This window comes from Eucalyptus grandis, chromosome 6 (assembly GCF_016545825.1).
Source record: "Eucalyptus grandis isolate ANBG69807.140 chromosome 6, ASM1654582v1, whole genome shotgun sequence".
Lineage (NCBI taxonomy): Eukaryota > Viridiplantae > Streptophyta > Magnoliopsida > Myrtales > Myrtaceae > Eucalyptus > Eucalyptus grandis.
Window position 1 is genome coordinate 971,875 of NC_052617.1, and position 72,089 is coordinate 1,043,963.

The 72,089-nt window shown below is 39.5% G+C and overlaps 2 protein-coding genes, 1 long non-coding RNA gene and 1 pseudogene across 3 annotated transcripts; 3 read left to right on the forward strand and 1 right to left on the reverse strand.

The window, feature by feature from the left end:
- Positions 1 to 16,570: 16,570 nt before the first annotated feature.
- LOC120294711 lies at positions 16,571 to 18,120 on the reverse strand. The gene is made up of 3 exons (XM_039315142.1): positions 18,018 to 18,120; positions 17,732 to 17,921; positions 16,571 to 17,664 (listed from the first exon to the last, which is right to left on the reverse strand). Exons 2-3 carry the CDS (start codon positions 17,851 to 17,853, stop codon positions 17,463 to 17,465), a joined length of 324 nt encoding a protein of 107 aa, XP_039171076.1. The 5' UTR covers positions 17,854 to 17,921; positions 18,018 to 18,120; the 3' UTR covers positions 16,571 to 17,462.
- Positions 18,121 to 30,968: 12,848 nt separating this feature from the next.
- On the forward strand, positions 30,969 to 33,137 carry LOC120294684. The gene is made up of 2 exons (XR_005551915.1): positions 30,969 to 31,690; positions 31,741 to 33,137. It is a non-coding gene; the product is annotated as an uncharacterized LOC120294684 (long non-coding RNA).
- Positions 33,138 to 39,541: 6,404 nt separating this feature from the next.
- LOC104451088 (patatin-like protein 2) lies at positions 39,542 to 42,116 on the forward strand. Its single transcript, XM_039316134.1, is given in 8 exon segments — positions 39,542 to 39,676; positions 40,065 to 40,242; positions 40,337 to 40,527; positions 40,638 to 40,799; positions 41,036 to 41,225; positions 41,228 to 41,334; positions 41,459 to 41,634; positions 41,757 to 42,116. Coding segments are annotated over 8 exon segments (1,218 nt in total). The 3' UTR covers positions 41,836 to 42,116.
- A 22,427-nt stretch (positions 42,117 to 64,543) lies between these two features.
- LOC104451087 lies at positions 64,544 to 66,455 on the forward strand (annotated as a pseudogene).
- The last annotated feature ends 5,634 nt before the right edge of the window (positions 66,456 to 72,089 follow it).

A 72,089-nucleotide genomic window follows, 5' to 3' on the forward strand; every position in this document is an offset into this window, starting at 1 on the left:
ATAACACACTTTTTGTTCATTTTCTCTTGAGATCGAATCTGCCAAGTTGGGAATGGAAATTTTTGTTGATTTGTCGTGAATGGAATTGACCAATTAAGAAGATAACACAGGTGCAAATGTTCGGTGGGGTGCAAGAAAACGCGTGGGGTCCACCTAAAGAGAAAAAGATGATAGACCCAAAAATTGCAGTTGCATCGGCCTTGACCGCAACCCAAATGTAACGTTTGGTTAATTGAAAGGATAGGACGCGTGGGGACTAGAAAAAAGAGACTAAGGGTCCGTTTATTTCGCGGAAAATGATTTCGGAAAAAAATTTGGGATTTTCCGATGTTCGTTTTACGGAAAATGAACTAGTCAAAGGAAAATGTTTTCCATCATTGGAAAAAACAACCTTTAAAGTGAGGAAAACGTTTTCCATGACTTCTTCCCTCTTACTTCTTTTGTTAATACATTTTCGTTTTAATTTTATGCTTTCTTTTTCTTTTCTTTTTTAAATCAAGTTTTTAATTTCTTTTCTTTTCTTTCCTTTTCATCTTATTCTTTGGCGGTGGCCAGCGATCGGCCGCAAGCTAGGACCGGCGACCTCTCCGGCCTCCCCTAGGCCGGCAAGGCAAAGCTCGCCGGCCCGGCGAGCTCGCGGCTTGCCGGATCCGATGAGCTAGGTGAGGCTCGAGCCTCGCCCGAGCTCGTCGTGAGCTTGCCGATCTGGCGGCAAAGCTCGGGCTCCCGATCTAGGCGAGCCCGAGCTCCGTCGCCGGATCTCGCGAGCTCGCGGCTTGCCAAAGCCAAGAAAGCTCGCACAAGCTCGGGCGAGATCGGCCGAGCCTCGAGCTCGCGGATCGGCCACCTGGTTTGGTCGGCCACCGGGCAATCGGCCATTGTCAAGCAAGAAGGAGGAGGAAGAAGGAGGAGGAAGGAGGAAGGAAAAGAAAAAGAAAAAGAAAGAAAAAATAATAAATAATAAAAATTTCGATTTTTTAAAAATATAAATAATTTAAAATTCGTTTTTAAATATAAAAAATAAAATTAATTTTTGGTCAATTAAAAATAATAAAATTCAATTTTTAATAATTTTTCCCAAACAATTAAATGAGTTAACGAACGATGGAAAATATTTTCCACTCAAAATTTGGTTTTGGCGAACACCGGAAAATAGAGTTATTTTCCTAAAATGACTTTTAGGAAAATATTTTCCTGGAAAATGACCCTAAATAGGATAGATCCAAAATTTGCGGTCACATCAATCCCAAAATTGCGTAAATTTTAGATATGATATGACAACTTTGATAACACACTTTTTGTTCATTTTCTCTTGAGACCGAATCTGCCAAGTTGGGAATGGAAATTTTTTGTTGATCCGTCGTGGGAATGGAATTGACCAATTAAGAAGATAACACAGGTGCAAATGTTCGGTGGGGTGCAAGAAAAACGCGTGGGGTCCACCTAAAGAAAAAAAGATGATAGACCCAAAAATTGCAGTTGCATCGGCCTTGACCGCAACCCAAATGTAACGTTTGGTTAATTGAAAGGAAGGGACGAGTGGGGACTAGAAAAAAATTCGAGACTAAGGGTCCGTTCATTTAACAAAATGGAAAATGATTTCGGGAAAATATTTTCCGAATTTTCCGATGTTCGTTTAACAAAAAATAAACTAGTCAAGGAAAATGTTTTCCATCATTGGAAAATACAACCTTTAAAGTGAGGAAAACGTTTTCCATGACTTCTTCCCTCTTACTTCTTTTTATTAATACATTTTCGTTTTAATTTTATGGTTTCTTTTTCTTTCTTTTTTAATCAAGTCTTTAATTTCTTTTCTTTTCTTTTTTTTTCTTTCCTTTTCATCTTATTCTTTGGCGGTGGGCGGCGACCGCCACAAGCCGACCGTGACCGGCCACAAGCCAGCGATTGGCGACCTCGCCGGCCTCCTTAGGCCGGCGAGGCAAAGCTCTCGCCAACCTCGGGCGAGCTTGCAGCTCGCTAGATCCGATGAGCTAGGTTGGGCTCGAGCCTCGCCCGAGCTTGCCGCGAGCCGCCGAGCTCGGCAAGCCGTGAGCTTGCCGGATTTGGCGGCGAGCTCGGGCTCCCAATCCAAGCGAGCCCAAGCTCGCAGCTCGCTAGAGCCCGGCAAAGCTCGTGGCAAGCTCGGGCGAGATCAACCGAGCCTCGAGCTCGCCGGATCCGGCCACCTGGGTTTGGTCGGCCACCGGGCAGTCGGCCATCGTCGGCAAGAAGGAGGCGGCGCAGCGGGAGGAGGAAGGAGGAGGAAGGAGGAAGGAGGAGGAAGGAGGAAGGAAAAGAAAAGAAAGAAAAAAATTGATTTTTTAAAAATATAAATAATTAAAAATTCGTTTTTAAATATAAAAAAAATAAAATTAATTTTTGGTCAATTAAAAATATTAAAATTCAATTTTAATAATTTTTCTCAAACAATTAAATGAGCTAACGAACGGTGGAAAATATTTTCCACTCAAATTTTAGGTTTTGGCTAAACACTGGAAAATAGTCATTTTCTGAAAAATGACTTTTAGGAAAATATTTTCCTGGAAAATGACCCTAAATAGGATAGATCCAAAAATTGTGGTCACGTCAATCCCAAAATTGCATAAATTTTATATATGATATGACAACTTTGATGACTTTGGGACAACCGTGCCGTGGAGGTCTTTCACGACACCCAACATTTACGAGGACCCCACATGTCTTTCTTTCACGTCACTAAATAATTGCACCTGCTTTATCTTCTCATTGGGTCAATTCCAATCCCACCTACGGTTATTTGATTTCCCCCTATAATATGGAATCACTGAGGACCGTTACACTAGTTTTTTTTTTCTTGTAATGTTGATTATGATTTCCTCTGCTAATTTGATAAATATTTCTTTTTTTTTTTTTTTGCAGATATGTAATGTTGATGTATCACCACGTGACCATCATATCGGAAAACGGGGATGGAGAACACATTTTTTGTTCATTTTCTCTTGTGATTGAATCCTAGCAAGGGTTCGACCAAAAAAGAATCTAGCAAGGGGAAATGGAATCAACTAAAAAGTGGAAGATGATAGGACAAGCGCGTACAAACGTTTGGTGGTGTCGAAGGACCTGGGGGGGGATATCCACAAAAAAGGGGTTAAACAGAAAAAAGAGGATAAATCCAAAAACAGTGGAATAAGTACACTAATGGTGCCATAAGTTGTGTAGGACGCTCACTTCGGTGCCAAAAGTTTCCGCCGGATCACTTAAGTGCCAAAAATTTTGAAAAATGCTCACTTTGGTGCCAACTCCGATCTGGTTGACCGGAAATCTGATGTGGCCTTTTTTTTTATTAATATTTGAAGCCGACGTGGATTGCCGAAGAATACAATCAGCATGCAAACAACATAACGACGCCGTTTAGCGTCTTTTCCCCCAAATAAGAAACCCTAAATCTCCAAATTCGAGTAAAATCGGAAATTGAAAACCCTAAATCCCCAAATCGACCAATTCAAGTGCATACTTCGATTTTCTCTCAAAATTATCAGCTCGCTCTTGCGAATGGAGGGCAGAAATTTCAGTAGTGGCTCACATTCCTATAAAAAAAAGCGAATTAGATGGTGAGTGTTACTGTTATTGTGGGTTACCGAGTCCGAAAAGAACATCTTGGACTCAGTTGAATCCCGGGAGAATATTCCATGGGTGCGGCAAATATAGAGAAGGCTCAAAGTGCAAATATTTCAAATGGGTTGATAGAAAATTCTCTGATCGAGCGACAGAGGTGATCCTGGAGTTACTTGAAGTCTGAAATCAACCTTCACATGCGTTAATGGACGAGTTGGAGGATGTCGACTCAATGCAAGCTCAAATAAAGGGTTTAACATCTCTGGTCGACCATTTGAAGAGGGAGGTTTTAAAGTTGAAAATTGAAAGAAACTTTTATCGAGCGTTAATTATATTCTTATTCTCTTGTGTAGTTTATTCAAATGTGAAGTAAGTAATGAGAAGAAGTTTGTATGTCTACCATAGTCGAAGTTTATATGTCTACCATTTTTGTATGAAGCAGAAGGTTTTGTTGTAATCTATGGTAGAAATGCAAGGTTGGAGTTGAAATGCATTAATTGTGAGCACTTCAGAAATGCAATGTTTGCTTGCTGCATTTTTTATTTGCCCTCCTGATTTGTTGGTTTGTTGGTTTGCTGCAACTGCAAACCATGGCGAAATGGAATACATTAGTTCTGAGCACTTTTTATTATTTAGTTGTGTATTGACAATGTTTGTTTTGGTTAGTTTTTGCTTCAAATAGAATGGTTGCTGCATTTTTATCATTGTAATGGTTTGCTGGTTTGCTGCAACTGCAAACCATGGCAAAATTAAGGAATGGTGGCAAATTAACGAATGACCATTTCAGTCCCAAAAGTTGTAAATAGTGATCACTTGAGTGCTAAGTTTTTATAAAATTAATCATTTAAGTACTAGTCGCAATTACAAAGTGATCACTTCTGTTGCACAAATTGTAAATAATGATCGCTTAAGTGCCAATTTCAAACTTGCACCAGTCGTGGTGCATCCTGCATTTTGTTCTTGCATCAGTTGGCTTGCTGGTGCATCTTCTTGCAACACAACAGCCCTGCAACGAGATGCACCAGCACGCAAAACTGCATCTTATTCCAGCACATACAACCCCACAGATAGCATCAACGCAAACCCCACATTCTATAGCATTAACGCATCAACGACTTCAACTTCAACCAGAACACTAAATGCACACATTTAAATTTAAAAATAATAGCAACCTCATAAGAACATTGCACCAATAGCAAAAAAAAAAATATAGAAACAGCTATTGTCATTGATATTGATTGATTGTTTACAAAAAAAAAAAAAAAAAACATGAACTTCACTCCCTAATCACTGAAGGTTCAACACCCTCTTCAAAAAAACCAATGGCAATATGGAGGCAGCAACTACCATCAGTGATATAATATCCAGCACCCTCCTAAAAAAAGAAAACATAAAAAGAGAGATCATGTCCAGCACTACATAAAAATAAATATAAACTACGTCCAGCACCCTCCCATCAGCAGCACCACATAAAAAGAGACTAAGTCCAGCACCCTCCCATCAGTCGATATGGACAACACCCTGATCTCATTTTCGTCTTGGAGCCTTGAATTGATTCATAATCCAAGCACTCTTTCGAACTGGATGTGCAAGTTCTTTAACTGGGCGTTCTGTCACCTCATTTTCCTTGTTTTTGACGGTGGCTATTCTTGTTCTAGCATGTGTCATGTGTTGGTCCTTATCATCACTATCACGCCCAATCGTTGGTTGAGATGGAACTGGTGCTAGGTTCTGTTTGGATGGCTGTTTTGCAGCTATATCCACTATTTCCTTCTTTGGAGCACTATTCTTTGACTGCCTCCTTGATTCTTGAGTTGGCTCACCTCGAGAGAGAAATACCTCCGAAGTTCTCCCAGTCTACAAGAACATAGCAATATTATCAACCAAATGAATTGAAGTACAACAAATTAAATGTATGATGCCTACAAATCTTACATTCAAAATAGTTATTCCAGTTCGTTCATCTATGTAAATCCCATAACCATAGTATCTTAATCTTTTTTCAATAGTCTCTCTTGTTCGCTGTGGTGCATTATTTTCAGCAGTAATAGATGGGGGAGGAGCCTTTGCAACTTGTGTAGTTGCTCGTCTTCTCACTTGAGAAACACATAATAAATTTAAAATTCAGCTCATAAAAGACAAACACAACGATGTACAACTTACATAAACTTTTTTTTCTTTTCATTTGCTCAACGGTGGACTCAGTTGTTGTTGTTGTTGTTGTTGTCCTACCTGTTCCAGTCCATGTCCCTACACTTGAGCCTACAATACGGCCTTTTCTGGTCTTTTAGAATGCCTTACAACAATGTACTATATCAGGATCATGACCAACTACAATGAATAATTAGACATCTACTCATTTTCATGGTGGAAACAAATGGAGAAAACTTATCAAATTACAAGTGCATGATAGAGGAAAAGCACAAGAGAAGCCAGTACACATGGTCAACCATCAAACTCTATCGAATAGGAAATGTAAAGTTACTGAGGTAAAGAGGATACTTACCTTACAACAGGGCTTTCTGTTTGCCCTTTAGTAGGCACTACTGCAGGGCCTTCTGTCCTACCTTCAACCATTACATCTTACTGTTGATGCTGCATTTTCAGCTCACAACCTTTCTTATTGTGCCATTCTTTGCGACAATATGAGCATTTCATCTTTGAGCCAGCCCTACTCATCCTCTGACTTGATGCCTCTTCCTGTTGCATTCTTCTTTTCTTTTTTGGTCTTCCAATTTGCTTCTTCGGCAGCAAAGGTAGAGGACTTTCATGATTTGTTGACTTCCAAAATTTGCTGCTTCTGATAGGCTACATCATGAATTGGTATGAAGCAAGGTATAAGCTTTTTTTGTACCAATCATGTAGGTAATCATCTGGGCTTTCTTGTTTCATCTGAATAGCACAAATTGCATGGGCACGGGGAATTTCATTTAGTTGCCAGGCTCAGCATAAACACTTTCTTTTATTCAGGTTGACAACATACTTATCTTAATTTTGAATAATCTCATATCCATTATCTCCATTCCAAACTGGATGATAGAACCTACAAACGTAAATGTTTTTTTTTTTTTTGGTAAAGCCCACTAGCAGCAATGTTTGCATCCAATCTCTTCATAATCCTAGGGCCACAGTCTCTAGTCCATTTCGTAGTTTCATCTCTTTGCCTATGCAGTCTAGTCATCACCATCACTCGAATATCATCAAGCAAGCTTATGATTGGTTTGTACATGGCCTTTAAAATTCTGCCATTGAAGGCTTCACTAAGGTTGTTATCAATGATATCGCATTTGAACTCTTCGCTGAAGAAGGCCCGACACCAGTGCTTAGCTTCTGTCTGGAAGAGTACATCAAAACTTTCATTTGTCAACTGCAACAATCCTTGTTTGGCTAATTTGAAATCAGCCATGTTGGTACTCTTTGCTATCTACCAGAACTGCTTTTGGAGCCTATCTCCTTTGAAGTTCCTTGACTAGTTTGCATATATGTGCCTCGCGCACATTCTATGCTTAGCATGTGGCATCAACTCAGCCAATGCAGGAATAAGTCCCTACAAAAATTCAAACCAATAAATACAAGTCAGGAAAAATATGCAAATGATTAATATTAAAAGGGAGTGAATTAATTGACAATGAAATTACCTTTTGTTGGTCGTTTATGAATGCCCATTCTCATTCATCGGTTATCTCAAGGTCAGCCATTAAATTTTTGAGAAACCATGATCAAATATCCTTGTTCTCTATCTTCACCATCGCCTAAGCTATCGAAAACATTTGATTATTGGCATCTCTCCCCATAGCAGCCAACAACTCCCCCTTACACAAACCCTTTAGAAAGCATCCATTAAATCCTATAACTCTTCTACAACCAGTCAAGAAGCTCCGTTTGCATGCATCAAAACAAACATAAAATCTATCAAATCTAGGCCCAAGATCAGGGAGTGGCCTCTCTACAATCTCTACATACACCCTACTATATGGGTTTTAAAACATGCATTCGCCAGCATAGTCCCGTATCTGCGCATATTCTTCCTTATACCCACCCATCAGTATTTTCATCACCCTCATCTTAGCTCTATTGCATTGATTCCTTAACATATTAACCCATACTTGCTCATTCACTAACTATTGAAATTGAGGACTCTTGATCCTAGGCATTGCTTTAATAGTGTTAAAAAAATGCTTCGATAATCACACACTCGTTACCCTTTTATTGTTCAAAATAATTGAACAAGTATGCTCCTCCTACAAAGACCTAATCTGGAATGACCCATTCTTACTCAGTGCGCCATAAAGCTTCCATGGACAATTGGGTTGTGAGCACTTAGCTCTCACAAATTTCTTCGTGTTTCTAATGAATTTAACACTCCTCTGTTCACCAATGGAGTTCTTCACAACAACTTCCTTGAACTATTTGGCATCGTCAAATCTCATGCCCACAAACAAACAGTCGGATCATAGCAAGGGTACTTACTTTTTCTTCGACAAGCAGGTTTTTCATCATCATTGTCAAGCTCATTCTTTGAATCAGCAACTTCATCGCCTCAGCTTTCTTCATTTTCACTTGTATTACCTTCAGTTGGAACTCCATCCCTATTTACTGACTCGGGCCTCTTTGCTGAAGATGCAAGTTTTTTTCTCAGAAATTCCCTTTGCTTTAGTCTTGATTGTGCAAGTTCATCATCATCTTTGTCACTTGGGAAATTTACTGAAGCAAAATATTCATCTTCCGATTCACTGGATAAAGCAATTTCATATTCTAATCCAAAGAAATCCTTATCACCCAAATCTTCACCCAAGCTTTCAGGACATGTCACTGTTTGTTCATCTCTATCAATGTGAGTTCTCTCCTTTTCATCCCTAACATGATTACTCGCTTGAATAGGATCCCTCACTTCTCCTCTTTCAGTGGTGGTCTGCTCATCTCCATCCTCATCCTCATCCTCACCATCCTCATCATCATCCTCATCCTCATCCTCACCATCACTATAATACTCAACATATACCTTAGCTTCTTCGTCGTGAAGATAATAATAGTAAATGATTCATTAATACTATTATCGTCATTAAAAAATCTTAAGCCATTCTTCAATTCCTTCCCAGGAACACAGTAATGTAGTTTTTGTACTTTGCATCATAAAAAATACACAAAATCCCTCAGAAAATCAATATATGATGGCTTCCGAACATTGACATAAATAGTACCTTCATTTCCACCAGTATATTTTCAATCATCGATGCCAATAAGAAACTCTTTACCATAACAAACAATGATGCCTACTTGATTCGCGTCCATGTCGATGCTGCACCCAATGAAAAAAACAAATGTCATTACTTGTTGGGACCACATGACAGAATCATCAACTTCACGAGGTCCTTGTCATTTTGTTGTCAAGAAACAAATGCAACTAATCTCCCAAATTCAGTGCTTTTACAGAAACAAAAGAAACCGAATTGAATAAACAAAGAAGGTCCCACCACCCATTTTTCAATTCAATCACATTCGGTCCCTCTGTTTCCCCCACAGAAGCAGTCAAATTAATTAAATAAATTCGGTTCCACCACTGTTTCCCCCCGAGTCGAGCCCCATTTTTCCCTCCGCGCCCTATTTTTCTATTCGGTCCCGACAAAAGAAACGGAATGAACGACGAAACCCTCAAATTTTCTGTTCGGTCCCCATGACTTTCCCCCCGACTTTCCTCACCATTTTCCCCCTAAGCCGAGCTCTCAATTTGCCCTCCACGCCCTAACTTGCCCGTCGGAATCCTAAATTTTTCAGTAAATTGACCCACATAGAGAACATGACAAACCTGAGTGAGCGAGAGTTGAGGATGCAGCCAGTGAACGAACGTGAACGACACCGCAAATATAGCGGTGGCCGAGCGACGACGGCCGAGTGACTGTGGGCGAGTGAACGACGGTGGGTTAGCGAGCTAAGGCCGATGGCGTCGAGCGAGAACCCTATACGAACACCGTTTTTAGCCCACATCGTTTTTTATCATATTGAATCTACTATACGACGATCGTTTTGTAGGTAATCCACGTGGAATGGTAAAACGACATCGTTTCTTACGAAGAAAAGGAAACGACATCGTTTTATGCCATCCACTGTGGACAATATTAAGAGTTGTCGATTTTTTTTTATAAATATAAATGCCACGTAATCATTTTGATCGAAATTTCTCGTCGGTGGCACCAAAGTTATAGTTTTTTTCTCCGATTTGGCACTTAAGTGATTCGGTGAAAACTTTTGGCACCAAAGTGAGCGCCATACATAACTTATGGTACCATTAGTGTACTTATCCCCAAAAACAGCAATTTTATGACTTGACTCGCGGATCACGTAGAGGGGATCAACAACCGACGTCTTCAAACGCAGTTTCAAACATCCAATAGCGAGATGCTCGTATAAACTTAGAATATCCCACAAGTCATAATGAGAGCATATCAGTAGACTAGTTTAATGGAAGTAGCCATAAGCCTCAGTTGTTTTACCTTTTAATCATTTAAGTTCAGTTCTTATTAAGGAAAATCTAGGAAGAGTTCTTGTACTTTCTGCTACTCCCAACATAGATTACATTGTGAAACCAGTCCATACAATATATCCAAGCATCTCAACCAATGTCAAGAATTGTTAATTTCTCTTAAGAACAAAGCATGTCACAGTAAAAAAGGAATACATAGCCAGGTTTCTGGCCAACATTTATGATGCCTTGAATCAAAAACGTAATGATGCATTTTCATCTTATAATATTTAGGACTATTCATCAAGGGTTGGTCGAAGAGCATCTGATTCATGTAGCATGATTATTTAGTTTTAGGGAAATGTCAATGCCTTGAATCAAAAAGATGGTGGCTATATATTCTTTGATATATCAACTTTTTGCTCCATCAACTTAGTGGACATGGCTTTTTGAAAGTAATCATCCATTAAAGACAGTATCATATCACGAAATGGACTTAGCATAAAATCACAAGCTTATTTACTTGTTCACGATTTTTTTTTTATTTGATTGTCGATTTTGGACACATGCAATAATGCAATAAAGCTCAACTTACAAGAAAACAAGGGAAGCTGTTTGTAGAAATGTTGCCATAGAAAAATCTTTTTGTTGTACCTAACAAAAGATATATTTAGAGCACATACATTGATGTGAAATAGTCTCAACAATTTTCCCATCACACATCAAATCTTGATACCAAAATTGGAGTAGGGACAACTCGTAACTCTCCCATGTGATTGTTGAGTCTAGATTTATTGGCAATCGGATTCTGATACCAGTGTTGGTTGGTCTTAAGTCTCTCTCACCTCACAAGCTAGCTCAAAGGAGAAAGGTTTTCTCTTACACTTATAAACCAACTCTTCCGTAATCGATGTGAAATAACCTCAATAAAATGAAACTCATCCTTCATCCATTGATGTTGCAATCACAATTTCATGCTATAGATGTATTTTTTGAAAAGCATAACTAAGGATGAAGAATCCATCGAAGAATCCATCGAAGAATCTAGATAACTACCTCTTCCATCAGCAACATGACTAGGCCTACAGAATTTCAGCTCAATAAATGGGATAAGCCCAGAACTATTTAACTACTAAAGCTAAACCACATTCTACAAGTTTAACTATCTAAGAAAACACGAATTTTGCATAACGTGGATGATGGAAGTGAGCAGGAGCACTCCTAGAGTAGAAATTGATAAAAAAAAAGGATAGCTAATCCAAGATTGGGAATGGGAACGGTGTGGTATTCCTTCATTTTTCTTTATAATATTGAGAGTGTGGATCACACTGAAGATAAGAATCATTTGGTCTTTGTCTATTGATAGGTATTTTCAATCCTACCATGTACCGATCTGTCATTTCCGAGACAAATACAAGTGAGAAGGCTAATTTTCGGTGGAGTCAACTAGTAAAGGAAGTACCTCAAAGAGTGGCTTTCTTTCCCCAGAACAAGAATGCTGTTTGGAATAGTGTCGCAACCCGATCTCGCCGCCCTCGAAAAGTCCAAGGAGGGGAAAGGTCGGGCTTAGGGGTACTTGATCACGAGAGTTCCCTCACGAGATCGCGAGCTCTCTCAAGCTCATATCCCACGTGACAGCGGATTTATTTATGCGATCTAGTTGTTTATAACAACCTAAAAATATACAAGAGTCGCCACTAGCCTCATTTTTGGGGTCGGTTAGAAAACCCAATCAAGGGTCGGGAGTGTTCCCTCGATTCCTACACAACCAAATATCTAGGTTCGGGGACTTGGGTTAGGCTAATATTACTATTAATGCCCTTTCGGTACCTAAACAGTATGTTGTGTTTTTCCTAACATGTCCATGCGTTTCTTTTTACATTTTCGAGATCATCTATTTTGGTACTAAATGATCATGCATGGTGGATTACTTTCATTCTATTCTATTCTTAAAAAAGAAAGGGAAAACAATCAATGAAAATGAAAGTGCAAGACATGAAGTAAACAATCAAGAAAAGCAGTTAAACCTAATCATGCAATTCTAAAGAATATAAAGGAGAAAGCAATTGGGAAAGAAAGGAAACCCGCAACTCATCGGGTTTTATACAATACATGGAACCCGAGACATATGTCGGGAGAGAAACGAATATTACATAATAAAGGTCGGGGTGGACATCAACCTCCACCATCTTCACACCTTCTCCATCTTCGGGGTACTAATCTAAACCTAATCTAAGAAACATGTGAATAGGTGCATACAAATGAAAGAAACAAATTTCTAAACCAAATGATATGTAAATGATGCAAAATTAACATCATCTGAAAGATTAAGATGAATCTTAAGACTTCCTAATAGGGTTCAAGTCCAATCAAGATTTAATTTATGGTCAAAAATTGATATTTGTGAAATCGTGCATATCAGCCATAAACAAAACAAAATATAATGCACGTTTAATGGTTCGTAAATCACCTAGACAATGCACAAAAATGTGAAACTTGCACATGACATAAGATTGAATGCGAAAAAGGTTTGGGTAAACATTTAACCCTAAATTAGAATACAAAGAAGTCACACAAGTCATTAACATTGCAAAGTAACTTAGAGCTAAGAATGTCATGCTTGACAAATTTCAATTGCAATTAACCAAATGGATGCATGATATTCACATCAAACGAGATTCAAATATGATATGACATGCATTAATGCGAAACTTGTAACACGTGTTTCAAATGTCAAGAAGACAATGAGGCACAAGTTTCATGTAGACAACTTCGTCAAAAAATCATCATAGAAATCATAGCACGAATGAAAATTAGTCTAATCTATCCTCTGAATTTCCAGAATCAAACATTGATATGGTAACATTCATTAGGCAGGGAAAACAATAGTCAAATCGCACATATATTATGTCTATGGAAAGCTCGAGAAGTCTATTACAAATCTCCAGAAGATATTAAGTCTTAATAACATCATCTACCATCATCTACCAGGTCATTCCAGTTAAAACAGAAAATCGCAGTAAGTCAGAACAGCAAATCATTCTAAAAAAAATTACTGCAGAATCAACAGACTTTGTAGGTGTTTTCTGATGATCGGATGACATCCGTTCAGGGCATGCAACATATCAAATTGAAGCTCTAGAAGTGTATTTTATATGTCTAGAAGGGCTCGAAGTCAAAAAACCTTATCTAACACCTCGTTTCAGCCAAAACAGAAAGTGACATATCAGCTATACGAATTTGCAGATCAAGGCAAATCAAGTTCAAAGAAGATAAGATAATCAGATTCAGCATGTAGATTGAAGATAAGGAGAGAAAACAAGCATAGGAAATCAGCCAAAATGGTCCATCACTAAGCCCATGCATTTTCATCATAATCCTTAGCTTCTACTCTTTCTCATAAACCAGATCTATCAAGACAACAAGGAATAGTTGAATGATAACCCATGTAAAAAAAAATACGCCTAAAAAGAGAAGCGAAATCCAGCCTCCATTCAGTTTCATGTTTAGGCATTTCTTTGACAAACTCAAACAACATTGTTGTTGCTGGCCCTAGCAAAAGTTGAATGTAAGCATTAGATGCCAGATTCACAGATCGTCCAACACGCACCAAAGATATAAAATCCTTTCCTGACATAAAATCATTTGCTGCTGAGGAAATGTTTCTCCATTAAGGTGAACTTCAGGCACAACTCATACCGGTCTACCAACAGCTACAAACTCATCAAGGGGGGAAAATGCCGGACAATAGTCCAGTTGAAGTGCACCAATGAATTCACAACTTTCTGGCAGAGAACACATTCAATATTGTGAACAAGGAACTCTAAAAAATGAACACTGCGGCAGCAGGGGACCAATTTTTATTAAAACAAATCAACTTTCTTCTTGTGCGTGTCCTGCTTGCTCAGCTTGCTTTGCACTGGATATGTATCTAATCCGAGAATTTCAATAACAAATCCTAAAACGGCTAACTACTAAGTTCTGAAATGAAAGGAAACGAAATACAAGTAAAATATATACAACAAAACTAATGTATCGATCAAGCAAAGGGAAGCTCCCAATCGGAATCTGAATCGAAACACACACTGATCTAGTTCAGAAATTTTATCAAACAGGTGGAGGACATTTCCAGGTTATGGAGTAAATGGCACCAAACATAACATCACGAACATGGCAATTAGCATGAATGACACACAAGCTAAGGTGACTTGGCAGGAGAGGCTAATGAAAGCACGAAACTTTGAAACTAGAAAGTAGATACAAGTACAAAATCGAAAAAAGAAAGAGGGAGAGTGAAGGACGGATCGCAATCAAGTCAGAGAACAATCCAAGAGAGAGAGAGCAACAGATCGTGCGCGAGTCAGAGCAATCAAGAGAGAGATAGAGAAAACCTGATCAAGCCACAGATAGAGAGCCGCTGTCACCGATCAGTTTTGGAGCTCTATCTTTGGAGTTGAGCCGAGACTTCCCACTCGGTGCGAACCCGAACCCCGTATCTCAAGTTCCGGAAGGGCATGATCCGCAACGAGGGCGTCAGATCGATCAAGTGAGCGAGCATCCGAATGAGAGAGAGATCAGAATCCACGACCCGAACGGATTGAAACAGGAATCGAAACTCTAACGGATCGAGAGTGATAGAAAGAGAACTCACCGATCCGGTGAGCCCGATCCGGAGAAGATCGGTTAGCGTGGGCGTCGTCGCCGATGTCGCGATCCTTGCCTCAAAGCGAAAGAGAAATCCGTCGAAAAAACTCTCGAAACACCGGAACCGAGAGCGATTGAGAGGGAGAGTCCGATTCTCACGGTTTTTCGCCGGAGATTCGAGACCCCGTCGAGAGAGTGATCGAGAGGAGAAACCCGTTCTCTCGTTTCCGCCAGAAATCCAAGAAATCTTCAAGAGAACGCCTCTAATCCGGCGAAGAGAGAGAGACGCCGCGTCGTCACCGTTCTTGTAACCGCCACCGTTTTTGCCGATGTCCCCCGCGATCGAGCGAACCGGAGAGAGAATCGAGAGAGCCCCGAGAGAGAAAAGAGAGAGAGTTCACGGAGAGTAGAGATCCTCTCCCCCGCCAGCCTTCCCCCGATTCCCTTTTCTATCATTTTTTTCTTTCTTTTATTTTTTCCTTTTCTCTCCTTTTTCTTTATTTATCTCTTTTTTTCTTTTCCTTATTTCTAATTTTTATTCTCTTTTCATTTCATTTCATTTTTTTTCTTTTGCTTTTCATTTTTTATATTTTTGCAAAATGGACAATTAAAATGTCGACAAAAATTTCAGGTGTCAACAAATAGCATTTTGACAATCGGTAACAAGCTGAACGGCTTTGATTCTCGGTTCTAGGCACTTTTGTAAGTCTGCCCTAGGGTTCTTAGGCACCAGGATCTTAGGAACAATCATTAATTGTTGGTGCTTTCTTGGCTGAGTTTTCTGCAGTCAAGAACAAGGTTGGTAGGAGCGAGATCCAACTTATAATCAATGAAGGCGTCTAAAGGATTGGATTCTAACATCAAATGGTGGACCGTAAGATCCCAGAAATCACACCAATGATACAAAAATCTTGGATAGTCCTAGGAAGTTTGTTAATTATGAACGTCGCACGACATTAAAACTTCAAAATGGCTTGAATTTATAGTTTATATACCACATGTACAAGAAATATTAGTATTTTTGTCACCTGAATATTGAATATACATATTTGAAGGTCAAAGTATGTCAAAGTTGGTTCAATGGGATCAGTAGGATTGCATCAATCCGATGACTTTTGTTAGCTTAGGATTGGGACCATGTAAAGATCCTAGCTAGTTAAGGTCCTTCTTAAGATTCCAATCATTTCTTAAGTTTCAAATGAACTCCGGGCATGGATAAGAATGTCTGCTACCAAAAGCAAGGAGTTCAGCAGTATTATTGCTGATTTAAAGAAAAAAATGTTAGCTGCTTATAGAAGGAGCAAAACACAGCGTTTACTTCAGAACTCAAGGACATTTTTTAGAGAGGTCCTTTATTGGAAATAATTTTTCGTTGGGGTGGCAACCTCTTGTAACTTTTTTACAAGTAGTCTATCTTGTGCTTTCCAATAGAAAATGTCATATTGCGATATTACTCTGACGCTCTGCTAACTGAAGAATTATAAAGTACATCCAAGATAAGTTGGGAAGAAGATGATAGCATGATCTTGATACATGATCGACCTTATATACAAAGTTCTATGTCAACTTCTCATCTCATTCTTCGGCTATAGGATCTTCTAAACCTCAAGCCCATCACAAGCAAACAGAGAAGTTAATGACCCTATCAAGTAGGGGTGAGCGGTTCCCGGTTCCGGTTCGGTTCCGTCTAGAACACTGGAACCTACCCTCGGGTACAGTTCCTCAATTTTGGAACCTGAACCTACCCGTCGAAACCGAGAACCTAGAACCTACCCTGTCACGAGTTCCGGGTCGTCGGTTCCAGGTTCCAACAGGTTCTTTTTTTTTTTTTTTTTCATTTTCGTAGTGGGCGCGAATATCCAGAAGCCAAAATAATTCAATAGTTGGCCCTCCATTTTCAGTACCTGCCAATACACAGCAATGTGAATCTTTTACATTCAAATAGACAACTAATTTCATAGTTTTCTAGAGAAAACATTGTCTAATGTATAATTTGGTGATTCCTTATCGTTAATGTGTTTCATAATAATAACTACAGGCATGTTGTATGAGCATAGGCTCTTGGCATTTCGCTCTTGACCAGTGAGCTATCTTCGCAATTTACATATTACTCGGGGAAGAGAACGTGAGCCCTCAACTGCTCCTTTCTTTTTTTTGGATCTGACAAAGGAAAGCAGAGAAGCAAAGGAAATTGAGAACAAACTGACGTTAACAAAATCACAAACACAAAGAACTAATTACACAAAAATGCTTTGAAGGGCTTTTCAATTCGCATTTGAGTGTACTCATTTACCGGTGGCCACGACGACCATGCTGAAAAACTAAGCAAAGAATTAGTTCACGAGATTGAGACCAGTTCATAGCACCATCAATCATTCGTGCAGAGTCGCATATTGGTCTCAAGCAACATACCATATGGAAGCATCTCCAGCTAGTTCTGCCTATACGGTATATTCTGGGAGAAGCAATTGCATGGACTCTTGTAAATCCACTTCATTTTGCAGTTAGCACATCACAAATAATTGCAGTCACAGAATATCAAAACATGATACTTTATATCTTCAAGTTATCTCGTATGCTACTCAAGATGAACCATAGCTCTATTTCATCAAATCAAAATCGAACATAAGCGAAGATAACAGGGGACAATAATCTTTCTTCATTCTCTGGTATAGTAGCCAAACAAGCGATAAAAGTTCACCGTTATCGCTATCACCTTGCAGCCTTTGATCTAGCTAACAGAATGATCCAGCACAGTATCACATTAGCTCACAGATCCGAAAATAGAGAGCTTCTCTTTTACCTCATTTAGCTTGTCTCTTAATTCCTCCATGCGAATCTGGCAATCCACGACGAATCCGTTAGTAGCTTCCTTAAAATCCTTCATTTCGCCGGTCTGCGCTCGGTAGAATCCGTCCTTCTCCTTCTCCGCCTCCTCAAGCTCCTCCACCTCGCACTTCAACTCCCTAAAATCAAGCATAAATAAGCCATAACATGCGACCAAAATCTTATGATGACAAGTCTATGCTTCACCTCAGTCGCTGGACATTGTTGTCGTACTCGGCATCGAGAGCGGCAATCTTAGATTCGAGAGCCGAGATCTTCAAGCTCTGCGAAGCTAGGCTCCACTCGAGCCTCAAGCACCTCTCTTCCATCGACCTGATGACCGCGCGCTTTGACTCCAGGACCAGCGATTTGGCGGCTTGCAGCTCTCTCTCTTCGCCTGCAAAAATTTCCAGCACCTCTCATCCGCTACCAATCCAAACCAATCGCCTCGCGAAGAAAAGTTCGAGAGATCGCGTCGCGGTGTGGAGTAGACCTGGAGGAGAGAGAGGCGCTGGTTCCTGGTCCGGTCCAGCTGTTCCAGCCACTCACCGAACGCCGCGGAGAGCGACATTTCAGTACAGACCGAAAGCTAATCTCAGGCGGCAAGAGGTGGTGACGGTGGCTTGGGGACAGCGGCGGTGGCTCACGACGGCGAGGGGCGGCGCAGATGGCGCGACAGCTCGTCGGGCTCAACGGCGAGACGGCTTGTCGGACGAGCGGTGGGTGGTGGTGGTTCGGTGGCCAAGAGGTGGTGGTGAGTAGGGCGTGGGGCGGCGGTGTGGTGGTGGATGAAGCGTGCTTGCAAGAGGAGGAGGAAGAAGAAAAATAAGAAGAAGAAGAAGGGGTAGGGTTTCGGCCGAGAGAGGAGGAAAGAGAAAAGAGAAAGAGAAGAAAAGAAAAAGTTGAGGGGCGGAAGTGACGTGACGAGGAAAAGGGGAGAAAGAAAGAGAGAGAGAGAAAAAAGAAAGGGAAAGGGGAAGAATCCGCAGAGGGGGGAAATCTTTCGAGGGTGACGTTAGGGTTTTTTTTTTTTAATTATGACCGGTTCCGGTTCGGTTCCCTTTTTCTGGGAACCGGAACCGCCTTTTAGAACCGGGAACCGAACCGGACCCTCCTCCGGTTCGGTTCCCGGTTCCCGGTTACTCCGGGAACCGTGCTCACCCCTACTATCAAGCACCCCCACATAAATGGAAATTTCTTTATAGATCACTACAAACTGCAGGAAAAGTACCCAAAAAAAAAAAAATTCTAAACCTATTATATTAGTATTAATTCAATTCTAAATTTTTCAATCGAACTAATTTAGTCATAAATCTTTTTATATTGATACAAATTTAGTCAATTAAGCTAATTTTGGCTGGCCGGTGTTGACATGGATGTCGGCTAGTGATTGGATGTTGATGTGGACATAGGCTGATGATGAACTCGACATGGCAATTTTTATTTTTTATTTTTTATTTTTTATTTTTTATTTTTTGTTTTATTTTTTATTTTTTATCCTTTGTCTTTTCTTTTTCCTTTCTTTTCTCCATTCTTCCTCCTTGGTTTGTCCTCGCCGTAGTTGGCGAGCCTCCCACCGGCAGCCCTCGAAGCTCTCGTCGTCCACCGTAAGGGCCACGGCCCTTGCCTAACCTCGCCTAGGGCCGCAAGCGAGGCTGCTTCACCTAGATTTGGGTGAGGCTAGCCTCGCCCTAGCCTCCCTGCAAGTGGAGGTGGCCTCGTCCACAGCTAGCAAGGGCAAGTAAGGGCTTCATGGGCCTTGCCCAATGTGAGGCTTGCTGGCCACTGGGAGGATAGTCCATGGAGGAAAAAGGGAGAAAAGAAAAAGGAAAAAAAAAACAAAAAAAAATTACTAAAAAATTGCTACCTTAGCGTGGCCAACGTCCACATTAACATCCAACCACTAGCTAGGGTCCACATTAACATCCAACCACTAGCTAGGGTCCACATTAACATCCAACCACTAGCTAGGGTCCACATTAGTGTCACCGGCCAAAATTGGCCAAATGGATTGAATAGGTACCAATGTGAAAATATTTAGGACTGAATTGGTTTATGAAAAGTTTATGACTAAATTGGTACTGATGCAATAGGTTTAAGACTTTTTTGGTACTTTTCCCTACAATCTGCGCCTTGTATAATAAACTCCTAAAGTAAAAAGGACCAATATATTTATATTGATCCAAGTTTTAGAGAGGAAAAGTACCAAAAAAGTCATAGACTTATCATACTAGTATCGATTCAGCTATAAACCTTTTAATTAAATCAATTTAGTTATAAACTTAATGCCGACCGTGCAAAGTAGGAGGTCGACATCGACATCGGCGACTTCGATCTAAATTGGCAGGATGTGTTAAATTGGTATTAATGTTCAAATGTTTATGACTAAATTGATTAAATTGAAAATTTTATTACCGAATTGGTATTAATGCAATAGGTTTAGAATGTTTTTGGTACTTTTTGCTATTTTAGAGCTTAAGAAAAGGCCACCAATTGCTCAATGAGTCCTCCAAGAAAACATTAACCCGGCAAATTTAGGTTTTGTCTTGTCAACCTGAAGAATATTACATTAAATGAAGACCTTAAAGGTCCTCTCTTGGAGTAACCTTTAGCTACAGCAATGGGATACTGCCTCTCTAAATTATAGTATAAAAAAGAAACCTCTTCCTAACGATAAATGAAGTAAAACAAGCCAATGAACCGCAAGAGAAAATAAAGAACCATGGGACGAAAGCACACTATAATTCTTTTCGCCTTAGCGTCTCTTGCTCTCATTTAGAGAACTGACAACTGAGATAGAAGTTGATGCCCCTGCAACGACGCTTTCCCTTTAGTTGCTAACGAGCAAGGCTTAAACATAGGCCCTCAAACAAGTCGATTGGGTTGAAAATGTTATGATCCAAATTTACGAATTTAATCCATATCACAATTTATTACAATATAATTTTAACGAAACATACCCAACTTGACTTAGACTCAATCCAGACTGGACCCGATCTAGTCTCCAATTCCTAGCAATTCTTCTTCTTAAATTGTTGCTTTTGAAGAATGGGCGAGCAATTTTGTGGATTGACTTGCCAAGACGGTGAGAGGGCTCGAGTTGGGTTTGAGAGTAGGGTTATGGATGGCGGCATGAAAATGGCAGTGAGGTGAAGGGTGGTGGAAACAAAAGATTAATTGGGTCAGTTCAGCCCAACCCAAAGGCAGAGAGAAGCCGAGGTCTTTATCCAATTTTGGGGCGTTATGTACATTATATAGTACTAGGTTTCTTTCGGGTTTCAATATTTTAGAACCAGTTGAAGTAGATTTGTTGTAATTTAGTTGGTATTGTGGAAAATTATTTAAGTTTAATGAAGCTTTTATATTTATGATATTGACGAACGTCAAAATATTACAATGCTCATTTTTAAGTAACGAATCTCTAAGTAGTTTCCAGTGTACATACTCTTATAATTTGAGACATTTTTGTACACTACATAAATAGTATGGCAACATTGTGATTATATATATAGTTTATTCTTTTTGCGGTTGTACATTAATTAGATTTTTTTATATGTTTTTATGTCATAATATATAATATAGGGCTGCTGACGGGAGTATCAAAATTTAAATACTAATTACATTATTTTGCTACTAACTCTTTTCTCAAGGGTAATTTATGTGGGGAAAGTAGCATACATGTTACCTGATCTTTCACAATTTATGATTTCTATTTTTGCTTTGTTTAGAGTTTTAAATAGTTATCATATAATTAGTTATTAATTCATGAACCTTTCCGATATTGTGTGCATCAATATATTTGAAAAAGAAGGAATGAAAGAAAATAAATTTTATTTGCTAGGAAATCAATTAATTACTTGTGGCTTATAATTCATATGTTTAATAATCAATTAATCTCCTTCTATTTTCACCATACCTCATTTTATTAATTAAAATGTTTCAATAGTTTAGTAAAAATTAACAAGCTCTTCCGTATTGTTTGCATCAATCATGTTTATGCATAAATGTGAAAAAAAAAACTCTCGAGTAAGGAATGAATGAAATAATATTGGATTGCCTCTTGTTAGGAAATTGATTAATTAATTATAATTTTTAATTAATATATTTAAATAATTAGTTTATCTCTTCTTATTTCTCCTCATTTCTTCATTTTATTAAATATAATGTTTCGATAGTTAAGTAAACATTTGTGAGCTCCACATAGCCCCCAGGTAAATTAATCATGTTTTTTTATTCAAAAAAAAAAAAGAGAGAGAAAAAAGACGATGAGAATGCACAAGATTTGGACAAGCAACTATCAAAGTCTATCTATCCAACCATGTAATAATCCCAATTGGAAAACGTTTTTGGAAAACGTTTTCCTCCCTATTTTACTTGAAGATACCGTTAACATGTGCTTTTATGGATGTGGCGACAAACACTTTCTTAGTCGAGAAACAAGGAATTCTTAAGTTGCCGACTCCCAGTGTTTGATATCTTCTTGAGCCAAATTTCATTTAAAAGAAAACTCAACTCTTGACAACCTTCATGTCCCTTGTGTTTAGCTTCTTCTCTAAATCAAAAAATGGTGGATATCAAATATCACCACTATATAACCACGTAAAGTGAACTTCATCAAGACCCAACTTGCTCAAACAAGGTAAGGCCTCCTGACAGAGCACACAATGGTCATCACCGCAGACACCGAACATGACCGAGTGAGCGAATTGAGAGCATTCAATGAGACTAAGGCCGGAGTCAAAGGCCCTGTGGATGCCGGGATCACCCAAGTCCCCCGAATATTTGTCCGGCCACCTGACAGCATGGCCTGCGGTGAAAATCGCATGGCATCCCAGTGATTAATGTAGGATGCGCAAATGCGGGCCCCGCCTGTCACAAGGAGACGGTGCGGAATATCGGGCAAGCACTGGAAAAATGGGGTTTCTTCCAGGTGATCAACCATGGGGTCCCTGAGAACCTCTTGGAGGAGGTGATGGAGGGGTCGCGCAGGTTCTTCGAGCAGGAGACTTGAGGCCAAGAAAGGATTCTACACCATTGACTTAACAAAGAAGGTCATATACAAAAGCAACATGGCCCTTTATAATTCGGTGGCTGCTGATTGGAGGGACAGTATATTTTGCACAATGGGACCAGAGCCTCCCCAGCCTGAGGAGTTGCCCGAAGCTTGCACGTGAGCCAATGGCTTCGCTTGCGTTTTTCACTTTTCAGAATAGGGAAAATTCATGAACAAATTCGCAAAGTAAATTAGCAAAGATAGTTTGCGAAAAAATTGCAGTAGTTCATACAGGTGCAAGGCAACTGCTTTTCACTGTACAATACTTTGCAAGGCAACTGCTTTAATCGAGGGCTAAACTAGCAAGTAGATGATACTTGAGTTATTTGCATACCTTTCCATTAAAACCGTGGGAATAGGGGTTGAACACTGAGGAAATGAAAGTGTCCGGTCCTTCGTTCAGTTGGCTAGACCAATTGCTACCGCTGAATGTGCATGACATTTCCCACCCGAGTTCCACTGCACATGTCATAGCATATAAGCTTGCGTCAAGTCCCAATCAATGAGATGGATCAGTAAGATGATCCTCAATGATTGATCATTTTCACTGGCGGGAACCTCGGAGGTGGTTGTTTCATTCTTTTTGGGCAGAAAATAGCATGTTCCTTGGTGGTTGACTTTATTTGCATTCTAGCGATAGCAATACCAAGCTTTTGCTCCTGAATTGATACAAACCATTACACTTTCTGGAGTTCTCTGGGAATCTGTCCGACCATACTTTTACAGCATCAGTTTTCTGATGCATCAAAAATTCTCTGGCAGAGAAATGCTGATGGAGTACTCAAAGCAAGTGATGAGACTGGGCTCTTGTCGGTTTGAGCTTAAATCACTTGAAGGAGATGGAGAGTGGAAAATGACACTTGATCATGTGCTACTACTATCCGCAATGCCCCTAACCTGAGTTGACCCTGGGTGTGAAAAAGCATTCAGACAATGACTTCCTCACAATTCTTGTCACACCCCAAAATCACAAAGAATGGGGATGACACGGCCGTCCTTCCACACAAAGGACGTAGCCTTAAACACAACCAATATCTTGATATCAACTTACATATATATATATATATATATACATATCAAATAGACCAACAGATTGGTTGCAACATCAGAGTTTTTATAATCCACCAAAAAGAAATATACAATTAGAACTCAGACAATCCAACCACTAGCAAGGAATATGTACACCATTTCCTTTGACCATACCCAAAAATAGAACTCCCCAAAAAGTTTCCCACCGACGACGCACTCGCTCTATTCGCTGCTAACCGAGGAACTTGAAAAGATTAAAGGAGGAGTGGAATGAACAACAATAGCTCAATGAGTAGTACATATCTTCTAAGCAGATCAAACAATCACTATGCATGTATACAAAGTAATACCAAACTTTATAATGCCAACTCAATATATAAAATACATATTAAATCATATAAGAGTTAGGAAATTCAAGCTGAGGCTTAACCCCGCAAAATGCATATTTGGGGCAAAGTCTGAAAGCTTCTTGGATTTATGGTTAGTAACAAGGGTATCGAGATAGATCCCTCTAAGGTGAAGGCCATATGCGATTTGAAACCTCCTTCTACCGTTAAAGAAGTCCGAAGCTTATTGGGAAGATTGAATTATGTTGCAAGATTTATCTCTCAATTGTCGAACTCGCTAAGCCATTCTTCAAGCTATTAAAGAAGAACGCTAAGGTCAACTGGATGAAGAATGCCGGAAATCATTTGAAGAACTGAAGCAATATCTTTCGCAATCTCCTGTACTTGTACCACCTATCCAAGGCGTGCCTCTGATCTTGTATCTCACCATTCATGAGGAGTCTTTAGGAGCCATGTTAGCACAAAAAAGACCAAGGGATGGAATAGAGCATGCCATATATTACCTCAGTAAGAAGTTTACTACTTCCGAGATTCGATATTCTAACGTGGAAAAGACCTGTGTGGCCTTGATTTGGGTTTTACACCGACTGAGACAATACACTTTGCATCACCACATCCTTTTGGTGACTGAGAATGACCCGATCAAATATCTTTTGGAAAAGCCTGCATTGGTTGGAAGGCTCGCTAAATGGCAAATATTACTCTCTGAGTTTGATATTCAAAGCATGGCACAAAAGTCCATCAAAGGGCGAGCTATAGCTGATATGTTAGCCGAATATCCCGGGAAATCTAATGATTGGGATGAAATCGATGAACGGATTTATTTGGTCTCACATGATAAGTGGACCATGTACTTTGATGGTGCAGTTAACCTTTTGTTCGCACCGGGCGCTTTAATATCCCCTAAGGTCAACATTATCCAAGAGCCGCAAAGTTGGTATTCCCTTGTACCAACAATATTTCTGAATATGAAGCGTGCATCATTGGCTTACAATTAGCCATCGATATGAAAGTCAGAAAGCTTCAAGTTTATGGTGATTCTGCACTCATCATCCACCAGACGGATGGTGAATGGCAAACACGGGATGTAAAATTAATCCCTTACCATGAATATCTCGAAGACTTGGTCAAGGAATTTGACGAGATCTCTTTTGATTATCTCCGAGATCACAAAATCAGTTTCTTTGATGCCTTGGCAACTTTATCTTCGATGTTGCAAGTAACTGATGGTTTGAGCGTCGATCCTTTGCAAATCGACGTTTTGAAAAAGCCTCGCTTATTGCTGATGATAGAAGAAGAACCCGATTGTCAACCCCGGTATTATGACATCATGAATTACCTTCGAGAAGGCAAATTCCCCAGGAGTCAAGCCAATGATCGAAAATATTTGATGAAGTTGGCATCTAAATTCTTCCTCGGTGGAGGAGCCCTCTATAAAAGGTCTTTTGATTCAGTTTTACTGAAATGTGTGGATGCACAAGAGGCTAGACTCCTGATGAAAGAAATACATGAAGGAGAGTGTGGTCCACATATGAACGGTCATCTCTTGGCTAGAAAAATTATGAGGCTTGGTTACTATTGGTTGACCATGGAAGCCGATTGTATTCAGCATGTGAGGTGCTGTCATCAATGCCAAGTCTATGGAGACAAAATCAATGCTCCTCCTAATGAGCTACATCAAATGTCGAGTCCCGGCCTTTTCAATGTGGGGCATCGACATCATCGGACCAATTAATCCTAAAGCATCAAATGGACATCGTTTTATCTTGGTAGCCATTGATTACTTCACCAAATGGATTGAAGCCAATTCTTATGCCCATGTTACTGCAAAGAGTGTGGCAAAATTCATCCGTCGTGATATCATCGCCCGATATGGAGTTCCCGAAGCGATCATCACGTATAATGGATCAAACTTGAACAATAAAGTGGTGGATGGTTTACTTGGAGAATTCCACATTCGCCATTTGAATTCTTCTCCTTATCGCCCACAAATGAATGGAGCTGTGGAAGCGGCAAATAAGAACATCAAGAAGATTTTAGCCAAAACGGCGGAAAATTATCGTGATTGGCATGATCGGTTGCCATATGCTTTGTTTGCTTATCGAACTTCAATTCGTACTTCGACTGGGGCAACACCGTTCTCATTGGTTTATGGAACGGAAGTCGATACCCGTGGAAGTGGAAATTCCTTCACTAAGGGTACTTTCTCAAATCAAGCTCTCTAAAGCTGAATGGGTTCAACAAAGATTTGAACAACTTAATATGATTGATGAAAAGAGGGTAAAAGCCTTATGCCATGGACAAAGCTATCAGAAGAGAGTAGCTAAGTCATTTAATCGCAAAGTTAGACCAAGACATTTTGAGATCAACGATCTTGTCTTGAGGAAGGTTTTACCTATCATTCCAGGATCCTCGTGGGAAGTTTACTCCAAACTATGAAGGTCCATATATTGTAAAGAAAGTGCTACCTGGTGGGGCACTAATTCTTGTAGAAATGGATGGTCATGAATTGCCAAGACCTGTAAATGCTGATTCTGTCAAGAAGTATTATCCATGAATAAAGTGAAAAGGCCTTTGAGCCATTTTTGGATTGAATCTGAGCCATTTTAGGATGTTTACATCATGCATTGCATGCATACATATTGCATCCGCATGTTTGTTCATTTTGCAGGATCTCTGACGAAGATTCTACCTGTCCGCAAGAGGTTCATCTCAAGAGTGCAAAACTTTTAAAAGTGTTCATTCTTCTTTAGAACTTAGAAGTGACCATGTTCCTTAGAATGCCAAAAGAGTCAGTTTAAACTTTAGAGTCGGTTAGAACTCTAGAAGTACAGTTAGAACTCTAGAAATGAACCTATGTGCTAAGCAAAGCCCTGTTACCGTCTACAAATGTTGTTCAATCTTACTTCCAAAATCTCCCTAGTAGGGTCAAGGAAACATGTCCTTTCAGACAAAATTTCATTATATTTTCATTTCCCCAAGGAGTTGAATTTAACCAAAGTGAGTTTTAGAAAACTTGAAAAGGATTGTTAACTATGCCAGGTGGTAGTGCCTAAATTGATGAGAGGCAACCCCTTTACCAAACACGTCCTCATACACTCTTTGAGAGAATTGAGTGGAAAGAACCATGTCTTAGGGCATAGGATTTATTCACAGTGAATACATGATTTGAGATGATAAAGGCATTTCATTTCTCAATCCCGAAACACTATTGATATCCCTTGCAAGCCACTTTGAGCCAAATAGGGAGCATTTCTAAAATAACCCTGTCAAGAACAACCCCACATTGGGGCAAAATGGAGGGTCTTGGTTGGAAATTATGGAGCAAAAGATTAAGAAAGATTTTATTGCTTTCACTTGCATTAATCTTCTTGTGCTGGCTTCAGGTGATTTCTTATCGAGACTCGAAGCATCCCAAAGTGACGAAGAGCATTCCGTTCACTACCACAAACACAATTATCCATTGCTTAGCCAATTTGAGCCATATGCAATTCTTTCATAACCCCAGGTGATGATTATCTCCCCCACACTTTGGGGCAAGGCACATGATTTACCAACAAAATTGAGAATATTGGTGATGTTTGTAAATGCCACTCGAGAGTCCTAGATACTCAAAAGAGAATGAAAACTAGGGGGCATGAAAAAGCAGTATGCCTGGTAAAAGCAAGGCCAATGCCCATGAAAAAAATGCAAAGAAAAGCAAGAATGCAAAAAAGAGTGAAATCGATGATCATGCAAAAGATCATTCATTGAAAAACAAAAGAAACATCTTGCAAGAGAAAACATGTATTGCAAGCAATATCATTAGAACGAAGAGCAAAGCTCTCATGTCTCAAGACAAATTACCCAAAGGACTCTCGAGATAGGTTAAATTTCAAGAGTCGAATTTTTGAGAAGTCGTGTGATGGTAATGATGCCAAGATAATCACTCACTTTTTAACCTTTTGATATCTGAAAGTTTTTCAAGCATTTCTAAGCCTTACCCGAACCAACATTACAACCCTTATCCGAAGTCTCTTCCGATTGGGATGGTTCGAGTTGAAATGAGAGTATCACATAGGAGCTACTGCTAGAAGGAGTGGAAGCAATCCTATCTTATCTTATCTTCAAGGTTCTTGACTTGTAAACCCGATGAAGATATTGATTGCATATTCATTTCTTGGCCTCAAAATGCATACCCTTTGTGTAAGCCCATGACCAAGCCATCATTACGGTCCATTTAAAAGACCTTTTGATCAATGGATTGTATTCACTGTGAACGTTTCCGAAAGCCATAGACATAGGTTGAGTGAGACTTCTCTAGTGAGGATTAAACAGTTTTCCCATATCAATGGTTAGGAACAAAGCCCTTTTTGAGAGTCGGTGTGAAAGACCTTTTTGATTAGGATATTTCCACTTGGCATATTTGACTTAACCCTTAGATGGTTAATCAAATCTCATTTTGTTAAAATCCCCTCTGAAAAGATTTGATAATTGGCATTATTTTGCAAGATTGGCTCTCAAGTAATCTTGAAACTCTTTTTCAAAATATTTGTTCCTTAGTGAACCGGTTCTTGGTCACCTTAAACCATATCATTGTCTCTTAAGTTCTAGGTTATCTTAAAACCTTGTCTCCAAGTTCTAGGTCAACTTAAAACCTTGTCCCCAAATTTTAGGTCAACTTAAAACCTTGTCCTCAAGTTCTAGGTCATCTTAAAACCTTGTCCCCAAGTTCTAGGTCAACTTAAAACCTTGTCCCCAAGTTCTAGGTCATCTTAAAACCTTGTCCCCAAGTTTTAGGTCAACTTAAAACCTTGTCCCCAAGTTCTAGGTCATCTTAAAACCTTGTCCCCAAGTTCTAGGTCAACTTAAAACCTTGTCCCCAAGTTCTAGGTCAACTTAAAACCTTGTCCCCAAGTTCTAGGTCATCTTAAAACCTTGTCCACTAGGTTCGTGGGTATATCCTTAAACCACTAGGTTCGTGGGTATATCCTTAAACCACTAGGTTCGTGGGTCTATCCTTAAACCATTAGGTTCCAGGTTATCCTTAAACCTTGTTTTCTAGGTTCGTGGGTATATCCTTAAACCACTAGGTTCGTGGGTCTATCCTTAAACCATTAGGTTCCAGATTATTCTTAAACCTTGTCTTTTAGGTTCGTGGGTCCATCCTTAAACCACTAGGTTCGTGGGTCTATCCTTAAACCACTAGGTTCGTGGGTCCATCCTTAAACCACTAGGATCCAGGTTATCCTTAAACCTTGTCTCTTAGGTTCGTGGGTTCATCCTTAAACCACTAGGTTCGTGGGTCTATCCTTAAACCACTAGGTTCGTGAGTGCATCCTTAAACCACACTAGGTTCGTGGGTCTATCCTTAAACCACTAGGTTCGTGGGTCTATCCTTAAACCACTAGGTTCGTGAGTCCATCCTTAAACCACTAGGTTCCAGGTTATCCTTAAACCTTGTCTCCTAGGTTCGTGGGTACATCCTTAAACCACACAGTAAGACCTTTTTCCCGGTCAAAACCCGTTTGTATACGGTGAGACTATCATACCTGGTCGAAACCCGTTCGTATACGGTGAGACCTTCTTCTCAGTCGAAACCCATTGGTATATGGTGAGACTTTTCTTCCGGTCGAAACCCGTTTTTACACGGTGAGACTTTTCTCCTAGTCAAAACCCGTTTTTACACGGTGAGATCTTTCTTCCAGTCGAAACCCGTTTTTACACGGTGAGATATCGCATCCAGTCGAAACCCGTTTTTACACGGTGAGACTATCGCATCCAGTCGAAACCCGTTTTTACACGGTGAGACCTTTCTCCCAGTTTAAACCATACGATTCGTAGGTTATCCTTAAACCATTCCTTTTCCATTTAGTGATTTCAGTGTCTTCATTCCATTCCATGAGAGAGAGAAACAGAGATAGAATGAATAAACCCCAACAAGAGTTCAGATACCATGATGAGCAAAGGTAAGTATCTGGTATGTCCCTAACCAACTATCTTTGCTTTTATCTTTTTCTATCTTCAAAGTTGAGTCGGTTAAAAATTTCGGGTATCAATTTTATCTTTGAGTGGAACCTCTTCGAGCTCCCACTCAAAGAGGGGCAGCTGTTGACACCCGAAATGTTATCTTTTTCTTTTTTAACGTCCATTGTTTGCAAAAATATAAAAAAAATAAAGAGCCAAAAAGAAAACAAAGAAAGACAAAAAAAATTAGAAAAAAAAGAAAAAAAAGAAGAAGAGACAAAAAGAACAAAGAGCCCAAAAGAAAAAAATGGATGAAGGAAAGCATAAAAAAAAAAAAAATGAAATGAAAGTGAAAATGAAAACAAAACAAAAAAAATGAAATGAAATGAAAAGCAAAAGAAAAGTTAGAATAAAAAGAAAACAACAAAAAAGAAAAAAAAAAAAAAGAGGGAGCATAAAAAGGGGAATCGCGGACGGTGAGAGGGGACTTCGCACAGACTTTCTCTCTCCTCACACGGTTTCTCTCTCTCCTTACACGAGCTCTCTCTCTCTCTCTGGGCGTTCGTATTTTTTTTGCGGGGTCATCAATGGAGTTCGAGGCAGTTGCAGCGGAACCCTAGCCCTCCCACGACGTCAATGGCGGCATCTTTCTTACGTTTCTCCTCGGATCATCTTCATACCATCTCTTGAGCTCGTGGACTGGCGATCTTCCTCTCGCGGACCTCGTCTTCTCTCGGCCGACTGAGCGCTCGAAGCTCATTTCAAAGACGCGGCCGCTAGGACTCAGATCTCGGATCCCAAGTCTCGACTTCGCTCGCGGTCCATCGGAGGAGTTTCCGCATCCGTCTCCAATACTTCTCCGTTGAGTTCAAGTCGAAGGCTAAGGTTTTTTCTTTCTCGCGTTAGCAAGGATCTGAAATTGAAGACTGGCGACGCTTGCTCTCTGAAAACTTGATCGGAGGAGGTTCAGATCTGAAGCGTATTAGCAGTAACTACAGCGACTCTTGACCGATTTCTTCTCGCTGGATTTTTTGCTCGAGCGGTGAGCTCTTTTTCCATCCTCCACGATTTGTTAGGGTTTTGATTTCTGTTGGCATCCGTTTGGGTGTTGGATTCTGACCCCTCTATCCCTCTTTCGGACGCTCACTCGCTTATCAATCCGACGCGTTCGTCGCGGATCACACCCTTCCGGAGCTCGAGATATCAGGGTTCAGGTTCGCGCTGAGTAGGAAGTCTCGGCACAGCTCCAAAATTGATCAGTGACAACGGATTTCTGTCCCTAGCTTGATCAGGTTTTTTTTTTCTATCTCTCTCCCTCTTAATTGCTCTGTCTCATGCACGAATTGACGCACTCCCTCTCTTAAATAGTTCTCTGTGTGGTATATGCAGATAAATAGAAAATATGATGATGTTGGAATTGCTCTTGATTGTTCTTAGCATTTTTGTAGTTGTAATAGTTACGAGTTTACCTATATCAGATGCTGACCTGTGGAGGAACATTGTTGGGATTATGAGTTTTATCTCCAACATATTTCTTTCAAATTTGATGATGTATTGAATCAAAATTTTGTTTTCTAGTTGTTACCTTCGGTGTGATTGGATATTAGAATTTAGATGGGTAGGGATATATCTTTAGCCACAGCAATAAAGAAATTTAAATGTCTTGAAACAGGAAGCATGTCATCTTGCTTGTTCACTTCATTCGGTGGTCATTTTCAAGTTCCATAGGACCGATAGATGTATCCCTGCATTTGATTTTCCTGATTGGCCTTGTTCAGAAATGTAAGAAAGGTGCCTACATTTGATTTTCCTGATTGGCCTTGTTCAGAAATGTAAGAAAGGTGCCTGCATTTGATTTTCCTGTTTGGCCTTGTTCAGAAATGTAAGAAAGGTGGCTAGCTTAACTCCCACTTTTGTAGATATAAGAAAGGTAGATTGCTGTTTTTACCTCTTTTTATATGTCAATGCTGGTGCCATATCTTGATGTTACCTAAGCTTTTAACCTCTTAGTCCAGAAAGGTCCTGAATTTTTCTCATCTATATAGACGCTCACTTTAAATACATGGGTCATCATTCAACTACTTCCCGTTCTCTTGATAGATCTGGTTTATGAGAAAGAGCATAAGCTTAGGTTTATGATGAAAATGTGTGGTTTTAGTGATCCATTTTGGCTGATTTCCTATGCTTATTTTCTCTCCTTATCTTCAATCTACATGCTGTGCTTTGTGATTTTTGGCTCAATCATAAATAGTTAATTCCCATTGCATTATGTTTACCTACGTTCCGATGTCCCATTAAAGTTGCAATGCTTGTGTCTTACCGCATTTCCCGTATAAAGTTTACTAGAATGCAATCATGTGTGCTTTTAGTGGGTTAAATGGAGATCACGTGTAATTGATGTTTGCTGTTCATGCGTAAATTTGCTGATATTGAAATTTGGAATTTGTCTTGGTCTAGAAAGCATGCTTTGTTTCTATAACCTCGAATACTTGTGAATTTAATACAAATTTTTGTGTGAGGAGTTTGGGATTAGGTCCTTCATGAAAGTTGTCCTTCACATAAAAACTAAAAAAGGGGTTGTATGTTTGCCTTGCTGCTCTATTCTACTTTCAATTGACTTTGATCTCTTCCAAGATGTTATAAATTCACGTGTCTAGAATTTTAGGATGTTTCTTCATGAAATTTGTTCCTCATATGCTGATTCACCTGCCATAGAAATTTTAGGATGAAATAGCTGACGATTGCGTTTTTATTGAGCCTATGTTGAGTGTCTAGTTTCTATGATGAAGAATTTAGATGTGACATATAATAATGATGAATCTTGGGATACCACTTAGAATTTGATCTAGAAGACTTTGTGACTTTAGTCACTCTTTGTGAACATAAAAGAATGTCTTGCTTTTGATTGTTTCGATACGTGATGATTGTTTCTTTCATTTGTATGCACCTAGTCATAAATTTCTTAGATTAGGTTTAGATTAGGACCTTGAGGATGGAGAAGGCATGAAGGTGGTGGAGGTCGATGTCCATTCCGACCATTGTCTTGTACTTTTTGTTTTCCCGACACATGTCTCGGGTTTTATGCATTGTATAAAGCCCGACGAGTTGCGGGTTTCCTTTCTTTCTCGTTTGTTTTCTCTTTTATATTTTTTAGGATTGCCTGATAGATTTACTGTTTTTCCTTGATTGCTTACTTAACGTTTTGCAATTTCAATTTCATTGGTTGTTTTCCTTTTTATTTTTAGAAATAGAATAGCATGAAAATGATCAACCACGCATGATCACTTAGTATAGAAATTGATGATCCTGAAAATATAAAAGAAACGCATGGACATGTTAGGAAAAGCACAACATACTGTTTAGGTACCGAAAGGGCGCTAATAGCAATATTAGCGTAACCCAAGTCCCCGAACCTAGATATCTGGTTGCGTAGGAATCGAGGAACACTCCCGACCCTCGATTGGGTTTCTAGCCGACCCCCAAAGTTGAGGCTAGTGGCGACTCCTGTATATTTTTTTAGGTTGTTAAATACCTAGATCATATAAATAAATCCGTTGTCACGCGGGGTATGAGTTTCGATGAAACTCACTATGGTTTAGCATACTCGATGTGGGGGTAGCCCAAAGGATGAAGTGATGCCATCCTAATGGGTGGAGCGTACTATCGAGAGGGCTACCATGGTAAAAGTACCCTTAAATTCGATATCCACATTCGACTCCCTTTTTAGGTGTGTCGCTTATGTGGGTATGGATCGCGACAACCTACTGTCACGCGGGGTACGAGCTTGGGAGAGCTCGTGATCTCGAGATCAAGTACCCCTAAACCCGACCTTTCCCATCCTTGGATATCATTTCAAGGGGGCGGCGAGATCGGGTCGCGACACTCACCACACTAAATCGAGTTGCTTTCTCTCCATTTCCAAAAGCGACCAGCAAGCAGAAAAGTGGGTCTCGCAGCCACTTATAGGCTCATTTTGAGGTGTTTGTAGGTCTCGGTCCCTAGGCCCGCTTTGGAGTAAAACTTCCTTTGCGACGTTCCCAATGTTTCGATCTGAATAGATTGGTAAACGAGTAAGTTTTGCTCACTAATCCCTTATTAGTCGGTTAATGATGCTTAATGGTTGTTTAGATTAACTTAAGTATGGATTAGTGATAAGCTAGGATGGTATAATAGATTAGCCTTAGAGTGGATTAGTGTAACTTAATTAGTGAGATTTGTGCAATTGATGATGGATTAGTCGAATCCAATAGAATTCCTGCAGTTTGAATTTCTAGACCCTCTATGTCTGCCCTTTTTGTGGAACGAAATGGGTTATGATTTTGAGGTTGATGTCTTCTTAAGAAATGTTCTAGACATCCTTAACTACAACATATATTTTTCTCAAGATTTTTGGAGACTTTAAAGATGGAGATATCATCTCCGTCATTTGCAAACAGAATCTCAGACTGTGGTGTAACTGGTGACCTTTGAGGATTCTAGGAGTTTTTATCAACTCTTAGGGTTCAAATTTGAAAATGGTTGCTTCAAAAAAGTTGTTTCTCATATCTTTTAGTTTAACATAATCAAATTTCAGATCAAATGGACATGGTTTAGATCTCGAACCAAGCTGATTTCGGAAAACAGACTTTCTGGAAAACAGACACAGCTTTGTACTGGTTTGAGCGATTTATTGGGCCGAATCTAGAAGGATCTGTGTTTAGGTGTTTCATGAAAATTGTTCATTTATGTGTCTATTACAACATATTCAAATTTGGGATTTTTCTGAACTCGTTTGATTAGATTTCTGGATTTAAACTTGGAGGCATGCGAGTGGACCTATTTTACCGATTAGAGTCGATTATGAGTTATGATGGTTCTTGATGCTTTACTTGCTGAAAATTGTACATTTGGTGATGTGGTTACTCTGTGTTATGCCTTGAGGACTATGTGTAATGAGACACAAATGGTTACGTCATGGTTGTGGTGTTGTTGGTGTAATGCTTGCTGGTTTGTGCAAAATTGATGATGTATCGTTGGTTTGTGACATGCCTAGAACTTATACTTGATAATCGTGTGGGCAATACTCCTAAATGGAAAGCTCGTGCTTGTATGGCGATAATCAATTGTGCCTGTGTGGTGTAATATCATGCTTGTGTGGCGTAGAACGTGCCTGTGTGGCGAAAATTGATCGTGCTTGTGTGGCGTAATATCAGGCTTGTATAGTGTAGAACGTGCTTGTGTGGCGTAATACCAAGCTTGTTTGGCTGTATTTTTGTGTGTGTCGGGTATCGTGCCTGTGGTCAAAATTAATTGAAAGGCATGAGTTAAGCACATCGTTTATGGCATGCACGCATGAATCGATGACGTGTAGGGTGTGGCAATGGCTAGGTAAGATCGCTTGTGACGTGACTCATGTGTGATTGATGAAATGTATCATCTAATGGCCATGTGCAGTGCGTGTATCATGCTGAATTATAACATGAAAGGTATGGCATACTAGGTAAGGATGTATGCGAATCAACAATTGTTTGTTCAAATTGTGTGATTGTGCTTAGGCAACCCCTAAGGCATATTTTCTTACTAATCGGGTCTTAGGGGGTAGAACTTGCTGAGACATAGTCTCATCCTGGTTGTGGGACAACATTTCAGGTCCCTAGATGCAGCAGACCTGGATTTTGAAGATCTCGAAAGTCCGGTGCAGTCTGTTGAAGACTCCAATTAGAGTGTGGAGGATGATGAAGAGGAGGACGATGACTCGTAGTTTGGGAAACCCTCACCCTTGCTTGTAGACCTTGATTCTGAACTTATTTAAGTTGAATCTGGCATAGTAGTCTACCATATATATATGTGCACTAGTTTGCAATGTATATAGGTGTGGTTGTTTTTGAAAGTTCGGAATTTAGTCATACTTTCCTATCCCATTGTTTTTATTGTCTAGGGTTTGTATTATATGCTTCTGCATGCGTATTAAAAAGAAAGGATCGGCAATGCGTCCTAGGACGTTGCTATTAATCAACCAAGGTGAGGGATGGGCGCATGCCCGAGGATCGGGGCGAGATAAGCTATGATGTAGTTAAGAAGTTCAAGGGTTACATCCATAGTTCGCGTTACTAAATGCAATTGCTTGTTTTCTCTCAGGTTTATGAAGCTACTCTCAAATGAGAGACAACTTCGTCTTGCAAGGTCACCTCATGGACATAATTCCACAAATTGGAAACAATCGTAGTCATCGAATGCTACAATTTGTACAAACAGCATACTGGAAATTATGAAGATTGAATTATTAGGTGACAAGTCATTCATTCTTTGATTATTTTATTCTTTCCATTATTCCTGTATAAATTACATATGCCAAATTGATGCATTTGATGTAACCTTTTAATCTAATTCTTCCTGAGCATTGTTTTGCATGTATTATATTGCCAGTATGAGCTTGCAAAATACAATCAAGTTATGAATTACAATTTCATTTACTTATCCTATGGTCGGCTATGTTGCAAAAAAGAAGGCGTCAAGCAATGATAAATAGATCAAAGAAATAAATCAAACACTGTGGGTTAGTCGATGTGACTTAACTCCATGAAGCGGGTAACATAGGATTTCATTATATATCAAGCAATATACTAGAGATTACAATCACACTTGAGTTAATAAAACACTCTCACTACATCAAATAACTCGCACAGTAATATCAAAGTAATATTAAAGCGCACAAAATAAAAAAGAAAGCAGATAGTTAGAGATTTAGTTTATTTGTGACAAAAATAACATTTGTCAGTTTGAAAAACAAAACAAAACACGGGGTAATATTTTTGGCATATGTACAATAGGTTGATGATTATTTTCATAATTTTTCCTATGATTATCCTTCGATCTCTATTGTTTAAAGAGGAAAAATTCATCATATTAAAAAATCCAACCCAACAGGGGAAAAGAAAAAGAAAAATAACCACATAGTGGGATTCAAATGGCTGATGTATTAGAGCTCATATATAACGAATTATCTTTGCCAATTCAATATCTCTTGCCATAAACACAAGCCACGTCCCGACACCGAAAGCCCATTAAGTTTTTACGGGCTATTCTTGTGAATTTACGTGCTAGAATAAAGTCTTGCAATCTTACCAGATTTTTTTGCAATCTTGGCCATCTTACAATTTTCATCGGTAACTTTACTCTTAAGAAAAGAAAAAGGGAAAATGACATAGATCTATGAACTTTGGTCCAATATGCAATGTGGGTCCTGAACTTTTAATTTATTCAATGTGGTTCGTATAAACTTTTTGATATATGTTCAAACTAGTCATCGGACTATATTAAAATATTCATTATTGTCTGTCCATTAATTTAAGTTCATAGATAATGTTGAACATTTTCATATAGTTTAGGTACATTGGATTAAAACTCAAGAATTACATTGAACAACTAAAAAAATAAGAACCATATTGTACCTTTGGCTAAAGTTTATGGATCATTTGTGTCATTCTATCAAAAGAAAAAGATTGTCTACTGTACTTTGACAAAATGGAGGCAGAACTTACATTGACAGAAAGCATTGTGAGAAAATTCTATGTTGTTGAAGCGAGACTTATCAGGTTGAAGAAATTCATGGAGACAGGAAGAAAAGTTTTTCGTTCAAAGCCTTGCCTTTAGCCGTGGAAGATCGTTCTGGAGGGTCGGCTTATCCAAAGTGCGAGGGAAGATCTTCCAAACCCTAAAACCAATGGGTCAATCTCTTAGTTTTCCCAGAGATCGACTTGCCTTTTCTCCGGTTCCAGATCGAGAAAAGTCCACCGTCCCAATGAAATGATAGAAATATTATACATGTCGAATCGAAGAAGTCATCGAAGTAATTAAATGGGACACTTATCTAGCCAAATCATTTAAATTGTCATTACTTCTCCTGTCAGTGAAATCATTAAAGCAATGGGTTATATATTATTTGTAAAGCATTACTTATACATAATACAGGTACAGTCAGTGACATTAGATATTGTTATATTTTCTCGTTTGATTGTTTTTTTTTTTTTTTTTTTTGGTCAGATTTCTTGTTTGATTGTTTAACAAGTAGCAAAAGGCACTTTTTAATACACACACATATATATTCCACAATCAAGATTACCGTTCTAAATAAGATTAATTCCATGAGTTTGGGAGTTAAGAAATGATAAATTTGAAGAGGAATTAGTATTTCGAAGTGTTTCCTCTTTTCCTTTGGCAAAGGCCTTTCAAGTCATAACGAGAGGGGATCAGAAAGGGTGTTCATTAATGTTTTAAGTCAGACATCGGGCTCCGTCTCGCATCGTACTGTGTCCATAAGTATAGTGAGATAATTCATGTACCTGATGTTCATTGATCCGCCTAATCTTAGGTCCATATAAGAAAAGATACAAAAAAAAAAAAAAAAAAAAAACTAGCTATTAGCTATTGCACACTGCAAATTAGTTTTATCTATCTTAAAAAAGTCTATTATGTTTATATGGTTATACGAACTGTCAATATTAATTATAGCTAATCGTCCTTAAGCAATTGTAAGAAGAGTTTTGCAGATTTTCTAGAAAGAAGAATACTGACATATCACTTTGAATAGTTCCATCTTTATAACTTTGACATATTTTTGCCGATAAGCTGCAAGTCCTATAATTAAGGGTCACTACTACAATATGCGAAAGTAGATATTTATCCTGAAATGGACACAAACTAATCAAAAAAAAAAAAATCGATGCCCCTTCTCTTGATTTTCCTCTCATCTTTAATGTTTACGGAAAATTGAGAACTTGGCTCGCAATTTGATTGGGTCCGACCATTTCTCATCTCTTGAAATTTCCATGACAAACCATTTCAAAGCCGCCTTCATCAATCAATCTCCGGTGGTTTTCCAATTCAGACGGGCGAATTGCGCTCATTAATGGCCCCGGGCCTTCGTTGAAACAACTGCAGATTCGTCTCCTTTTGCGAAACTTTGATTAAATCAAAACCGTAGTACGAGTCGTCTTACCATGTAGTCCGTTTGAGCAATGCACCAATCATTGTTCATGTACCGTCCATTTAATCTTGTGAAGAAGACAAAGCTAACCCCGAGAACAACTTCTTCTTTTTTTTTTGGTCCAGGAACAAGTTGTTTAGATAGCGCCAAAAGAAAAAAGAAAATCTAGAATGAATCCTTGGTATATCACACAAAGCCGGTCGCTCGCTAGTCACTATCATGGCCAAGTACGAGTTCACTCCAATATGCGGCTCTCAAGCTGTGTTCAAACCTACGGGTCTCCTAAAAGTCTCACCAGAAATTCTTCGCATATGCATCGGTGACTGAAGGCTGATCACAATGTTGACGAAGCCCTTTTGAATTTGGACTTTTCAATATGGTCTCCGCTGATGAAGAGTCTAGGGTCCAACTTAACCAGTTCCCAGCAACTTCCATCGATTCCGGTCAATTTTGAATCGTAGCATTTCGTAAACCCAGTGAAAATGAGAGGGAATGAGAGCCTATAAATACGCATGGCTCATGCATTGGAAAGCCATCACGCAAACTAGCTCCTTCTCCCAACTTGATACACTAGCTCAAAACATTTCCTCTTTCTCCCTCACTTTGACAGCTCTCAAAGGCACCAAGAGTACATACTTGCAAGTACTTCATTTCGTTTCGTTTGACTCCATTTACAAATGGAAAGAGCAACGAGTTTCCCTCTTCAGCCTCCAACTTATGGAAATTCGATCACCATTTTGAGCATCGATGGTGGTGGGATAAGAGGCCTTATCCCTGGAACCATTCTTCATTTCCTAGAGTCAGAACTTCAGGTGAGCACACTATATACGACTTCTGTTGTATCTATTATCAATATATTTCGCCAATCCTATTAGCATATTTGTAGGCTTCCACAATCTTTACAAATTTCTGCAAAGTAATTTTGTCAACATGAATAATATATATAAATGTGTGTGTGTGTGTGTGTGTGTGTGTGAACAAAACTATATTCATTAGATTTATATGCACTTAGACGATTTGCATGTAGTTCTCGTAATGCATGAATGCATGCATGTAAAAGGTTTTATGCATGCTTGTCCTAAGCAAACTTTCAAAGGACAGGACTATTTTCAATATATATAAAGTACATGCAACCAATAATTATGTAACCCATATGTGATACATCGCTCTTGAGCTAAAAATGTTTGACGAATTTTGTAGAAACTAGATGGCGAAGATGCAAGACTTGCAGATTACTTCGACGTTATTTCTGGAACAAGCACTGGCGGCCTTGTCACTGCCATGCTAACCACTCCCAATGAGAACAACCGCCCTGTATTCGCCGCAAAAGACATCAAAGACTTCTACCTCAATCACTGCCCCAAAATCTTCCCCAAGACAGGTAAAGGAAAAACATGAAGGAGTTGCTAATCTCTCTTCATGGTTTAATTATCACTTAACTGATAGAAATTAATAAATGTCCCTAAAACTATGCAGTTGCTCTTTCAAACTGGTTACGAAGATGATCAAAGCCATGGCGGGACCCAAATACGATGGAAAATACCTTCACAGTGTCGTGAGGGACAAACTTGGAGACAAAAGATTGCACCAAACATTGACAAACGTCGTGATACCGACGTTCGATATCAAGAGCCTTCAGCCAACTATTTTCTCTAGCTACCAGGTCATTCATCTCTTCATATTCTTCTTGAAATTTCTCTATGGTTTTGAGGATATGTAGACAATGAACTCTTACAAGGACAACCAACATTATTCTCATCAAATTGTCGCCAGCTGAAGAAAGATCCGAGCATGGATGCCTTGCTCTCGGACATATGCATTTCGACCTCAGCCGCGCCAACTTATCTCCCAGCCCATAAGTTTGAAACGAAGGACCCCACAGACCAAGTGAGGGAATTCAACCTCATCGATGGTGGCGTAGCCGCAAATAATCCGGTAAAATAATCAAATTGGCCTCCTTGTATATGAAATCTCAAACATGAAATTCCTCCTATGAATAATTCTTAAAAGAAATCAATTTCAATAAACACAGTCAATAATTGCTCGACACGTAACTAGATTGATTCAGTTTATCCTTTATCATCTTTGCACAAAAGTACTTAAATGTCGAGAGTTCGTTCTCAATTAACGTGTGACATAAACTAATTATCTATCATATTCCCATTGTGTAGACATTGGTTGCGATGGGAGAGGTGACCAAGGCAATCATAGGAGGGAATTCAGACTTCTTCCCTATAAAGCCAATGGATTACCGGAGGTTCTTGGTGATTTCACTCGGGACCGGTACCAGGAAGGCTGAGGGGAAATATACGGCACATGAAGCAGCCAAGTGGGGAGTGCTGGGTTGGTTGACCAGCGGTGGCTCCCACTGATCGACGTCTTCAGTCAAGCCAGCGCGGACATGGTCGACTTCCACATCTCCGCCGTGTTTCAAGCCCTACACCTCCACGACAATTATCTCAGGATCCAGGTATATCTAGTATCCACAGATATTCTCTTCAAAGATTCCTCGACGAGGAGTATTCCCACAAAATATTGTAACACATAGGTCTGTTTTATGCTGATCATTGCATCTTCATGGCTTGATTTTTCAGGATGATACATTAACGGGTGATTTATCATCTGTGGATGTGGCCACGAAAAAGAATCTGAACGACCTAGTAAAAACCGGTGAGGCATTGTTGAAGAAGCCGGTCTCTAGGGTTAACCTGGAGACCGGAGCGTGTGAGCCCACGCCCAACCAAGAGACCAACGAAGAGGCTTTGAGAAGGTATATGCATTAGAAATCACGAACAGTCAATTTCAGGATAAGAAAGACATGACGATTTTACTAGTTTTTGCATTTTTGGGCTGGTTTGACTAATGTAGCTTCCCCTTTGATATATACTGCAGGTTTGCTAAATTACTCTCCCAAGAGAGACAGCTTCGCCTTGCAAGGTCGCCTCATGGACATGCCAATACACAGAAGTGATTATAATCGAGGGCCAGCGATCTTCTTGCATAGTTTTGCTGGTTTTGTAATTTCGAGATGGGGACAAACTAGTTATCTTTTTATTAATTTTTCTCCTCATCATTCTTTTATTATTGAATAATTCCTTTAGTCCTCCGGCTAAGAGTGACTTTTCTACTTTTGAATAATCCCTTGGGAGGCTAGGCCTAAGATTTTCTGCAATTTCTTTCCCTATTGTTCATCATCACTGGACACGAATGATTGTAAGCTAATTTCTATGGAATGAATTCTCATTACTGTCACAGCTTCGTATTATAATTGTTTTGTTGTGGTCAGAGTCATAGACACGTGCATTAAGTCACATATTCTATCTTGTTGTATAAACAAGATGACTATATTTCACTTCACCGCGAATATGCCCCGTAGATAGTGATGTAACTAAAAGAAACCATTCCATAGGTTGACTATAACTTAATTGAAGTGGAAAGATTTTTTTTTTTTACTCGTTTTCTGGCCATTATTGTTCTTCTAAACATGAGTCCAAAAGTATGAGCTAACAATTTTAAAATGCTAATCTATTCTAAAACCATTGAATCTAGTTAACTTTTTTTTTTTTCATGTTAGGATATTAGGATAAATAATTTGATAATTACCCATTGGCTGGGGAACTGAAAAAAGGACTAGAAGCAAGTCATCAAAAGCATATACAGCTACGTAAGCATTGTATCATTGTTTACTTTTAGTTAACATCTGGCAGAGCCTTTATGCATTGGACAAAATGGAACTTAGTTTTTGATTTTGCTTAGTGCATCAAGGTTTTCTATCTCCTCAAGCATTTATTTTTCACTTTGATAATTGACTATTAAATTATTGCTTAGGCACTTCCATAATCATCTATTGCATATTAGTGGTTTAGGCTTGAAATTGACTCAGATTGATTGCAATTTTAAAATAAAGAGAAAGATATAAAAAAAAAATGTGTTAGATTTATCTAATGTAATCAAATTCCCAGATCCCGAAAATCTCTAGTTCTCAAAGTAAGATGTTCTCCCACATTTTAGTTTTTACTTGGGTTTCTAATAAACCCCTAATAGATTAATGGCAACTCCAAATTGAATTGATTATCGCATTATAAATAATTTAATTGAAACCCCAAAGTTAGGATTGGTATGAGTTTAGAAGAGTTCGCACTAAGCATTTACTTAATTATTCATTAGTTTTCTCTTGACGGTTCACCTCTAGAAAGGTTTCTACAAAGCAAGAGATACATTCCCCATTGCAAGAGGACCAAAATTTTCGTAAGTTTAATATAAGAAAGTTCGCACTTTAGAAGAGTCCGCACTAAGCATCTACTTAATGATTCATTAGTTTTCTCTTGACGGTTCACCTCTAGAAAGGTTTCTACAAAGCAAGAGATACATTCCCCATTGCAAGAGGACAAAAATTTTCGTAAATTTAATATAAGAAAGTTCGCACTTTAGAAGAGTCTGCACTAAGTATTTACTTAATGATTCATTAGTTTTCTCTTGACGGTTCACCTCTAGAAAGGTTTCTACAAAGCAAGAGATACATCCCCCATTGCAAGAGGACCAAAATTTTCGTAAATTTAATATAAGAAAGTTCGCACTTTCATTGCACTTAGTTATCAAAAGCACAGTCTTTTAGCTTTCAACGTCCAGCCATCTTTGAATTGCTTTAGAGGTTCGGTCAGAGAGCTTTGCCTATCAAGCCTGCACATGGGATCACCATGTGCAAGTATGCACGTTCAAGCCCCTTAAATTGACCCTCTCATTTCATGAACATCGATCCTGAACTTTTCGAAGTGATAGAATCTGACTTGCCACATCAATCTCCCGTGTCTGCTTTTTGCATCTGATTCTCGCTGCCTAACATTATATGCAGGGAAAAGAAAATAGAGATATAGAGTTGTCAAACGTGGGATTCAACTTGAGTGTTTAATAAACGAAGAAAAACTTGCAGCACAGTGGTGAGCTGAGCTTTCGCGGTCAAAAATGGGAAGAGAAAGAACTGCGTTTGGAGCTAGTGCTTCATGGTAGCGCACATGGGAATGATACGGAAGTGATCAAAGCGATGATATGTATATCGCACACTGTCTTTATTTTCCCAGTCACTGTTTTTTTTTTTTTTTTTGCTTGTGGAAGATAAGTAGTATTGATGGGAACGTAAATTTTATGTGCGACATGAACAAGTATTTTCGGTAATGTGTGAAAAGAATGAGATAAATCTCACATCATATATCAAAATTTTGCTTTCGAAAATTTCAGGAGCAGAAGCAACACAAGATATTGGAAAATATCAGGGCATTAATTTATTCAAAAAATCTAAAGGAGAGTTGGTGAGGCTACTGATCAAAGAATTTTTTCTAAAAAGAGAAAATTGTCCTTATAAAACTTTTTTTTTTTGGGTGAAAGCCTTAGAAAACTTTTTATGCCCAAAAAAGTAACTTTCATATTCACAATAAAAGCCTTGCCTTGGATTTCATCCCCTTAAAGAAAGGACAGAAAGATCTCACCAACGCATGGCACGACAAAGGTAAGGCCAAGATTAAGAATGGCGGTTAGACACGACATGACAGAAGCTAACGTTAATTTAACTTAGTAGTACTATTCACAAATGGATGATGCTCCACCAATCAATAGATAAGCTGTTTCGGACGCTTTCAGGCACATGATATTTGGGTTAATAGTTGATTGGATGACACATACATATGAAAGGATGAAAAACCAGGACCGTACACTCATCCCCCTTCCTTTCCTTTTATTAATTTTTATCTTTTTCTCTCGCTGTGCACAAATGCCAACGATTTCTGGATATCTTTGCTTTCTTTCAGTACTTGTTGGCTACTATGTCGGATAATTAGGGGTGTGCATGGTCCGGGTGGGCGGTTCCCGACCTAAAATCAGGAACCGCCCACTAAAGACCGGTTCCGAAAAATTAGAACCGGGATCCACCCGTCCGGTCCGGTTCCCGGGTGGATCCATGGAACTGATCTTGATGCGAAACAATTTGGTTTTCAACATAGAACGACTACGTGACATCAAAGCAAGCCAAATAAAAAAAAAAAACCAAATTTAATTATGTGGAGATGCGGACGGCAGGAGAAGTAAACGTAGCGAAATTGCAATAGGATTAGGAGCCGAAAATGAAGGAAGTGAGATGAAATCTAGGGTTTCATTTAGTAATTTTTTTTTAATATTAAAAAGGTTCCGGTCTGGTCCGAGTGGGCGGGCGGGCTGATCCGCCCATGGAACCGGAAATCAGACCGGTACCCACCGGTTCCCATAAATCGGAACCGGGAACCGGACCGGTTCCCTCAAGAACCGCCGGTTACTGGGCGGTTCCGGTCCGGTTCCCGGGCGGTCCGGGCGATTCCCGGGTATTTTGCACAACCCTACGGATAATACTCGAAATGAAGATTTATAGAAGCATCATATTTTCTTTTAAATTGCTTTTTTTTCACAATTAACATGTAATATTGAAAGTGTTTCCGCATCATTGAATTTTCATATTTCAATGGGTCAATTTTGCCTTTTTTTTTTTTTTTTTTTTAAGGAATAATTTCGATGTCTTAGGTACATTTAGTTTTTCTCCGCACAATGATTTATATTTTAGGAACAGTTCTTTCAAATTCATGTAATCTCTCTCTCTCTCCCCCCTCCCTCCCCCTATTTCCCAAGACGAAGTTTTATCATAACATTTCTCTGTGTGGCATACAACATTGTCAATATTGCTACTTTCGTAGAAAGTGACTTCTAGTCTATCTATATCATTCCCATTCTAAATACTTGAGTTGCCCGCGAATGCGCGCTTTGATCTTTTTGCCTTTAGGTTTATCATCCAGGGTAATGCTATTTATGTAGTGATTGAATTGCAGAAGATATAAATAGAAAATAGTATACTGTACGTGCATAGGAAATTAGGGTTTTGCTGCTCCCAAAATGGCCCCGTGCCTTTAGTTTATTGTTCAAACCTACAAGTCTTTTCTTGTGGCGTTGAATGTCTCACCAACAATTCTCCCCTTAAAAGACCTCTCATCATCAGCTGGCCATTATGGTTCAGCTCCCCTTTAAAATTTTGACTTTTCAATCAGTTTCTGGGATTGAAGAATCTCCGGTCAACTTAAAACAATTCCGGGCAAGATCGTACGTGGGATTTTGGTCAAAATTTGTGTGAAATGTGAAATGCGACCTGCAAATGCTGGCTTCGTATCCAAGACTAAGGCCAAAAAGCTCTCACCCGACCCATTTGAAGTTCCATCTCTCTCTCTCTCTCTCCGAGACACCCAACGCGCTTCTGTTTTGTTCGTATTATTAAGTCCTTCTCGAAAAGTTTGCCGCTCCAGCCTCCAACTTGTGGAGTAAAGTAAACTTCTCAGCAAATTCGACGACCAAGGATAATACTCCGTAATTATAGAAATTAGAGAGAGAGCGAGTGTCATGCCCCGATCCTCGAACGCGTACCCATCCCTCATCTGGTCAATTAATAGCGACGTCCCATGACGCATTACCGACCCTTTCATTTTAATACGCATGTGGAAGTATATAATAATCCTCAGACAATAAAACATTTGGGATAGAAAAGCAGGGCTATATTTTTCACATCTGAAAACCCTAACTGCACTTTTATACAAACACACCTCATAGTATATTTTACAATACTATTAACATAGGTCCGATCTAACACCTATCCACAAGTACCCAAGGTTCACAAAATGGGATGGGATCTCAGTCCTCATCCGGGTCGTACTCAGGATCATCATCTTGTTCCTCCTCGGATTTCTCTTCACTAAGCTCATTTTCTTCTAGCTCCTCGTCTTCTTCTGGTTCCTCCTCTTCAGGGTTTTCCAACAGGTAATCCTCATCTGGTTCCTCCTCCTTAGGCTCTTCTACCTCTGGCCATTCCCACTCTTGATCCTCCTTCAGTCCCTCCTCTTGCTCAGTTATCTCCCCTTCTTCTGGCATGCTCCAGTTGGAGTCTACTGCGGATGGCTAGAGGGAGTCGTGATCAATCTCAAGCTTAGGGTCTTTTGCATCCACTACTGACCTATCCTTATGATTAGTCGTCCCTTCTCCGAACGCTTCCTCTAAAACGTACATCAGCACATCACACTCAGGTATGGGGCCCTCTCTTCACCCATCGAAGTAATAATAGTACCACGATCGATACTCATGGGGTCTTAAGGTGTCTCGACCAACATCAACCTAGACAGTGGACTTTACCAGCACATACTCTAGTCCTTCCGGGTGAGAGTGTATGTGGAAGTGGTATGCTACCTCAGTAATTTCTTCAGGGATGCCAAAATGCATGGGAGGACGAGGAGGTGGAGGTGCGACCATTTGGAGACCTGAAATGGTTATACAATAACCATCGAGACAACGTCTCAGCGAGTTCTATCCCCTATGACTCGATTAGTAAATCAATACGTCTACCGGGCTACTTGTGCACACACGGATTAGAGGGCATACCTTAGCCTCAGATTCTACCTGCAAATCAACACAATTCAAATAGGCACCCAATCATAATATCACAGATCGATACATCAATCAATTGACCTAGTTGATTACATGTCATCATGACCATCTCTCGGTCATTTCCCTTCATACTATACAATTTTCGATATAATATACCTAGTCACCGAGTCACGTGTATTCTCTAAAGCGACCGATTCGCCAAGGCAACATACTTAGTCACCGAGTCATGTGCATTCTCTAAGGCGTCTTATACGCCAAGGTGACATACTAATCACCGAGCCCCGTGCATTCTCTAAGGCAACTTATTCACCAAGGCAATGTACAAATTACCGAGCGACATGCATTCTTTAAGGCGATATATCAAATCACCAAGCCACGTGCATTCTCTAAGGTGACTTATTCGTCAAGGTATCGTTCTAAACACTGAACCACGTGCTTTTCTTGGTGATATATATACTCCATTATTTACGTGCATTCTCTAAGGCGACCTATTTTCCAAAGCGACCTATCTGGTCACACAACATTTCTTCTTACTTTTATCTTACCCGATAAAATATTGTGCGTGGGCACACGGTTGGCCATAGCCAAAATATGATATTTTCTTTTCCATAACTCCCACTATTTTTTGTAGTCCACCAAAAGTTTTTGGCATTAGCAACCGATACACGGTTATTTTTCAATTAATAACCAAAATTATTTAATTTAGGAAATAAATCCTAATTTCACAAATAATTCATTTCAGCACAAAATAAAGCTTAATTAAATAAACGGACTGCACCACGACAATCAGCATAAAATTCCGGTCGTCGGCTAACATTGCCTAATTTCCGATAAATAAATAAATAAATAATTAATTTCAATGATTATTAAATAAATACAATAAATCCAATTTAGGCCCGTAATGCCTAATTGGAAGCCGAGACAAACCGGGAAAAATCTTGAGGTTCGTTCCATAAATAATAGAAGCTCTCTACTTGCTAAATACTAAGTCTAACCACCTAATATGCATCATTTATTTGTTCTAAACTAATCTAACCACATAATCATGCTTAATTAACACTAATCAACTCTTAAGCATCATTAGCAAACTAAGTAAGGATTAGTGAGTTAAACTCACCCGTTTAACAATCCGCTCGGATTGAAACGTCAGGAATGTCATAGGAGACGTTTTTCTCCAAAACGGGCCTAAGGTCCGGGGCCCACAAGCACCTCAAAACGGGTCTAGAAGTGGCTGTGAAACCCACTTCTCAACTCTCTACTCTTGCTGCAAAATAGAAGGAAAACAAAGCTAAAGTGGCACCAAAGCTCGGGGATGGACAACGGGGTGGTCTCGGGTCCAAACCGGTGGCTTCGGGGACTTCCTCAGCCTTTTGCAATGGCTAAACAAGGCTGGAATGGTAAGAGGGAGCTGCTGGATAGCATGGCTGGGTGGAGAGGAATAGACGGTGCGCAATTGGTGGCGCGCGCATGGACAGTGACGGCATGCGACTTCGGTGTTCTAGGTGGCGATGGGCTGCTGTCTTCTTCTCTAGCTACTAGTGGCATTGAGAATGGAGGGAGAGGAGAGGGTTTGGCTGGCTATGGGGTGAGAAAGAGAGAGAGAGAGAGAATAGAGATGAGGGTGGAGGGTCCCTTGGCGAACTTTTTTCTACCAAATTGTCCCCTACAAACTTGTCCAAGAAGCAATCCATGGTTGTCATGGAGCCACCCATGCATGCCTAACAACCTCTCAAATGGTCCAAAATGGCTAGGGGGAAATGGGCACACGAATTTGAAGTGAAATGGCTTCAATTGGTTGCTTGGTCCACTTCAATTCCACCTCAGCCGGCCTATACAAAATCAATTGATACCTCAATGCCTCAATTGATAATTTTCCTCACCCAAGAATCCATCTTGCATCTCAAATTTGAAATCAAAAACACTCCCAAATTTCTTTTCGCACAAAACGGTCTTAAACCAACTTTTTCCCAAAAAGTCTCGGTTGTCAAAAAAATTTCTAAGATTGAGTCGTGGGTTCTAGAATTTATTGTGACATGACAGAATCTTCAATTTCTAAAATCGGACTTGAATTGGCAGTTAATTTCCATTTCAGTGTGTTTTTAGTGAGATCTAAACTATCAGGTAGTTTTCAGAACTTTTTAGGGCAAATGACCCGTGGACAATTTTTATCGAGCCACAATGAACGCACTCGACACATTAGCGACTCTTGGTTGTCGCGAAAATCTCAATAATTCAATTATGGACACAGGGTACCAAAACGACAGTAAAATCAAATTAGTGCCAATCGACGAGAATTTTCCAATTTAGTGGAGTCACCCATGATCGACCGCACATCTCAGTCGAATTGACTTATCTCTGATCTCAAATCGATTTTTAACCGTGTCTGTAATGGCCTCTAAAGATGAGCACGGTCGAGAAATCGATTCCTGGTCAAATTCTCAAGTCTATTACCTTAAAATTCCTTAATGGCTACGGCATCCCAAAATTCATGGCAACCTCCAGATACATTATGGCCTATGAATAGGTGATGGAAGTACCATCAAGTTGTATTGTAGCCATTTGATCCATGATTTGCAATAAGATTTATGGCCAAGCTTTTAAAAGATAATTATTTGATTGGAAAGAAAATTCTATTATTGGTCATGTGTTTTATAAGGTGGAATTTATTGATTTATGATTTCAAGTTTTATAGCCAAGAGAATAAGGTAAATTAAGTATTTATATGATGGGTAATTAGGTGATGATTAAAAGGAAAAATTAGAAGAGTGGGTTGAATTTTATTGGCCCAAGATCAACCCCACCATTTGGGCATTTGGGCTTGGCCCACGAAGCCCAAAGGGGAGAGGAGCTGCTGTCGACCAAGGCTGGCCCAAGCCCAGCCGGATAGAGCCCATCTTGCATGGAAATTAGCAAGTGTCACTTGCATGCAAAGAAATGATTACAAGCTAATCATGAGGGGGAAGAAAGAAGAAGGGGGTGGATTAAGCGAGGAAAGGGAGAGAAAGAGAGGGGGTCGCACAAGAGAAAGAGAAAGAGAGAGAGAGTGGTCGTCCAAGAGAAAGAAATGAAGAGAGAAAGAGAGCGAGCGTGCGAGAGAAGAGGAGGAAGAAGGAGGAGGAGTTCGCCGCCTAGTCGCCGCCGTTCGTTCGCCGCCTTGCCAGTCATTTGTCGCTGTGTTCGTGCACGGATTTGAGGCAAGTAGAGTCCAAAATCCTACCCTTTGCTTGCTGTGATAGGTGTTGTAAGGGATGGATAACTTTCGTTGTGGTAGAAGTGAAGAAATTTGAAGCTCTAGGGAGAAATAGGGTAGCCTTGCATTCTGTTTTCTAGGAAGGCAGTCCAACCTTTGATGAAATTGAAAGCTGCATGCGACTTTTTAGTTGGAATATTATTTCGACTCCTTGATGAAAGTTGTATATAACTTCTTGGAGAGTAACATATCAAAATTTCAGAATAAATGAACAAGTATAGACCGGTGAAAATATTTTTCTTTGAAGAAGTCAGATCTGAAAATCGTAATGCTGACTTAGTGTGATTTTGTGAATTTTATAAAATTCTCCGGTTGAAATTTGATTTCGTGTTCTGAATGAAAGTTGAAGATTACATGTTAATGAGTAATATAATAAAATTGTAGAAGAAATTGATGAGTTTAGGTAGGTGAAATGATTTTATTTGAAATGGTCAGATCTGGGAATGTTTGCCGAGGGTTAGAGACGGCTACGGTGATTATAGTTTTTAATCTATCATAAATATGATTTCAAATTCTACATGAAATATTTACTTCTGGACCTTTTATATAACATATAAAAATTTCAGAAGTTTTGGAGCTGATTTAAGATTTTTACCGAATTTGTGAATGAAACTGTGTATGGCAATATTCCGAAATTTTAAGGACTGCGATGCGTGGATTGTATTGATTTGTGTGATGTTATTATGATATGGTTTTCTTCACGGAATACTTTCCTCTAGATTTTTTTTATAACATGCCAAATTTTTAGAATTTAATAAGGCATTTTACTAATTTTTTTAGAATTATGACCAAAGGAGTGCAATCTGTTTTCATCCGAAATTTGGTGTATTTTCAAAAATAAATGAAATTGTTCCATGTGATATGATGTCTTGAGTGGTTGATTATGCTGCATATGTAATGAGATGTGGCATGTTATATGACATCAAATGCTGGTTGAGACCTTTGAAAATTGTCGCATCAAATACCATGTTGAAATTGAGATAATAATAAAACCGTCAGTGGTGTGAGCCAACGATGCCCCGGGAGTATTGGGATGCCCAGAGTGTGTGTGCCGGATGTCCTCGTGAGTTTCGGGATGCCTGGAGGTGTGTGCCGAGAGCCTCGGAGGTGTGTGCTGGGGGGATACCTCGTGATGCTAGTTGGTACGAGATGCCCGATGTGTGTACCGGATGCCCGGAGGTGTGTGCCGGAGGTTCCTCGCGATGCTAGGTTGGATGCGAGCGATAAATTGAGGGATGCAAACATTGGTCCTTGGAAAGAAAAAAAATGATGTAATCTAATTGAAAGATAAAGATCGAGAATTGAATCATGTGCACGGTATGAACTTCATGGGAAGGCAAGCCTGGAGTGCATGATGATATGTGCACGTTGCATGATGATATATGTATGGCTGCTTGATGATATAGGTACAAGTTGCATGATGATATATGCATGGCTACAAGGTGAGGTATGCTTGAATGCATGAATGATATGTGTTTTATTCATGATACCTTGATTGTTATGTTTGATGCACTGTGTAGTTTGGCGGATCTTTACTGCTGAGTGGTTTTACTCACCCCTTTTGGGGATTAACATTTCAGATTAGAAAGATACCTCTTTCACCAGCTGTGCGTGGTACCTTCTATGGCATACCTACTGACGTTGAGGTGGAGTGCACCGAGCATTCTTGTATTAGTATACCTGGTCTGGAGTATGTCCGAGTCCGAGTATTAATGATGTACGACGTTGATTCAGTTGATAGCCCTATTGTCCAAGAGTTTTTGTCCATTCACGTTCGACGCAATGGGGTGATGCTAGGGATGCTACCGCCGCCGCCGCCCGATGCACTGGGTTGGGTGTGATGGCACAGATGATTGGTGGGAGCTGACGTTTTCTTTTTGGGGATAGCTGACTTTTGTCAATGGAGGGATATACATGTTTCATATAGGGTCGAGTTCTCTTTTGGGTTATAGCCAAGTATAGTTGAGAATCTTGGCCTTTTGCTGTATCAAATCGAAATGTCCATCGTGAAAATATAAATAAAAGTGACTTGACTTTGTCTTTTCATTTGGAGCGTAGGTGGTGTGCATTGCATTATGGTTATTGAAGTGAGAAATGGTGAGATACGTTTATGCTTCCTCTGATGAACTGCGCTGGGACCTTTACAAAAAATATTAATAAATGGAAAAGTATTCTATTAATCAACCCCTATAAACTATGGTTACACTTTTTTTTTTAAAAAAAAATTACCTTACTGGTATGTAGTAGAATGAGTGACAAGCACCTGTGGTGACCCTAACGGATCAGGGGCCGTCGAGGGGTGCTACAATGGCATACCCAGCTAGTTTAGTTATCTCGAGAGTGATCAGCTCTGAGAACAACCCTATAGGCGAAATTTCCGATTAATTCAGTAGAAAACGGGTTGAAAATTTAGGATGTCACAACTCTTTCCCTCTTATAAAAAATTCTTCCTCGAAATTTAAACCATTATAGAACCCTCTCAAATAGGTGAGGGTACAACCGTCTCATCGATTCTTCAGTCTCTCATGTTGCTCCTTCGGTACTGTAGTGTTGCTAGACCACTTTGACCAATGGAATGGTCTTTGTATCGCAAAACTTTCTCTTTATGATCCACAATCTGAATCGGGCTTTCAACATATGACACATGGTCATCAACGTCCAATTCCTCGAAATTGAGCACGTGGGTTGAGTCAAGCTCATACTTCCTTAAAATTGACATGTAAAAGACGTCATGCACTTCCGCTAATTTCAGCAGCAACGCAAGACAATATGCTAGGTTTCCAATCTTTCAAGAATCTCAAACGAACCTACGTACCTCGGACTTAGTTTTCCTTTCTTACCAAAGCGTGAAGTTCCCCTCATTAGTGATACCTTTAAGAAAACGTGATCACCAACTTGGAATTCCAAAGACTTTCGACGCTTATCTACGTAGCTTTTTTGCCTACTCTGAGCGGTCTTTAATCTGCCTAATCCTCAACTGGTGATATCATATCCTCAAGTCGATCTTCGAGAAAATCGACACTTGAAGCTGATCAGATAAGTTGTCAATCCTCGACAGTGGATACTTATTCTTGATCGTTACCTAATTGAGTTGCTGATAGTCGATGCACAGACGCAACAAACCATTTTTCTTCTTTACAAACAAAACTGGTGCTCCCCAAGGCAATGCACTAGGACGAATAAACCCCTTATCCAATAACTCTTGCATCTGCACCTTCAGCTCTTTCAACTCAAATAATGCCATCCGGTAAAGAGCCTTAAAGATTGGCTCGTCCGGTGCTAACTTCTCTTTACGGCGGTAGACCTAGGAATTCCTTTGGAAAACATCCGAAAATTCTTGAACCACAGCAATGTCTTCCATTTTCAATTCTACAACTATCGTATCCACAATAGTTGCCAGGTAACCTTGGCAACCCTCGTCTAACAGATGAGTTGCCTTTGGCGACGAAATCAGGACAATCGAGGGTCCTCCTCGATTCCCTACAAACTCGAAGCTTTTACCCTCTAACGGGTCAAACTGAATCGCTTTACGATAGTAGACCATTATAGCTCATTGCTTGGTGAGCCAGTCCATGCCAATTATCAAATCAAAGTCACACATGGCTAGGACTAACAAGTTTATTTTCTCCACTCGCTCACTAATTGCTAATTTGCAACCAGAACAACCCAAAGCAGTAATAATTTTATTCTTCAACGGTGTAGATATGCAAATTGCTGACTCCAACAATATAGGACTTAATCCTAACAACTTAACATATTGTTCGGCAATGAAGGAATGGGTTGCTCCCGAATCAAACAAAGCATAAGTAGGATGGTCATTGAGGGAAACCATACCTGTGATCATGTCAGGCATAGCTTTTGCCTGACCTTGCGTGATTGCATAAATTGTACCTTGCATTGGAGGTCTCAGCTATCCTCCCTGTGGCGTGTTCTGAGGGGCATACACTTTTATCTGTCTCAATGGTGACGATGGTGGTAACTGCAATTGTCCTCTCGGCTTTCTCGGACAATTCCTAGCTATGTGACCCTATTGGCCACATTCGAAACATGCTCCTGTCCTAGCTGGGCATAGAGCTGACCCGTGTCTCCTCCCACAGAAGCAACATGCTTCAATCCTAATAGGCCCTGACCTACCAAATCCACCCTTCTTACTAGGCGAGCCTTGGAATATGTTTCCAGGCATAGGCCTCTTTCCTTGGCGGATACTATCCCTATGGGAGCTAAACCTTGATCCAAATGAGGCGGCCCTTTTGTTTTGATCTTTCTCGATCTTCTAGGCTCTCATATAAATGTCATTGTAAGTCCCCAGATCCAGAGAGACTAGTATGCTCCTTAAGTCTGGTTTGAACCCATCCCTAAACCTTCTCACTCGGTTCGTCGGGTTTTCTATCAGCGCTGGAGCATATTGCAAAAGTTCGGCGAACTTTGCCTCATATTTGTCAACAGTTAGGGAACCCTGGCAAAGACGTTGAAATTTTTTCATCTTCACCTCTTTAGCCGTCTCAAAGAAGTACTTGTCATTGAAGGCTTCAAGGAAGGTGTTCCAATCCGGTGCGACACCTTCTGGAAATATTTCTCCACGAGTAGTCCTCCACTAGGTATTTGCAACTCCTTGCAGCTGGTAAGTTGCTAGGACTACTTTCTCAGTCTCGTTGCATATTAGTAGTGCAAATGCTTTTTCCAATTTCTGAACCCATAAAGCAGCTTCGGGGTCTCCTGTCTTGGTGAACCAAGGTGGGTTCAATTTTAAAAATTGCTCCACTAACTTATGAATTGGCCTTTCAGCGACCACAATCCCTGGCGAAACTTCAACAGGTACGGCGGCAAGTGCAGCAGCAGGGGCAACTTCAGCAACGGTGGCAATTGCAGCAGTGGCAGTAGCTTGAGTGGCGACTTCAACAGCAGTGGCTTGGTTTTGCGCTTGCTGATCCATTTCGTTACCCATCACTTCAAGAACATGCATGATCCCATCTATCCTAGGATCATTAGGGGTTGCTACCCCGGCACCCACTACAGGTGGTGCCACACCATTAGCACTAGCCTGTGCTTATGCCTTTCCTTTGCCTCGGGTACTGATCCTTATTGGTGCTCTAACTCGAGCTGAGGGTTTAACGACTTGCTTACTCCAAGTCCTCTGCTCTGGCTTGCTCATGGCTCAGTCTCAATTGACACCCGTCTTCCAAATTCACACGAGATTAGAAGATGAGCGACAAACACACGGCAAACAATTTTACCAATCATCTAGCATTGACATGCACCAGACATTAATTTAAATGTCTTTCCTACTACTATCCCATTGGTCATCGCACCTTATCACTCAATTTCCTACAACCATGCTCTAATACCACTTAAAAGGGATGTCACACTCACCTAGTCAATTAATAGCAACGTCCCAAGACACATTGATGACCCTTTTATTTTAATATGCATTCAGAAGCATATAATGATCCCCAGACAAAAAAACATTTGTGATAGAAAAGCAGGGCTATATTTTTCACATCTGAAAACCATAACCACACTTTTATACAAACAAACCTCATAGTATATTTTACAATATTATTAACATAGGTATGATCTAACACCTATCCACAAGTACCCAAGGTTCACAAAATGAGAAGGGATCTCAGTCCTCATCCGAGTCGTACTCAGGATCATCATCCCGATCCTCCTTAGATTCCTCTTCACTAAGCTCATTTTCTTCCAACTCCTCGTCTTCTTATGGTTCCTCCTCTTCAGGGTTTTCCAACAAGTAATCCTCCTCTCGTTCCTCCTCCTCATGTTCTTCTACCTCTGGCCATTCCCACTCTTGATCCTCTTTCGGTCCCTCCTCTTGCTGTTATTTCCCTTTCTTTTAGCATGCTCCAATTGGAGTCGTGATCGTCTTGAGCATAGGGTCTTTTGCATCCATTACCGACTCGTCCTTATGATCAGTTGTCCCTTCTTGGAACGTTTCCTTTAGAACGTACATCGACACAACACCCTTAGGTATGGGGCCCTCTCTTTGCCCATCGAAGTAATGATGCTACCACGATCGATACTCATGGGGCCTCAGGCATCCCGACCAACATTAACACAGACAGTGGACTTTACCAGCATGTACTCAAGTCCTTTCGGGTGAGGGTGTATGTGGAAGTGATATGCTACCTCAGTAATCTCTTTAGGGATGCCAAACTGCATGGGAGGATGTGGAGGTGGAGGTGCAGCCATTTAGGGACCTGAAATGGTTATACAATAACCATGGAGACAACGTCTCAGTGAATTCTAGCCCCTATGACTCGATTAGTAAACCAATACATCTACCGGGATGCTTATGCACACACGGGTCGAGGACATACCTTAGCCTTAGATTCCACCTGCAAATCAACACAATTCAAATAGGCACCTAATTGTAATATCACAGATCGATACATCGATCAATCGACCTAGTTGATTACATGTCATCATGACCATCTCTCGGTCATTTCCATTAATACTATAGAATTTTCAGTATAATATACCTAGTCATCGAGCCATGTGCATTCTCTAAGAGGACCGATTTGCCAAGGCGACATACTTAGTCACCGAGCCATGTGCATTTTCTAAGGCATCTTATACGCCAAGGCGACATACTAATCCCCGAGCCCCGTGCATTCTCTAAAGCGATTTATTCGCCAAGGTGATGTACTAATTACCGAGCCACGTGCATTCTCTAAGGCAATATACCAAATCACCGAGCCACGTACATTCCCTAAGATGACTTATTCGCCAAGGTAACGTACTAAACATCGAGCCACGTACTTTTCCAGGTGATATATATACTCAACTATTCACGTGCCTTCTCTAAGGTGACCTATTCGCCAAAGCGACCTATTGGTCATCGAGCCACGTCACACAACATTTCTTCTTACTTTTATCTTATTTGATAAAATATCGTGCGTGAGCACACAGTTGGCCTTAGCCAAAATATGATATTTTCATTTCCATAACTCCTACTATTTTCTGTATTCCACAAACATTTTTTGCATTATCAACCGATGCCTGATTATTTTTCAATTAATAACCAAAATTATTTAATTTATGAAATAAATCCTAATTTCACAAATAATTCATTTCAGCACAAAATAAAGCTCAATTAAATAAACGGACTGCACCATGACAATCAACATAAAATTCCGATCGTTGGCTATCATTGCCTAATTTCCATCAAATAAATAAAAAAATAAAAATAAAAATTTTAAAAATTAATAAATAAATACAATAAATCCAATTTAGGCTCCTAATGCCTAATTGGAAGCCAAGACTGTCGGAGAAAACTCCCGTATTTATTTTAAAGCTGACAAAACATTTCTATCAGTCTATTCAAAAGACTTACAGACTCTTTCATCAAAGTCTGGAGACCGCTGAACCACCAAACTCAAGATTCAAAGTCTACCCTCATTGACAGTTTCTAGACCGTCGAAGAAGACTTAACAAGAGTTAAGTATTTCTTTAAGGATTTGATTCTATCGACTGGAGAAGATCTCTTGGCTGGATATAGCATATTATTCATTTTGATTTTAATTCGGGTAATTTAGATCCGTTGATTGGCGAAGCATACTTGGAATGTTTTATTTATGGAAACCTAGATCCTAATTGTATGGGCAAGCAAGATTGGTAGGCTATCGTCATATTCCTTAAATAACTCGAGATCTCCTTAATTAATTCTGTCCAACGGGTAGATTGGAAGAGCTCCTTTGGAAAGTGCCAACATTTATGAAGGTATGGAGGAGTATATAAGGAAGATGTTCTAGTTATTCGAGTGTGTGTGCAATAGATAAATTCCAAAGTCTGAAGCTCATTGTTCTTTGCCAATTCAATTGTTGAGCGTAAACTTGTACTCAAAAGAGAGTTTATACATTTGTGAGACCTTAAGGAAGTGTAGCAGAGTCTTTACATTGTGGAATCAATGACGTGATACTATAACGACTCTTTTTATTCATAGTGAAACCCAGCCGGTGGGCTGTCAGTGTTGGAGAGTGGACGTAGGCTTGGATTAAGCCGAACCACTATAAACCTTGTGTTCTTATTATCTTCCCTAAACTTTTTTACTTTACTTATAACTTTATTTAATTGTTCGAGTCTCATTTTTATTTTAAAGTCTACTATCAAATAGACTTAGGTTAAAAGTAAAGTTTTACACTATATTTTTCAAAATTTTATTTTCACACCTATTCACCCCCTTTAGGTGCTCATACTAGCATTAACAGAGACGAACCGGGAAAAATCCCGAGGTACGTTTCATAAATACTAGAAGCTCTCTGCTTATTAAAGACTAAGTCTAACCACCTAACATACATCATTAAGTCACTAATTTAATTGTTCTAAACTAATTTAACCACATAATCATGCTTAATTAACACTAATCAACCCTTAAGCATCGTTAGCAAATAAGCAAGGATTAGTGAGCGAAACTCACTCGTTTAACAATCCGCTCGGATTGAAACGTCGGGAACATCGCAGGGGACATTTTTCTCCAAAGTGGGCCTAAGATCCAGGGCCCATAAGCACCTCAAAACGGGCTTAGAAGTGGTTGTGAAACCCACTTCTCAACTCTTTGCTCTTGCTGCAAAACAGAAGGAAAACAAAGCTAAAGTGGCGGCAAGGCTCAGGGATGGACAACGAGGTGGTCTCGAGTCCAAACTGGTAGCTCTAGAGACTTCCTCAGCCGCTTGCAGCGGCTGAACAAGGCTAGAACAGTGAGAGGGAGCTGCTCGATAGCATGGTTGGGTGGAGAGGAACGGACAGTGCGTGGTTGGTGATGCACGCATGGACGGCGACAACGTGCGGCTTCGGCGTTCCAGGCCGTCGCCGTTCCAGGCGGCAACGAGCTACTATCTTCTTCTCCAGCTGTTGGTGGCATTGAGAATGGAGGAAGAGGAGAGGGTTTGGCTGGTTGTGGGGTGAGAGAAAGAGAGAGAGAGAGAGAGAGAGAGAGAGAGAGAGAGAGAGAGAGAGAGTAGAGGTGGGGATGGAGGGTCCCTTGGCCAACTTTTTTCTGCCAAATTGTCTCCTACAAACTTATCGAAGAAGCTAGCAATCCATGGTTGTCATGAAGCCACCCATGCATGCCCAACAACCTCTCAAATGGTCCAAAATGGCTAGGGGGAAGGGGGCACACGAATTTGAAGTGAAATGACTTCAATTGGTTTCTTGGTTCACTTCAATTCCACCTCATTTGGCCTATACAAAATCAATTGATACCTCAATGCCTCAATTGATAATTTTCCTCACCCAAGAATCCATCTTGCATCTCAAATTTGAATTCAAAAGCACTCCCCGGCCTTTTCGGCACAAAACGATCATAAACCAACTTTTTTTTCAAAAAGTCTCGATTGTTAGAAAAATCTTCTGAGACCGAGTCATGAGTCCTAAAATTTATTATAACATAACAGAATTTTTAATTTCTGAAATTGGACTTGAATTGGCGGTTAATTTTTATTCGGCGTGTTTTTAGCGTGACTTAAATTACTAGGTAGTTTTCAGAACTTTTTAGGGCAAATGGCCCGTGGTCAATTTTCTTTGAGCCATAATGAACCCACTTGACACATTGGCAACCCTCGGTTGTCGTGAAAATCTCAAGGATTCAATTACGGACACTGGGTACCAAAACGATAGTAAAATCAAATTAGTGTCAGTCAATGAGAATTTTCCAATTTAGTAGAGTCACTTATGATCGGCCACACATTTCAGTCGGACCGACCTATCTCTGATCTCAAATCGATTTTTAACCGTACCGGAATGGCCTCTAAAGATGAGCACGGTCAAGAAGTCGATTCCTAGTCAAATTCTCAAGTCTATTGCCTTAAAAAATTTTAATGGCTTATCCAACTAGTCTAGTTATCTCGAGAGTGATCAGCTCTGAGAATAGCCTTATAGGTGCGTTGATGAAATGTCCAATTAATTCAGTAGAAAACAGGTTGAAAATTCAAGATGTCACAGAGAGAGAGAGAAATCCATGGACTTCAAGATTGGGACATTTGACCCTCGGTCTTTTCTTTTTTGCTTTTCCATGTGATTCTTTTATTCTTGAATAAACCCCTTGTCCCTAGGGCCAAGATAGACTTCTCTATTCTTTTTCTAATAATTCTTCGTTCATTAGACACGAATGATTGTAAGCTAATTCTCTATGGAATAAATACATACCGAAAGGCATGTGATGGTTGGAACGTGGTCTTATAAAGAAACCACGCAAGCGTCACAATTCTAGGCGTCTTTTTTAATTGCGGAATCGGGGTTACCAACTGCATTAACCTCACATGTAATCTCGATGTGAGCCACAAAAACGAAGAAAGTAGTATTTTTCCATTCGGCCTCTAGCCATCGGAAGCACATCATTGTTGGAACCACGTGACGCCTCACGTGTTAAGCCATGCATAAACAACCTAGACCGAATTGTAAGAAGTGCTATGTCCCTTCCTCGGGACCCGCGTATTAACTTCTCCAAAGCAAAAGATACATTTCCCACTGCAAGTGGACCAGTGGTCCCCAAATTTGAAAAAAAGAACATTGGCACGTTCATTGCACTTAATTTATCATTAACATATGATTGCCCTTTCACCATTCAACGTCCAGCCATCTTTGAATTGCCTTAGAGGTAAACTTAGAGAGTTTTACCCACCAAGCCTCCACCCGTGATTACCACGCACAACAATGCATTGTCAAGCTGGTGATAAACTCGGACGACTGATGGATATAGCAAAGATATGATAATGAATATTTTACACAACACCCTTTAGTTAACCTTCTTGTTTTTGGAAGATCGATCCTGAACTTTTTTGGAGCGATATGATCTGACCCGTCACTTCAATCTCCTATGGCTGCTTTTTTTGGCATCTCATTTCTCCTTTTGCCTAACATTATACGTGGGAAAAGGAAAACAGAGATATATAGAGTTGCGAATCGGGCAATACACTTTTGTTATTTTATGACCCCTAAAAGGCATGCAGCACGGGGATGAGATGAGCTTTAAATTTAAAATGGTCCGTAAATTTTAAAAAAGAACCTTGGCACGTTCATTGCACTTAGTTAACAATAGCATATGATTGCCCTTTTACCATTCAACGTCCAGCCATCTTTGAATTGCCTTAGGGGCAAACTCTGAGAGTTTTCCCCACCAAGCCTCCACCTGTGATGACCACGCGCAATTATGCACGGTCAAGTCGGTGATGAACTCAAACGACTTGTGGATATGGCAAACATATGATAATAAATATTTTACACAACACCCTTCAATTGACCCTCTTGTTTCTAGAAGATCGATCTTGAATTCCGAGTGATAGGATCTAACCCGTCACTTCAATCTCCTGTGACTGCTTTGTTTGGCATCTCACTTCTCCTTTTGCCTAACATTATATGCGGGGAAAAGGAACAGAGATATAGAGTTGCGAATCGGGCAATACACTTGTGTTATTATAAACCCTAAAAGGCATGCTGCACGGGGATGAGATGAGCCTTAACTGGTCAAAAACGATAGAACAAGAACGGCGTTTTAAGTTAGGCTTACGTGCGCTTCATCGTAGCACCATAGGAATGATAGGACGGTGATCAGAGCGAGGATATGTATATAGCACATTGTCTTTTATTAAAAAATCAGTCACTGTTTCTCTGCGTTTGATGGATAAGTAGTATTGGGGGGAAGATTTGTGACATGAATAAGTGTTTTTGATGAATTTTGAGAAAAAAAAAAGTAGTTTAGTTATCCCCAGTCATCTTATGTGGCATGCTGCCATATTAGTAATCTTAATGAAAATTATCCAGAAAGTATACATTGAAAAATTTATAAAATTTAGGACTGAATTAATATCGGTATAATAAATTTATAATCGATTATCTTATGGAATTTTAAATGAGATGTCAAAATGATTGTTTTTGAAAATTCCAAGAGCAGAAGGAAAACAAGATATTTGAAAGTTTCTAGGCGTGAGTTTATATGGAAAATATAAAGCAGAATTAGTGAGGCCAATAAATCAAAGAAAAAAATTAAAAGAGAAATTGTCGTTAAACAAGTTTTTATGCCTAAAAGGCACAATTTCACATCACAAAAAATAATGTTCATATTTATAATAAAAACTTTGCCTTGGATCTTATCCCCTTAAAGAAAGGAGAGAAAGATCCCAACAACTCAAGACAAGACTAACGCAAGGATTTAGAATGGCGATTAGACAACACGATAGAAGCTAAAGTTAAAGAAAGAAGTATTATTCCAAAATGGATGATGCTCCACCATCAAATAGAAAAGCTGTTTTGGACACTTTCAAACACATGACATTTGGGTGAAAAGTTGATTAAATGACACATACATTTAAAAGAATGGAAAGTGGAAAAAAAAATAGATTGTACAGTCACCCTCTTTTTCTTTTCTCATTCCCTTCAAGCTTAAAATCATGAAATGAACTTATTTGCGGCTGAAAATTCGAGAATTATCATATTTATCTAAAGAACAACAAAAGCACAAATAATAATAGTTTTCAGATATCTTTGTTGTATTTCAACAATTTATATTAACTACCCTCTCGGATAAATCTAGTAAGGAAGATTGATAGAAGCATCATATTTTCTTTTGAAGTGCTTTATTTTCACAGTAAACTTGTAATATTGAAAGGGTTTCCCACATCATTGAATTATGGTATATCGACCGGTCATTTTTACTTCTTTTTTTATAAAAAAATGTATATACACATTGACCCTCTCTTTGTGTATTAATTTACATTTTAGAAGCATTACTCTCTCTCTCTTTACACCCACTTTTTGAGATGAAGTTTTATCATAACATTACTCTATATGCATCGCATAACATTGTCAATATTGCTACTTTCATAGAAAGTAACTGATAGTCTACCTATATCATTCTCATTCTAAATACTTGAGCTACACGCCAACGAGTCCTTTGATCTTTTTGCCTTTAGATTGATCGCCTTGTGTAATGCTATGAATGTAATAATCGAATTAAAGAAGCTACAAATAGAAAAGAGTAGATCTAAGGCGCGTGCGTGAGAAATTAGGGTTTCGTACTCCCGAAATGGCCCCCATGCCATTTGATTAATAGTCAAACCTACAAGTCTCTCTCGAGACGTTGAAAGTCTGACCAAGAAGTCTTCACTTGAAGGGCCACTCGTCATCAGCTAGCCACTACGATTCAGCTTCCCTTTTAAATTTGGACTTTACAAGCAGTTTCTTGGATTGAAGAACCGGTCAACTTAAACCAATGCCGAGATTCAATCAGTTTCTCGGATTGAAGAATTTCCGGTCAACTTAAACCAAATCCGAGCAAGATCGATCGTGGGATTTTGGCCAAAGTTTGTGTAGGAAACAAATTTCTAAAAATTGAATTGATACTCAAATGATCAAATACCGAAAAACGAATGAGGAAACGAGCTCGGAAAACATGTAACACTAATCAAAGGCATATCATGGAGATTGACTTATCTTGCTTGCCATAGATTAAGTACCATCGCAATTTCAGAAGAATCTTTTGAAACCTTGGAGTTCCATTCATCAATAGGGTATATACTATTTCAAGGGGAAAAAAAGGATAAGCGTATTTTATCTAAAACGCTATAGGTAACACTATCCCATTTTTTTTTATATTGCAGTTATTTTCACTTAGAAAATAACTATATTTTCCTCTTATGGACCCTTTACTTACGGGCCGGGTTTTGGCCCAACACTGGCAAATGGGCTTAACTTGGCCCATCAACTAAAAAACTCATCCGTTTGAACGAAACCAACCTATGGATACTCGCTTTCTGTCCAAGACTAAGGCCAAATAGCTCTCCCTCAACACATTTGAAGTTCGATCTCTCCCCTCAAGCGCCCTCCCCTCTCTCTCTCTCTCTCTCTCTCTCTCTCTCTCTCTCTCTCTCTCTCTCAAACACACGACACGCTTCTATTTTGTTTGAATTATTAAGTACATAAGTACATTATATTTATTTCTTAGCAAAAAAAAAAAAAGGGAAAGTCCGCCGTATCTATGGAAAGGTCTAAGAGTTTGCCGCTCCAGGCCCCAACTTATGGAAACCACATTACCATTCTCAGTATCGACGGTGGAGGGATAAGAGGGCTTATCCCAGGAACAATTCTCGCCTTTTTAGAGTCTGAGCTTCAGGTTGTTATTAATCAGTTTGCTATCTTTTTAATGCATGAAGAACAAGTTTCAATGAAGTACCAGGTTTTATCCATGCATGCGCGTTCCAATTTCTGATGACTTTGTGGACTTGTGCAGAAACTAGATGGTGAAGACGCAAGACTCGCAGATTATTTCGATGTCATTGCCGGAACAAGCACAGGTGGTCTCGTCACTGCCATGTTAACTAGCCCCGACGAAAACAATCGTCCCCTATTTGCTGCCAAAGATATTAAGAATTTCTACCTTAATAACTGCCCTAAAATCTTCCCTCAAGACAGGTTAGCCAATTTAACTCATCATTTCTCTAGGCCATATCGGCAGCTCCTCAATGGGCTGTATACTAACATGATATCTCTTTTATAATTGAAAACCACAGTTGCCCATTTGCTCCTGCTACGAACATGGTTAAGGCGGTGACTGGAGTGAAATATGATGGAAAACACCTTCATAAGCTCGTCAAAGAAAAACTTGGAAACACAAGATTGCGCCAAACATTGACGAATGTGGTGATCCCAACATTCGACATCAGGTGTCTTCAGCCAACCATCTTTTCTATCTACAAGGTTCGTCCTTTTTTTCAGTAATTGGAATATAATCCATTCTTTCTTTTGATATTGTCCAAATAACAATAAATCACTGAACATGTTGCTTTTGTGGGGTAATTGATCGTGACCAGGTGAAGAAAAAGCCAAGATCAATGCCTTGCTCTGAGACATATGCATCTCAACCTCTGCAGCAACAACTTATCTCTCAGCTCATTATTTTGAAACCCAGGACTTCACAGGAAAAGTGAGAGAATTCAACCTCATAGATGGTGGCGGGGCCACAAACAATCCAGTATGAAGAAAACTGTTTCGTAACAGACCTGACCTGACAAAGGGTAATTCTATTATTTCTAACTCTAAATCGTTCATGGTACAGACATTGGTTGCAATGGGAGAAGTGACGAAGGAGATCATGGGAGGAAGCTCAGATTTCTTCCCTATAAAGCCAATGGACTATAGAAGGTTTCTTGTGATATCGCTCCGGACCGGTTCAGCAAAAGTTGAAGGGAAGTATAATGCAAGTGGAGCGGCTAAATGGGGAGTCCTGCGCTGGTTGTGCGGCAACGGCGGGAGCCCATTGGTCGATGTGTTCATGCAAGCGAGCACAGATATGGTCGACTTCCACCTCTCTGCGGTCTTCCAAGCCCTACATCTAGAGGCCAACTACCTCCGGATTCAGGTAGGCATATATACAATATCAGCCTTATTCATGTCAAAACAAGCCTTGAAGTGATCATTAACTAATTTGCTCGCTAGCTTAATTCGGCAAGCTAATCTCAGCCTTTAAACAAAATTTGCAGGATGACACGTTAAGTGGTGCAGTAGCTTCAGTGGATATCGCAACAAAGGAAAATTTGAACGACTTAGTCAGAACCGGTGAAGCGTTGTTGAAGAAGCCATTTCAAGAGTGAACTTGGAGACTGACGGATACGAAGCCCGTAATCCAGAGACTAATGAAGAGGCTCTTAAAAGGTATGGAACTGTAATTTCTGATGTCGTTAAGAAGTTTGACGGTCGCGTACATAGTTCAGGTTACTAAATGCAATTGCTTCTTTTCTCTCAGGTTTGTGAAACTACTCTCAAATGAGAGACGCCTTCGTCTTGCAAGGTCGACTCATGGACATAATTACACAAATTGGAAACAATCGTACACACCGAATGCTACAATTTGTACAAAGAACATTCTGAAGTTCGTGAAGATTGATTCCTAGGGGACAAGTCATTCATTCTTTGATTATTTTCATATTTTCCATTCTTCCTAAATAAATTCCAAGCGCCGAATTGCTGCGTTGGATGTAACCTTTAGTCTAATTCTTCCTAATTATTGTTTTGTATCATATTGCTAGTTTGAGCTTGTAAAACACGATCGAATTGTCAATAACAATTTCAATTACCTTACCCCGTGGTTGGATATGCTACGAGAAACAAGTGAACGAGCAATAATTAAAACGAAAAATTAAATTGAACATCATAAATTGGCTTGGTGATGTGACCTACTCCCGAGAGAGTAACGTGGGTTTCTACCATAGATTGGACAATACTATTGGAGAAAACTCCTTTGATGTTTTGAAGTTGACAAAACTTATCCAAAGTCTATTATGAAGATTTCTAGACTTTAGTGTCAAAGTCTGAAGACGACCAGACTCTAGTGTCAAAGTCTAAAGACGACTGTACTCTAGTGTCAAAGTTTGAATACGACTAGACTTTAGTGTCAAAGTCTATTCGACATCAAAAGTCTGTCCACACTGAGAAATTCTAGACTAAACGCTACTGAAGAATGAAGATTTATCCATATGCGAGATTTTGTTAATCTCTTCAGGAGTTTGGTTCGTATAGTTTATGGATGTCTTTCTAGTTGGATATATCACCTACGAGATTGATTATCTTTATTGAAATCAATTTAGATATATCAAATATTTTCGAATTGCAAGTAAATATGGAAATAATCTACTTATGGAAACTAAGATCTGGATTGTATGGGCGAACATGATTGACGGGTTTTCATCACAATCTTCAAATAGCTCGAGATCTCCTTGATTGATATTGTCCAATAGGTAGATTGGAAGAATTCCTTTGGAAAGTGCCAACGGTCGAGAAGGCATCAAGGAGTATTTAAGGTAGACTCTCTAGTTGTTTGATAGAGTGTGTGAAAGAGAAATTTCAAAGTCTTAAGCTTTCCATTTCCTTGTTACTCCAAATACTGAGCTCAAAGTTGTACCCAAAAGAGAGATTCTTATAGTGTGACTTCATGAAAGAGTAGTAGAGACTCTTCACTGTGAAGTTGAGATCACAAGGCTGTAAAATCTCTTTTGATTCTTAATGGAATCCAACCAGAAAGTTATCAGCGTGGAGAATGGATGTAGGCTTGATCTAAGCTGAACCATTATAAATTATGTGTTATTATTCTCTTCCCTGAACTCCTTTATTTTGTTCGTAGTTATATTTAACTGCTAAAGTTTGAACTCGCTCAAAGTCTATTATTCTTCAAACTCAGTTTTAAAGTAAAATATTTCCACTATTACTTATGAAAATTGTCTTCACACCTATTCACTCCCCTCTAGGTGTTCATATTAGCCCTTACAATTGGTATCAGAGCCCGTGTGCTTATTTCATTGAAGTGTTGTTACTTCTAAGCTAAAGATCTACGGCTAGTATTTTGGCTCTAGGATTGGTTGAAGGTCAAAGCAACACCAGACCTCCTTACTTTGATGGGAAGGAGTATAATGTGTGGAAAAACAAGATGAAAGCATTTCTGAGATCGAAAGATCCCTTGTGGTAGAAAAAGGGATCAATCCCAAAGCTACATCAATCATAGAAAGAGGAAAAGAAGTTGTAGATGCTGGTGAAACAACACAAGCAAAAATAACCAAGAGAGAAGCTCTTGATGCTAAAGCTATCTACTTTGTATATTGTGCCTTATCTCCTACTGAGTATAACCGGATTTCTTCTTGTGAAATAGTGAAAGAAGTTTAGGACAAACTGCATGTTACCTACAAAGGAACTGATCGAGTAAAAGAAATGATAATCAATATTCTACTCAGATAGTATGAAGCCTTCAAGATGAAGCCTAGAGAATTCATTACTGATATGTTCAGTCGCTTCACAGAGAATCATGCCTCTATCCGTAGATGAACTAGTAGGCACGTTTCAATCATATGAAGTGGAGTAGATCAATGAGGAAGAAGATCCAAGAGGTAAGAAGTCATTTGCTTTAAAATCTAACAATAATTCTGATGATGCAGATTCAGATGATGACATGGACGATGAGGAACTGGCGCTTATGATTAAGAAGTTCATAAAGCTAAATAGAAAGGGAAGAATATTCAACTAGAAGAAGTAGAGCACACAAAATTTCCAGAAGAGACTGACTGAGGACAATGAAACCAATAAATATGTAATATGCTTCGAATGCAAGAAAAATGGGCATATCAGACCTAATTGTCCTTTGTTGAAGAAAAAGAAAGGAAGAACTGAGAAATATAAAAATGCTCTCAAAGCTGAAACCTGGAATGACACTGAGTGTGAGGAAAGTGAAGAGGAATATGCCAATATATGTCTGATGGCCCATTCTGATTCAAACTTAGAATTAGAAACAGACTCTAATTCAAATTCATATCAAGAAGTTAAGGTAAGTAACTTAAAAATTCCTATTAAAGTCTCGAAGTACATATAAGAACTTTTGTGGCACCCCTTGAACGGCCCCCGATCTGTTGGGGTCACCACAGATACCTCTCACCTTTGCTTTCTCTTAACTTAACAAATCCATGAATCTTGGGGGTTTATATTCTTTCTATAGGTCTCTGTGCAATTCATATAGCGGAAGCATATCCAACATCTCCCTATTCCATATTCAGAAACAAGCACACCAACTAAACATATTATAAGTTAAAGCCGAACACTTTTATTTACATAACTCGATGGACATCACAAGTCGGTACATCAAAATGCCAAGATCTTTCTAAACTTGGCTATTCTAAAAAAGTACTCGACTCTATAACAACCGTATACATAGGCCCATCGGTCAGTGTCGGCGGTCCAAAAATGCTTCATCTGCTGACCATCACTCTCGGTCACACCCAGTATGTTCCATCAGCTGGTGTGACATCCCAAAATTCAAAGTCAAGCTATAAGGTGTGTTGAAGCCTCTAATTAGGTAATGAAATTACCTATGGATTATGCTTTAGCCATTAGTCTCTTTTTAAGATTAGGTGATTTGTGCTTGTGTTTATGAGATTTTAAATTTGATAGATTAATGATGATAATCTATGCTTGGCCATGCACCTTATGAATTAAATAAAATGTCACAAGACTTTGGCCATGTGGAATTTAAAATTTAAAAATTCATAGAAGAAATTATGAAAATGGGAAAATTTAAATTTTATTAGGTTGGGCCTTAGGCCCATTGGCCTTAGTGGGCCAAATGGCCAGCCCAACTAGGCCCACGGAGGGGCTGTCGACCAGCCCAAGAGGAGGCCCAAGAGTGGCCGGCCCAAGCCCAAGCCCAAAATCAAAGCCCATTATGCATGCATTGAGACAAGTGGCACAAAGGAAGATGGCATGCATTGGCCATTGGTGAGGCAACCTAATCATTACTAATGATTAGGAAATGGGGGTATAAAAGAGAAGAGAGAGAGAGAGGTGGCCAGTTGCTTGTTCGCCCAAAGAGAGAGAGAGATTGTGCGAGAGAGAAGGAGAGTGGCCGAGAGGGAGGAGAAGCCGAGGAGGGAGTCGCCGTCGCTCGCCGTCCGTCCGCTGTGATCTCCGCTGTGTGCTGTCATCCGTCCGGTCTAGAGGAAAGTTGGAGTCCTCTAGCTGCTCTTGCATGTGTGTGTGTTACATGTATGTCGAATTTTGGGTGATTAGGAGAGGAAAACCGAAGCTTGGATGGCTTGTTCTTGAGTGGTGTTGCTGTTTTCGCTTGAACAGTTTGAGTCAGAATGTTGTGTGAGCTTGCATGCATGTTTAGAGTCCGATTTTGACTTCGATCTCTTCATTAAAGTTGTAGCTAACATCTTAAAATACAATATAATAAAATTTGGTGGAAAATGATGGAGCTTTGAGGGGTTAAACTCTCATCCTACGGAGACCTCAGATCTGGAAAGATTTCATTGACCTTTTGATGGATTTGTGGTTGCATGTTGATTTGTGCTAAGAATATCTCTTCGATTTCTTCATGAAAGTTTTAGGGGACATCTTATAATACAACATACTCAAATTTTAAGTGAAATGAACAAGTATAACCTAGTAAATCGACTAGATCTTGAAGACGGTAATTCTGGAGATGTATTACAGGACACCCGAGACTTCATAGACCTAAATGTCGACTATACTCTGGCTATTTGACTTGGATCTCTTCATGAAAATTGTAGAGAACATTTTTATGTATAACATATCCAAATTCCAGAGGAAAAAAAGAATAATAGGTAGGTGAAAGCTCAGTATTTCGGAGAAGCATGTACTGGACGATTCGGTGTTGGATCCAGAAGCTTCGTGAGACTGTAGAAATTTATCTAAAAATAATATGACTTGGAAGTCTTCATGAAAAATGTACTTTAATGTCTTGGATATAACTCGGTAAAATTTCGTAATTTTTGGAGGTTTTATGGATATTTTAATCTAATTTATTCGGAAACTGTGCATTCTGATTTCATCCGAAAATTATATGCTGTTTTGTGTGATTTATTGAATTATGTGAAATTTTATTTGGCCATGTATTTTACATGAAATCATCATCCTATTTTCTTGTTTATCACTTGCCTTAATTTTATGATTTTGAAGATTATATAAATAATTAAATTTAATATTTTTGAAAATGGCACAAGCTGGAATTTAAAAAAAATAATAATAATAATAATAAGGGGCATGATAAAGGATTATTTTAATTGGCATAAATTCCATGAATTTTATTGCACTATGTAGTATGTGTGATGAGGTCTTGATGTATGCATTGAGATGCATGTGTGAATTCAAATGCTAAACATGATTGTTGATTTCCAATACATCATATGCCATGCTAAATTAAGACCGAAATTGGTGAACATGAATAATGTTAAATGAGGAGATGGTTGTGGTGGATGATGATGCCCGGAGTGTATAGAGATACATTGCCGGATGGCCCTGGGAGATTCAGGATGCCCGGAAAGTCGGGCGTGCCAGAAGTCTTGTCGGAGGTCTTTGCCCGAGGGGAATGCCTCGCGATGCCAGGATTGGGGTGCGGGATGCCCAGCCAGGGAGTGTAAATGCCAGAAGCCCTGTTAGAGGTCTTTGCCCGAGGGGAATGTCTCGTGATGCCAGTTGGGATGCGAGATGCCCGGAATGTGGGGGGCCGGATGCCCGGTGGCCTGGAATAGCTGAATGCCGGAGGTTTTTCTCGCATGGCATGCAAGTGTAAATTATGAGATGAAAGTGGTGATCTAAGGAAGGGTGATGTGGTGATCGAATGGAAAGTTAAAAAGTGGAAAATTGAACCATGCATGATATGATATGGCATGATGATATGCATGATGATGATAATGATATATGATAAGGCATGATGACATGTGTGAGGTGATGATGTCATGATGATGACAACATGTGTATGATGTGATGATGATGACATGTATGGTATGATGATGTCATGTGTGTGATATAATAATGGCATGATGATGATGATATGAGTATGACATGATGATACACATGTATGTGTTACGATTGTGTTGATGATGCATGATAGTATACACATGGCTTCAAGGTAAGTAATGTATGCGATGCATGTATGACTTGTATGATGCATTGAGTGGTTACTGGATTCCTTTACCTACTGAGTGGTTATACTCACCCCTTTTGGGGACCAACATTTCAGATTA

What these genes read in the sequence shown, in the direction of transcription:
- LOC120294711 (XM_039315142.1), bottom strand. Translation starts at nt 17,853, where the DNA reads ATGGAAGAGAGGTGCTTGAGGCTCGAGTGGAGCCTAGCTTCGCAGAGC. An exon ending in AACAATGTCCAGCGACTGAG is followed by an intron (nt 17,665 to 17,731) that starts GTGAAGCATAGA and finishes GCTTGATTTTAG; the next exon opens with GGAGTTGAAGTGCGAGGTGG.